The 71913-nt window shown below is 39.4% G+C and overlaps 2 protein-coding genes across 3 annotated transcripts; one reads left to right on the plus strand and one right to left on the minus strand.

The window, feature by feature from the left end:
* Window positions 1–1318: 1318 nt before the first annotated feature.
* Window positions 1319–10661, plus strand: TTC14 (tetratricopeptide repeat domain 14). The gene is made up of 12 exons (XM_063338059.1): window positions 1319–1513; window positions 1587–1708; window positions 1832–2031; window positions 2410–2494; window positions 2580–2709; window positions 3311–3463; window positions 4139–4210; window positions 5464–5583; window positions 5664–5786; window positions 6507–6624; window positions 8625–8734; window positions 9212–10661. The coding sequence occupies exons 1-12, from the start codon at window positions 1350–1352 to the stop codon at window positions 10173–10175; spliced, it is 2361 nt and encodes a 786-aa protein (XP_063194129.1). The 5' UTR covers window positions 1319–1349; the 3' UTR covers window positions 10176–10661.
* Window positions 10662–10780: 119 nt separating this feature from the next.
* On the minus strand, window positions 10781–33760 carry CCDC39 (coiled-coil domain 39 molecular ruler complex subunit). Of its 2 annotated transcripts, none has more exons than XM_063338057.1 (21): window positions 33531–33760; window positions 32925–33044; window positions 31582–31728; window positions 30366–30524; window positions 29340–29432; window positions 29126–29254; window positions 27200–27391; window positions 25409–25512; window positions 24939–25071; window positions 21506–21700; window positions 20625–20789; window positions 19183–19320; window positions 18504–18712; window positions 17115–17238; window positions 15747–15906; window positions 14505–14611; window positions 13051–13191; window positions 12726–12905; window positions 12378–12466; window positions 11572–11771; window positions 10781–11121 (listed from the first exon to the last, which is right to left on the minus strand). In XM_063338057.1, exons 1-20 carry the CDS (start codon window positions 33630–33632, stop codon window positions 11606–11608), a joined length of 2853 nt encoding a protein of 950 aa, XP_063194127.1. In that variant the 5' UTR covers window positions 33633–33760; the 3' UTR covers window positions 10781–11121; window positions 11572–11605. The 2 variants fall into 2 exon arrangements, with proteins under 2 accessions (XP_063194127.1, XP_063194128.1); XM_063338058.1 differs by having other exon boundaries at window positions 32925–33106; window positions 33531–33631.
* Between the last annotated feature and the right edge of the window lie 38153 nt (window positions 33761–71913).

Raw genomic sequence — 71913 nt, forward strand, 5'->3', positions numbered from 1 at the left:
TGTTAAATTAAAACAGGGGGACATGAAATGAAAATGAAATATAAACTTGCCCTTCTAGTGTCTTCCCCAAGTCTGCTGTCCCAGTGATATCCCTGATGGCTTTGAACTGAGCTTCTGAGACCAGCGTCTTTGATATGATCCTTGCCCTCTCAGTCATGCTGCTTCCTAGAGGAGTTTGTGTCACCGATCTGCTGACAGCCAGATTGCTATTTTTTCTTCAACATTGTACTGAGGGTAGAAGTGACATTATGCCGTTTGCAGTGGGTTTTCTTCTCCCCCCCATCCCGCCCTTTTAAAATTAATTATTAAATGTGATGCCAGGGACAAATTATTCTCGGGGATTGAAGAACTGGGATCTTTCTAATAGATTTGGATTAATTCCAGCTGGTTTTAAGCACCTTTCTCCATTAGCTAGAAGAGGTGATTAGCATGAAGAGCCTCCTGAGCTAAGTGTCTTTTTAGCGTCTAAAGTTAACGCTGGTAAACTGAACCACCAAATCCTGCATTAGGCCGATTTTAATGGCTCAACTGTCATCTCGGTACATTATCTTGTCCCGAGATAATTGCCCTTTTTTTCCCTCTGTTTCAGTACAGCTGTTCTGACAAACAAAGCCAGGACGTCTCCCACCCGCAGGCTGCTCCGCTCCCGCTGTGCGCGTCCCTGGGGGGGAGGCCTGTCCCGGGGCCATGGAGGGGCCTGTCCGAGGCGTCACGGAGGGGACATGGAAAGCCCTGTCCGAGGGGCCATGGAGGGGCCTGTCCCTTGGGGCAGGGTGGCCCCTGGCCCCGCTGCCGCCCCACCTGTCCGTGCCGCCCCTCAGCCCCCTTCACCCGTTCTCTTCTTCCCTGTATTAGCATCAACATTTAAGAACCGAGGGAGAACTAACAGAGAACCGCTGGAGTGACTCGTTTCCCCAGACCTGGAGGAGCTCTGACACGAGCACGCTTCAGCCAACGCCCGGACAGACGCCTCTGGCGGTGAGCGCGCGGGTGCCGCAGCCGCTGAGGCAGCGCGGCCCCGGCTCTTTCTGTCCCTGTCTCGGTCCCGCCGCGGGCAGCGCCCTCTCCCGACGCGGCCGCCGCGGGACCGGCCGCCGAGAAGCTCCGCAGCTCTCCGGCAGCCGCGGAATTTTTACCTTTTCGTTCTTATCTTTGATTATTCTCTAAGGGGCGGGGGGGGGCCCGGAGACGCGCCCCTCTGCCGCCCCCCAGAGCCAGCCCCACGGTCCTCCCGCTCCCCAGGGGGCGCTGCGTCCCCGGCCCCGCCCCGCCCTTGGTGCCGCCCCTTCCGCGCGGCGCAGGCCGCCGGCCGGGGGGCGGTTCCGGTTCCGGTTGGCCGTGGCGGCGGGATGGATCGGGAGCTGCTGCGCCAGGCGTTGAGCTACCACGGCCCTGAGCTGCTTGAGCTGCTCCGCGCCGAGCAGCACGACAATCCCGACTTCCGCGGGCTGCTGCCGCCGCCGGGGGCTGCCTTGGAGCCGCCCCGCGGGGCCCCGCGCCCGCCGGCCGACTGGTGAGAGTGGCGGGGAGCGAGCGGGCCGCGAGGGGGCCGCGGGGTGTTTCTCACCGGGTTCTCCTTCCCCTAGGAGAGAGGAGACGAGCCTTGACACCGAGATAAAGCGCTTTATTGCCAAAAAGGCTGATCTCCTCTTTGCCCACTCGTGGAAGCCCAACGGGCCTCCCTCCGACACCATCGAAGAGAATGAAGGTGAGGCGGCTCACGGGGAGGCACGAAAAGATCAGACTTAGGTGTTTTCTCCCCGTAAAGCATTTTGTGTGTTCGGGCTGTAGCTTGGTCACGTTGTAACTGTGACTTTCTCCTGTGTTGCAGAGTATTATGCTGTTATGCCTCCCCTGGAGCGGTTCATGGACGTTCCCAGGGAAGACAGGAGAGAATTTTTTTTCCGAGACATTGAACGCGGTGATATCGTCATTGGCAGGATTACTTCTATTCGCGAATTTGGCTTTTTCATGGTGTTGATTTGCCTGGGAAGTGGTATCGTACGGGAGATTTCAGATTTAGAAATCACTGTAAGATATAGCTTTGACCGATATTTTATTCTTGATGAGCAGTAACTTTTTAATGTATTAGTTGCGTGTTGGAAGGGTCTGTGTAAAGGTGAAATTGAACTTTGGAGTGGTGGGTGGTAGCTGAGCTTGTGGGCAGCTTATGGTGTTTTTCTGAGTCAGCAAATGCTTTTTTTATGATCCCTACTCAATATTTATTGCTTTTGGGCTGAAAAGTTCATTACTTCTGGATCTGTAAATTTTTATTTGAACCAAGGCATGCTTTTGACTGTCAGGCTCTGGTGGGCATTAAGATTAAGCTAATATTATGGCATAATCTTTGGCAAGGGGTGGGTGGGAAAACTTTTGATTTTGTTTATGATATTCCTACTTCTGTTGCAGGCTCTTTGTCCTTTGAGAGATGTGCCTCCTCAAAGCAACCATGGAGATCCTTTATCTTATTACCAAAATGGAGACCTTATTCGAGGTAAGTAGCTGCAAAAGTTGTCAGGAATCCCTTTCAGTCTTGAGACGTTTCTTTAATTTTATCTTAACTTTTATTGTTTCTATAGCTGCAGTCAAGGACGTTGATCGTTACCATGAGAAGCTCACGGTGTCACTTTACAGCTCAGCTCTTCCACCCAATCTTTCCAGTACAAAACTAGGCGTAATTACTTCTGATGACTTCCCGTTACATTATAAGTAAGATTATGCTATTTAGCTGTACTCGCTAGGTGTATTCAGTGTGTCTGAAGAGAATCTTTGACAGACTGTTCTTTGAACTTGTTGATGGTGTTTCTAATGTAATTGGATAATTATATACTCTTTGCTGTTCATCTCTTTAACTTGCTTGTTTCTGAATACGTCAGGTGTGCTTGGTTTTTTAGCATCTTTCCCAAAATATAAGGAAAGCAAAAAGCAGAGTGAGCTATCTGTCACTGTGGGACTGTGCTAACAAAAACCAAACAAAACCAACATCAACGAAAACCTTGGGAGACTGGAATATGAAACTCTTAAAATTTTAAAATTAGCCTTAGGATGACAGAAGGACGCAGCTACCTCTGCAATTCTTGTAATGGTTTTGTATGTCCTGGAGATATCTAGACGGGTGCCAAAATAGGTTTCAAAAGCTTGCTGAGGCTAAAGGATGCGAGGGTTGCTAAATAGTGGAAAAACACATGCTTGTAAAAGAGAACGGCTTGTGAGCAGTAAAAGTATCAATATAGGCGTTTTTGTTCTGAACGTAAGCACGATAAAATTGTCTGTGGGGTGGTGTCTGTGTATACTGGTGCTTTTTTTTTAGGCGAAGCATGGAAGTTGCTAATACAGCGGAGACATTTGAAGAGGTTTTGCATCGTTCCCCAGGATTCGCTAATCCATCGTTAGTTGAATACTTAGCAGAAAAACTAGGACTAAGTGAATCAAATCCACCGTCTTTGATGAGAAGTCTTCAAATGTAAGTGATTTTTACATTGTTACTGTCCTATAGCCTTGTGGAGATTATTCTAATCCACTGAAATAGAGTTGTGAGTGGAAGTCCTAGACCACTTAAACCTTTTTCATTTTGATTTGCATGACTGTAGCTTATGTGTCGTTAAACATTTAAAAGCAAACTCCCCTAGAGTAAGATATTTACATTTGAAATTCTGTTGCTCTGAATAAGCAAGACTCATTATAACGCAAAATGTTTGCTACCAAATAGTTTAGGAATTTATTGCTTCGGTCTTTTCAGCACCTTTGAGTTGAAGTGCAAAATGTTTAAGTTTTAATGTGTTCCGTCAGATATTTATTCACAATGTTTACTTTAGTAATAGATCTGATCTCTTTAGTAAAATGGGCTCAAACACACACAATGGTTGGTATTGTGAGCCCTATTATAATAGGTCTCAAAGCCGGTGTGAATATGGTGTGTTTCTGTTAAACGTACTGCAGCAGTACTAGTTCCATTCAGCACTTCTAGAATGGATTGGGATGAACTGGTTTCAGAAACATGAAAGAAGGTTCCTGAGGTAGGGAGAGCAGTTAAGGCATTGTATCATTTCAGCTTATTTCAACTGCATTACACGTTCTAGGTTTAACTTTGTAGACTTGGATGGCCAACGTGATATTTTTGTTTGTTGTTTCCTTAAAGGAAAAATTTTAATGAAGAAGATTTTGCTCCTGCGTTGAGGAAAAAGCAATCAGCATCTTGGGCCTTGACATGGTATGCAATATTTTATTCTTGTCAGGGCTTATTGTTAGGTCAGATTAGGCTACAGGTTATGTTTCTTAAAACAAAATACGCCTTGAACCAGTTTTTCCAGTGCACGCGTAGTGATGTAACCAGGAAGATCCTCTTGAAAGTAACCCTAACTGCCAAGTGGGTACGTGATAAAGTCTTGAGATTCAGTTCCAAAATACGTGTCAGGTTTAAAGGAGAACTTCTTGGAATATTTACAACACGCTGGCCTGTTGATGAGATGAGCACAAGATTTGTGACAATACCAAGTACGCAATTCTCCATTTTATAATTGGGTGTTGAATGAGCTAATACTGCTCATCATGCCATTTAAGCCTCAAACCATAGATTCAGCAAGTGCCCCAACTGTCTTTGAAAAGTTCAGTGGATTTCCCTGGCTGCATTTGGAACAGCAGCTCTGGAGGTGCTACTGCTTTCATGATGTGCGGTGTCTTTGGGCATCCTACAGGGTGGAGGAGGCAGAAGTAGGAGAGACTTTTCTCCTAAAAATGTAATTTTTTTTTTTGTGGAAAAACTTCTCTTGAATCTACCAGCTCAAAAAAAATCAAATTGAGTGAAGCCTTAGAATTACTGGTATCTGTGCTAACAAAGCAGTGGTTTTCTTAAAACAGTAGTATTTTGCAACTTGATTAATTGCAGAAAAAGTTGCTAATAATGTTAAATATAAATTTTAATTCTTAAAAAAAATCTGTCGTGAAAAGTTCTGAATTTCAACTTTTATGAGTTCTCTTCCCATAAGATAACCTCTTGGCAAATATAGAGCAACGGTTCAGTTAATATGAAATAAAAAACCTCAAAATATTCCAGCTTGAGATGAACAGGTTTCAGTGTGTACCATGTACCCATCTCATGTCGTTGGTCTAATGGTGATTTTTCGCTTTGCTTGTGATTGAGCCTGTCTCAGTTTAACAGTCGTAGGTCACACGTAAGTGCAGAAAGTGCTAAAGTGTTCATTCTGTAATTGGAAAACAGTGTAATGTAGCAGCACCGTTTACAGACATGCTCTTCAGTGCCTTAAGGGTTTGGATTAAAGACAATATATTGTTGTGGAATTATGTCAATATCGCATTAATTTGAAATGCCAGCGTTAAGTACATGATAACAAGGTCAAATTTTATTACCTGTCGCTTGTTTGGAATCATAATTTATGAGTAATTGACAGTATAGAATCTGCATAGGCTAACTGTACATCATATTTTCTAAATATTTTCCTGCAGTGTGAAGGCTGGGGTTGATTATTTCAAGGTTGGGCGCCATGTGGAAGCCATGAACGAGTATAACAAGGCTTTGGAAATTGATCCACAAAATGTTGAAGCTTTGGTAGCACGGGGAGCTTTGTAAGTCTGCTTCTTTTGTTGGTTTTTCTACTTTCTGAAAGACAAACATCACTAAAACCTGTGCAACTTTTCTGTTCCAGGTATGCGACAAAAGGAAGCCTGAACAAAGCCATAGGGGATTTTGAGATTGCTTTAGAAAACTGTCCTACCCATAGAAATGCAAGAAAATACCTCTGTCAGACACTGGTGGAAAGAGGCGGGCAGTAAGTGCTGGGGTTGTGGTTTTGTTTGATGTTAACAATTTCTCTCATAATATCTTTTAAATACTATTCTAATTAGGACACAGAGTGGCATCTTTCCTTCCTGGCTGTGTGTGGTTTGGGTTTTTTTGGTTTTGTTTTTGGTTTTGTTTTTTTTTTTTTTTAAAGAAGTCTTTGTTTGAAATAGACCTGCTTGTGCTGTTGGTTTACACTTTCTCCTCTGTCCCAGTTAAAATCCTGGCAAAATATTTGAGGTTTAGTCCTCAGTATCCTTTCACTGGTAGGTTACCAGGCCTGCATAAAGTCTTGTGAAATGTCTGGAAGTATTTCGATAGGTTTGTTGGTTGGTTTTTTGTTTTTTTTTTTTTTTGAAGAAAGTATTTGCAACAAAATGATGTTCTGTTACTCTTACTGAAGTTAGTTAACCACCGTTTGCTTTTGAATATTGAGGGAACAGATTTCTTTTAAGCCCTGTGTTAAGAAGAGAGAGATGGTATTTTTGAAACGGAAATTGAAATTTCAAAGAATAGTATTACTGCTGATGATCAGGAAGTAAGGTGTCAGAAATACCGTTTTACTTCTGTACTGGGGTGGGCTAAGGTGACAGAGTCTTGGACAGATGCAGTGGTAGCGTCAGAGTGCTCAGAAGAAAGGCAGTTCTAAAAACAAGAAAAAACTGTTAAAATCTGTGGCTTAATTGTATATGAATTATCACTTGAATAGGTTGGAAGAGGAGGACAAACTACTAAATGCTGAGAATTACTACAAAAAAGCCTTAAGTTTGGATGAGACTTTTCAGGAAGCAGAAGAGGCCTTAACGAAGCTCCGTAAGCACATGCAGGTGATTCTTTACTTTCTCTTCATATAGCGCCCCCAATGACAATAAATGAACACGAAAAATCATGTTAAACCTTTTGAAGAGGGAGAGTTTAAGTTGATGGTTTGTCTTATTCTCTGCTTCCCTTCTCTGCAATGAATATTTTAGAGTGAGCATTATGGCTGTACCTACCAGAAGAAAGGCACCTCTTGATGACTCCAGTATTTTGACCACTATAGTAAAGAAACACTAAATATGGGAGACAGGGGAAGAGCAAAGCCTGTTAACCCTGTCAGCTAAAGCAAGGATAAGAATATTCCGTCACACCAGCACGATTAGTAATGTTAAATTAAAACATTCTGTGAATACAAACACACAAAGTGTAAAACACTTAGGCAAGCCAAGTAAACGCTGCACACCATCCTACCGGCCAGATCCTTGTCATTTGGAGGAATTAGGAAACAATAGAGTAACACCAGCCAAAGCTGACTCGCAGGAAGGTCCCGTGAGAGGGGAGATTAAGAGGTGGTTTAAAGGAAAAGAGCAGGAGGTGGAGGGTGGGCAGGCAGTTTGGAGTACCCTAGCTTTCTTCTGCTTTTTTCCCCTCTCTTCTCTTGCATGCAGCATGCTTCGCAGGTGAGCCCTGGTGGGTCTCTGTGCTAACCTGAGTTGTCTTTTTTTCTTTTATTTACCTCCTTTGCTTGTTTTGTCTTCCAGAGAGGATCAAAGAGTAAAATAGAGCACTGGGGAACAGGCTTGTTTTGTTCTGTGCTTCTTCACGTAAGGGAGTACAGAGCCGGGGTAGATGGCCTTAATGGACACTTCTGCAGTTGGTGGAGCCATAATGCTGACAGGCTGTGTTGAAAGAAGGGGGAAAAGGAGATATGACAATCTTTTTCATAAAGCTGAACTACATCATAGACAGTTGTATGGTGTTTGAGCACTAGTCACTTTTGACTGCTGTAGAAAAAGGCACCAGTCTCAGTTAAAATAATAAAGAATACTCTCAGCAAGTGGCAGACAAATTTTACTCTCCTTTAGCATTTTCTTGGTATAACGGGTCACTGATGCAGCAGATGAAAACTGTGATGCTAGCTGTTGTTTGATGGTTTGTGTGGCCTTAACCAGAATTAAGGGTTTCCTTTATTGTATCCGTTAATACAGTTGCTAAGTTTTGAAAATGTTACTCAAGACTTTCTGCTCACTCTGAATATGAAGAGAGCTACCCTTTAGGGCTGGAGATGGCAGACGTCTGATCTCTAATAGACTTAAGTAGTTTAAGGATTGTTCATCTGATGAGATGCTTTTCTGCATTTACATGTGTTTTAATACATAAGTCTGATCCTGTCGCTGTTGTGCTAGAATGGCTAGAACAACGCTGACGTGTGTTTTCCTGTAATACTGATTATGTGTTTTTCTCCAATGCATTTTCTTCCGAATTGGACCGTTGTTGCTGTATCTGACATCTGGTGCTGCTCATCACCCACAAACCCTTGGAACATGATTCCTTACGTAAACTATGCATCAAACTGGTCTGTGAAATTGTTACAAAACGGTTTGTATTCAAACATGGCCAACTTGAATAACTTTAAAATGGGTTCTGCCATGTTTTACTACATGTAAACTACAATAATAATACTTTCCCTCAAACCTTTCAAACTTTTCTTTTTCTTTTTTTTTTTTCCCCCTCCATGGTTGCTAATATTGTGTTTTTCTTGCACATTCTGTCAATACCTTCTGGGCTCTGTGCTTCATGGTGTGCTGGATCACGGGTACCACTGCAATGGCTGGGCAATACATTTCTTAATGGAATAAAACCTGCAATATGGTCCTTAATATAAACCTGATTATTATAATGGCCAATGCCAAACTCCTCAACAATATTAATTCTTGATCTGGGAATCCTGGTAAAACATCCCTGGTGTTGTTATATATTTGAACGGGGTTGGGGACATGGGGAAAAACACCTGTCTTAACACTTACTTTTAATGTAATTTTTTTATGATGCTTGGGTTCAAAAAAAGAAATCTTTGGAAATGAGGGAGAAACAAGCTGCCAAAGAAGAGAGACAGAAAGAAAAGAAAGTAGAAACAAGTGCAGAAAAATTGCGTAAGCTTTTAAAAGAAGAAAAAAGGTAACTTTGTTATATTCAGTATACTGATTACATGGCAATAAGTGCGGATACGACTATGAACAATCCCATTTCCAAACTGACTGCCCAAGAGTAAGCTAGGGAGAGCTCGCACCGACGGAACCTGCTTTTCCACCAGAACGTTTTGTGGGTAGTGTCCTTCAGGGCATATATCCCTTAACGGAGCTATATGTGGAAGAAAAGTTGTTTAAAAAATACTTTGCAACGTGAAGTATTTGCAAAGCGTAATGCCAAATTACACTGGGAAAGATGCCATTTATAAAAAACTGTTCGGTGGATTTAATTGTAATTTTTTGATAAAGAAATGACATTTGAAATTGGCTTGCCAGGTCAGGCTCAGTTTCCGTTCATGCCTTACAGTCCAATCTCAGCCAAGCTCTGGGGACCACAGATTTGCTTTCTACGTATAATTTTTGCCTCATACTGAAAATTATCTCACAGGTTAATTACATTTTTTAGGTTGAAGAAGAAAAGGAAAGTATCAACTTCCTCTTCCTCCTCCTCCTCCTCCTCCTCATCATCATCAAGTGATTCTTCATCAGATGTATCAATTTCTTCTTCCTCCTCTTCCTCTGATCACAAGAAACGTAGGAAAAAGCGTCGGAATAGATCTGAGTCTGCCCGCAGGTCCAAAAAAAGCTCATCTAGAGCTTCTTCCCATTATAAAGATCAGGTTAGGAAAGAGGAGTGGTATTCGCCTCCGGCTGATACCTCTGCTTCCTTTCTTAACCAAAGTTTTGAAGTGGAGAAACTGCTGGAAAGGCAGGACAGCTTAGAGTGTCCAAAAACAGAGGTAAAAGAGAAAGACAGACACTGTTCTTTTTCGAGGACTTCAGGTGATGATGAAGACACTTTTGGAGGTAGGTCTGAAGATTCAAGAGATTCTCACAGTAGTTCCAGAACTCTGCCAAGCAGTAGCAAAACCGAAAAATATGGTAAAACTGATAGATTTTTCTGCAGTTGGAGGGGTTCTTCAGGTTCATATCATAAGTCAGATGATAAACCCAGGATGCATTATTTTAGGAAATTAGAAAGGGATGTAGAGGGGAGAAAAGAGCAGTTTAAAAAATACGGCTTGGGTCAAGACAGGTATTACATGTCTCCAGCAAGGCCTGAGTATTGTGGCAAGTCAGTGGGAAGGTACAGATCGTATTCGAGCACTTGCTTACGGGAAGGTGATAAAAGTTACGATAGTGATAGGCATGTGTCAAGTCAGCATAAAACCGAGAGTGAGTATAAGAGTAGGAAAAGAAGTTATGAGGAGACTGATAAAACAAAGGAACCGGATGAGGAAGTGTCTTTAAATGGTACAGCACAAACCGAAAGCGGCATTAAAAGAAACCTGCCTCAGAACTTAGTTAACATATTTAATCAGATAGCTGAGTTTGAGAGGGAAAAAGGAAGTAAGCAGAAGAAACAGTAAAGTACCTAAGAAAGCTCTGTTCTGATGAGTGCAGCTAAATGAACTATCCAAGTATCTCTTGAGGAAATGCATACGAAGAGTGACAGAAAGGCAGAATTTGTCCTGCTTGCAGAATGTCGAAGAGTTCTTAAGGTAAAGATTGTATGGTGGGGAGCGATGCGAGGCTATCTTACGTAAAATATCAGTTCTTTAAAATCTAAGTTTCCTGTGCTCTTAACTTGGGATGTTCCTGTATGATATTCTCTGTCTGATGGGTTGAAATCCTTTGATACCCCCGGACTGCAGTTAGTTGTGGAACTCGCATCAAATACGCACTTTAACAACAGATGGGTTCTGTTTGGTTTTTTCGTCCCCTGGGGTACTATTGACTGCTGTTATTTTTGTATCAAATTAAACTTCCAGCTATAGAAAGGGGATAACTGAATGAAAGTCCTGTGCCATCACTGTATATAGCCCACTTGCTCATTAAATTTTCTTAATTTTTCTTAATTTTGTGTCTTGATTTTTTTGTCTCTGGGATGTTTCATACTGGTGCAGTGGTTATATGTGCTGCTTAAGTGAATGGAGCCCTCCAGTGTTTGTGAGATGGCAAATGTATTATGTTCTTAAAATGTATCGAAAATGTTCTTTATGTAAAAAAAACAAAACAAAACCCAAAAAACAACAAACCTAACTGAAGTAGAAGAGGAGAAAGATTTAAAACAGTGTTTATTGTCCAGGCGTGGACCTTTTGGGTTCTGGGGTGGTGGTTGTTGTCAGGTATTTGCTTCAGAAGTCGCTGGAAGGCAGCGCGTGTGCTGCTGTGGGGAGAGTTCTGCTCTCTTTACAGTGAGTTCTCCAGAGGTGGTTGGCAAAACACGCTCAGGAGCTCTTATCTGGCAGGCTGCGCCACACCAATCGTACCGCAGCTGCAAGTTTTCCAGGTAATTCTGTAGATACGGGTCAGCTGCAAAAAAGGTACTGTAATTTTGAACCGAAAAAGTACAGTTTTACTAACTTTAATCATATACTGTCATACTGCAATTAAGATACGATCCGAGATGACTGTCTGATTAACAGTCAAGGCAGATCTTGAAACGAAGCATACGTGTTCTTGCCTGCCTTGTTGCAACGTCATCTAAAACTGTTCTGACAGCAGTGAGGTGCCAGTTTACTAAAATCGATGGCTTTAACGTGACTCTTCATTATAAGAAAAGGCTTCTGAAGGGTTTTGCGAATCTCATTCTCCAACAGCAAAATGAGAGTAATTCAAAGGTTAATTTATTCCATAAAACATATACTTAACACTCTCCTAGATAATTTATTGTATACTTTAGAAGAAAGTTAAAACATATGTTTTTTGATAGAAATTAATGCTAAGATTGCCAGTAGACCTTGATCAATTAAGAAGCCTTACCGAGCGTGAAGCCGTTATTGTGGCCTTCAAAAGGTTACTTAAGATTTTTTTTGCGTTTACAAGCATCGGAGGTGCTCGCTCTGCTGGACGGCTGTGAATGGACAGCAGCTGCTTCTGCAGGAGTGCCGAAGGGCAAGCTCAGATCTATGATTTTGAGTGATGGCGTCTGACTGGAGCCTGAACTTGGGCTTCCGGAGGACCTGAAAGACGAAAGTTTACTCATCAGTCTATAGAAATCCCTGTTTTTAAAAAAAACAGCTTCTAATGGGGACTTGGTAAAGAAGCCACCGAGCAGCAGCGGTCATTGCAGGTAAGAACCTGGATCTCTCTAGACATGACCAGTAACCGCTTAAGAAACGTGTGAGAACACTGTTAGATCACAGCTGATTCAGTATGTTACCGGCGCTAATAGCTGAATATGTGTTGAACAGGGGGAAAAGTAAAAGCATACGTGTCTGCCCGACTTAATTAGGAGAGGGAGCTCTCACTACCATGTGCAAAATGTGGCTGGAGTGCAAACTTGTGCTTTTATAATGGGAAACCACTTTAATTACAGCACAGTTAGCAAAAGTAAATGTAATTAGTTTTAAACCGTGATGGACGCTGAAGTAAATTTAATTGTGTGCTAGAAAAATCTAGTAACAAGGTGGGACAGGACAAGGAGAAAGTTTTTATAGTGTTGTTCAGGCAGTAGAGACAAGATTGAGAAGACCTTCAGGAGTGAGGAATCAGGTCATTTAGAGACTAATTTTGCTTTAAAAAGCAAACAAACCACACCAACCCCCAACCCCACTGCTAGCACTTACCTGGTAGAAGCTAGTGAGCTCCGTGTGGATGGCGAGCGAGAACTCTGACTGCCACCAGCAGAAGCAATTGTAGGAAGCTCTAAATTGGACTAGAAAAATTGGAAAGAAAAAGGAAGTTGATCTAATGGTTGTATATAATAGGACTGAGTATATCAGGAGAGTTTATAATCCTTTGTATTTGAAGAGCTGTTGAAAGCAGATGAACGCTTCTTTCCTGTTTTACCTTAAGTATAGTTTATTGTTGACTTTGGGAACTGCCCTTGAAAAACGCTCATCGGTTTTCATCAGCTCATCAGCTGACTGCAGCTGTCAGTCAAGATTTTGAGGGCAGTTAACTGGAAAGCTCACCTGGTGAAAGTACATTTGAAAGGGTGTAGTTAAATCAGGATTTGCTTCTAGAACATCAGCTAACAATTTGTCGATGGTTTTGCTGAAGCTTTTCAGTTCACGAAGATCAATGTCTCTTTCTTCCTGTGTTTCTGTTTTTGTTTTCTTCAGAGACTGAATTTCTCTGGAAAGTCTGGAACACTTTTAACACAAATATTTTTAAAGCTTTGCTATTACGAAAATGCAACACTTTTTCAGAAACCTGCTAAGTTTAAATTCTGTGGTTATAACCTTACCACTGTGTATCACCGTAAAGTTAGAAGCTGTCATTAGTGAATATACAGACCTGTTTTACAACCCTTTCGAGTTTTGGCTTCTGTTCCTCTATGTCTTTGTTCAGCTGCAAAATAAGAGCTTGTTTTTCCTTCTTCTGCTCTTGGAAGAGGGCCTCCTGCTTCAGTAATGTATCAAAATTTTTTTCCATGCTCTGCAAATTCATTTGAAGTGCAGTTTTAGTGTATCAAGCAGTTCCAATATCCTTTCACTTTCTGTATTACTCTGTGGGAGGGTCTGTTCTGGATACTCCTTGTTCCTAATGTAGCTCAAGCAACGACCAACTTTCTGCCTGTCAGACTGTTTAGTGGATAAACAGCTGGATAAAGAGACCACCAGGTAGTTTACGTATCTTTGAAAAACTCCTTTAAAGGGACTACTCATGAAGTTTTAAGTACGTATTTTCAGATATGCCTCTGAGCAGTGTCTACAAACAATGCACTGCCCACAGTACCAACTTACCAGTGCCAGCTGTCCGAAGAAAAATAACATCGTTTCCCGTGGGAAGACATGGCTACCTTTGACTGGAATGAATAAAGTTAGCTCTGTAAGGGAGGCTCTGTTTTTTAAAAACTTACCTAAATCAAAAGGCAGGAAAGGGTATGCCTTAACACCTCATTATATCCTAGGTCTTACTCCCTGAAGAAGGTAGGTGTGTCTCTCTAATTCCAGAGGTATTATTTCTTAAGTAAGCTGTATGTCCTACGGTGGTAGAATAGGCAATAGGAATGTTTGTTGACCCGTAGCCAGTGACTCGGGGCTTAGAATAATCATGTGGGATATAACAAAATGCCTTGGATTTCTTCTGCCTAAGAAAATTTTAACTAAAATGTCACAGAGTTTAGTGTTGTTCTTCCTTAAGGGCCAAGGGGGCTTTTTGATACAAGAGGAACCAGGAGTAAGTCCTTGACATGGAGCCCTGATCACAAGCTGTTCTTTACAGGACTGTTCAGTGCTCAGCCTGCTCCATTAGGAGTCAGCTGGCTTTCCTGCGCTATAGGAATGCTGTTTAAACCAAAGCATCCTGAATGCTAATAAAACAGAGTTTGTTCTCCTAGAAAAATCCTGGGATGTAGATGCCAGAGCACACCAGATGTGTGGATTTTAATCTCTGCAGTACTGGACAGGATGCTACAGTAGAGTGGTGTATACTACACAAAACCAGAGCTGCTTTCTTGGATGCCAGAAGAGAGCATCTGTCGGTGTGTGCCTGGGATTTGGAAATTGTAGCTGTGTGTAACTAAAAAGCCTGAAGTTTTATTGTAAGTCAGGAAAATTCAAATAAGCACTCTATTTCTGAAAGGAGAGGTAGAGCCTTCTAAAAACTCATAGCCATTCATACAAAGCATAGGATACAAAAGAATGGGCTAAAGTTTGTCCCAAAATTTCCTGTTCTTTCAATAGGATGGCTTACATGGATTTAGCTTTTGAACCTTTTTTTTTTCCTGAACTCTTCTTGTGTTTTACCTGGAGATTTTCCTGAAGTTCCTTGATCTGTCTTCGTTTGTATCTATATTTTTCATCAGCAGCCCTTTTCTCCTCCTCTAGTTTCAATTTTTCCTCATGTTCCTCACCTGTGATCCCAAAGAATGAGGCAGCATTAATGCTGGACAAGCAGCGTATGCAATGCAATTTTCACTTTAGAGTAAGTTGCACTTTATATATTAGTGTTGGGAGTATTGCAGAGACCTCAAGGTTTAAGGATTTTTTAAATGCTCCACTACTAATTCCACATCACTGTGAAAAAGTAACCGGCTTCATGAGAGAATGATTTAAGAGCTACTGTTTTCAGAGCCAGCAGAGGGCACAAAAGTTAAATAATCAAATGTTTTTCTAGAATTAAGTTTGTGTAATTTCTCCTGGTGATGCTTTTTATACACTAAACAAAGAAAATTCCGCTGAAGGAGAGCAAGCTTATGAAGTTTAAGTGGCAAGGGAAACAACAGATGAAGATATTTTTCAGAATTCTGAGGAATTTCCAATATCCAAAAACTCAGTTAGGTAGTCCATATTTTAAAAACTTCTGACCCTACACTAAAATAGTGCAGTTTAAGTTTTACTCTTCCTCATCATTTTCCCAGATGACAGGTTACTACTTTTTTGCCCCCCTTTCTCTTTGAAAATCGGAGATGATGATGGTGTAGCCAAGGGCTGGGTCTCCATCGCTGGAGTACCCGTACCTAAGCTGCCTGTGGAGCTGCGCTGGGTGCAGTATGTGCCCAAGCTGGCTCAGGCTACCACCAGATGGCCAGCAGTGGCACAGCTGCTTCTGCTTCTGTAACTGGAATTAGTGGCTGTGGGTGATGCAGCACTACAGAGGAAGTGGCACTTTTTGTACTGTGCAAAGTTTCACCCACTGACCTATGTACTTCAGAGGGCGCTCCTTGCTTTCTCCCAGGAATGACTTCCCCCCCACCCCCGTAACTGTCTTTCTGCTTTGCCTCTTCTGAATGCTCCTATTCACAAAATTTATATAGGCTTACAGATTTTCACATAAAGCAGATGTAAGGACATAAATATTAGTTAATTACGCCTTACTGCACTTTCTGCTGTGCTTATTCTGCTGAACTATTCAACGCAGCGTGTGAATTACACTCCCTTTTGCTACTGTCAGTTTAGTCTCTGTGATTCATTCTGTTGTGCCATGGAATTTCCCCACTATATACCCGAGTTATATATACAGCAAATAGCAATTTCTATTTTACATACTCGTCTCAGTGACTTCCTTGAAAGAGTTTCGATAATTGCTGTTGCAGTTATTAAGTACACACAAAGTGTTTTCCAGAGCTACAATTTCTTTTTCAGCTTTGCAGATCTTTGCATCTAAATCATCGCCTTCACGTTGAAGTGCTTCCTTTTCCTGTGCAGCCTGAAAAATAAAAGTGATGTTTTAGGTGACTGCACGCACGCTGAAAACATTAGGACAATTATATAGAAAAACAATACCTGCAATATTTACGGGTTAAAGTCCCCGGTAGATAAGGGGGCTTATCTGTGTTGTCAGGCTTGAACTGAGATCTGAGTTACGAGGTAACTCAGGCAACTGGAAGTCGTTATTTACGGTACTGGAAGTTCTTTGAGGCATTTCATCCATGTGCATTTCACTATAGGTGTCTGCCTCTCCATCTAAACTCACCCCGTCCTGAGGAGCAGCATCCACGCTGCCCAAAGCAGCTTCCACACTTTGCACTGCTGACGCGAACTGCTTCACGTCTCTTTCCTTTATCCACACAATCCGAGTAAGAGTTGAGATTATACATTACATAAAACTACTGAGTGAGTGTTAGAAACCACCAGTTTGTCTGGGAATTACTCACTTGCAAGTCTCCATTCATCTGATCAGTGAGATTTAAGAAGCAGAGCCAGCTGGTGAGGAGAAGTATTTTCTGCGGTCCCTCAGAAAAGCCGAGACCCCGTAGCTGTAGAGGGTACGTGTACGTATACACCCACAGTGACCACAAGGCTTTTACTGAGGGTCTCTTGCTGTGCTAGATCTCACAGCAGCAGAAACACCATCATTAAGACAATTAACACTTAAGAATGAGGAAGAAGATGGACTTCAGAGCCAAGATCGCAGCTAGAAGCGTTTTGCTTTAAGAGAAAAATCAGAGAATTTGTGGAGATCAAAAATAATAGATTTTTGTACCAGAATCAGGGTATTGCATTATGGATAAAGTTTGATTTTTATTTTCTTTTTCCCAATAAAAAGCTGACATTCTACAAGGTTTAAACACCATATGGTGAAATAAATACCTAAAAATAACTCTGAAGGGTAGAAGAATTTAAGATCATGTGAGACTGTGAGAATCTTGTTTCCAGTTTATAGCAGATTACCACATGACTTCTTGTGTCTTTATAAGTTAATGAGGTCTGAAGTGAAAATTTTCAAACTGCTCAAAAATAAGGCTCCCCTGATGTGATGTGAAATTGCTGTAGCGTTTAAATAACAACAGTGTCAGATTTAGACTGAAAGTAAGCAGTAGGCAAGGAGGTTGTCTTAGTTACTTGAATAGAGCCCAGGGAAATCTGTAACTTAAATACTTTGCGTTATAATGAATTATTATGTTAATAAAATACCTTAATTACATAGTAGGTAAGAGTTTTCTCCTCTTCTCCTTCAGGTGGCATCATGACAATATTAAGAATTTCGTATCTGCATCTCAGTTTATCAATTTTATTTAGGCGATCTTGAAATTCGGCACTGATACATTTGGGGGGAAAAAAAGGGTTGAGAAAGGGTTTGTTGGTAGTGTTTCATGGGCAGTTCTTGCAGTAGCACTTTAAATTACTGGTGTTCCTTCAGCAGCCTGTGGGTGTACTAGGAGGCAGGCAGGCCAGCAGTTCTGCTGCTACTGGGTTTTGTTGCTTTCTGCGTTCTCCAGCCACAGTCACCCATTCTTCTGGTTACCTCCACTTCTCTTGCAGTTCTAAACTGCGGCGAATTTCTTTTCATATTCCAGATCATTGCATCTTGGGAGGCCACAGTCCTCCCAAAAATTTTTAAAGGTTTGGCATTTAAATCCTCCAGCTGCACAAGCTGCCCCCTGCTGATATTATCTTAATATTGCCACTACTGGCTGAGCGCGAGCAACAGTAGGCAACAACCCCAAATCAAATTACATGGAAGTATCAATTAGCCGTGCAATTATCAAAGGAAAAAAGCCCCACAGCCTGCACTCTCGGTGAGCAGTTAAGCTTCAGTCACACTAATTCACTCTCATTTCCTGTTGCGGGGGGTGTGGTTAGCAGAGGAGTGAACTGAGCTTGCCAGATTTCAGCAGTTCAGCTGCTGCGGCATTCAGCTTTGGCTGGATACAGATCCTGGGATTTCGGAGCTGAAACTGTCCCAGATACTTTGCGCCAATTATTACAGAAAGGAAAAGTTATTTCAGGTATGGTTGCTTTATAAGAGGGTAGATGTGTAATTCAGAAGATTTAATTTTGTTATATAGGACACACAATGGAGAGCTCATTTATTAAAAATGCGAAAAACCCAAATCAAACCAAACAGACTTACTGTATGAGTCAAAGAAATCACAGTTTTATCAAGCAGTTGGGAGTAAACCCTCTTGAAAAGCAACCTTTCTGTTTTAAGTATTTTGTCACATCTCCAGACACACCAATTTCACATTTCCCTATTATTCCTTGAAAAATGCACATGACTTTTACGTTTAAAAAGATGTCTGCAGCTGAGGTTTCCTCCCAAGACGAGGGAGAGGATCATCACTAACAGAATAAACGGAAATCTCTTGTTCACCAAGTTGTCAAAGCTGTAAGGCTGGATTTTAGAAGCGGAATCTCTTGCTAACCTCAACTGCCTCAGTATTTAACTTTGAGCAACGCTTACTTCACCCTCAATTTTCTCTAATTGGTGAAACTGGGTAAAATGCTTCTCTTTTTTCACCGAGTCTCATGTAAAATATACTCAGTAAAAGTTCCCAGTTTAATTTACGTAAGAGTAGTTACCTTACGCGCTGCCGTTCCTGATCCACAAGTCTTATCTGGGAATCCAGCATTGCTTTATGAATCTTAATTTCCTCAGTTCTTTCTGCTATGGCTTTCTTTAACTCCAGTTTTTGTTTTTCCAGTGTTAGAACTTTCTCTGTCTTATTACACAGAGTATCTCGAAGACGGTTCAATTCTAGTTTCAAGAGATTATCTTCAACCATCATCTCCTAATAAATGCCAAAAAGGTCTCAAAATAAGAAAGCATTTTTAATTAAGGTATTTATAACAGTTAATAATTTTTTATAAAGTCTCCGTTATTTTATCTTTTATATATACGACAATGTAAGACTCATTTTGCTCTGCATTTAAAAGTGTTCTGTTTCTCATTTTGCAGTGAGAATTCTCTCAAATTCTCAGTTTACACATTAAATTGATAACCCAAAGAAACTTTATGTGGCATACACAGGAGACGTAACGCTCTGCCCAGTAAGACCATAGTGATGAAAGGGACTTCAAAGTTTGGGAAGGAAGCTGTATGTCAAGAAACTACAAAGGGGGTTCTTATGGATATAATGATGTAGCACTGTGGGAGGCAGACAACAGCCTTCAGATCAACTCAGGAGTTTATGTGTTTCAACAAACAAACAAACAAAACAAACGTGTCTTGTGCTAGTGAAGTTGCAAAATAGTACTGTACCTGCTTAATGGCTTTAGCCTTTTTTAACTCCTGATCTGATCTCTCATTGAAAAGATTTAGTTCATCTATCTTGATCATCATACCGCTTGTTTCTTCTCCTGTCTTATCCATTGCTCTCTTGATGAAATGGACATCGCTCTGTTTCCAAAGTAAGTTATGTTTAAGTTATTTCAGTGAACACAGTTTGCACCAAAAGCTACCAGTTAATTTCAAACGAGATATTTTTAAGTCCTGGAACCAGGAACCATCATCATCTTATGTCCATAGGCGGCTCTGCAAACAGCGCCTCGAGCATTGCAATCCTCATGCAGAGCGCTGTTGCAGTGTTAATGTCATTGTTTTATTTGGAGTGTAGTAATTGTTATTTATACAATATAGATCTTTTAGCCAAGAAGACAGTTCTAATATAATGACGTATTTCAGCTAGATAAAAAAAATCTCCTGGCATGTCTGACCATGACTTTGATATTCACAGTTCATCTTCATAAAACCATCTGTCTTTGACAAGGCTCCAGAGTATGAATAAATGCCTGGAGGTGTGTTGCAATGTTTGATTGCACTCACTGCTCAAATTTTGCATCTCCTTAAAACTGAAGTGTGGGCACCAGTTACCCGACATTAAACCTTGTCACTGCATGGATCTCCAGTTAAAGGGCTCTCCTATAAGCAGTTTCTTGCCCTTGCTAAATGGATCAATTTTTGTTTTAACTGTCATTTTGAGAAGCCAGCAGTAAGGTCTTATTAAAAACCTGGCTTTTGTCTTTGAAAAGAGGTTTCATAGCTTGCTAAAATATAGCAGATTAATAAACAAATACATTTCTTATGAACAGAAATTATAAATTGGCTACAGAATAACTGACTGGTTCAGATCTGCAAGAAAGGTTAGTGCGTTTTATGAAGAAGTACTGATGGTCACTGGATAACGGGAAACCAGAGAACAAGCTCATATATGCAAAATTCTCACATGGGAATAAACACAGAAAAATAGTATTTCTGAATTATGTATCAGGATGGGGTCAACTAACTCAAATACTGTCTCTTCATTTCAGAAATGTAATTTTCTACAATTTTAAATGCCAACTGTACTTAAAATTTTATGAAAAATGTAAAAGGAAGTAGTAACATTGCAGAATAACGTTCTATTTCTACACGGTCCTAACGATAAATTCCGACATTTGCAAGCCGTTAGTCACATCTTGAAATGAAAGCTCAGCTCGCCTTTCCAACATTTCGATGCTTGTGGTCCTGCTAAGGTGCCTCAGCTGTGCAGGAATGACCTATTTTTCTGTAAGGTACAGGGAACATACGAAGTATTCCACGCGGGTAACACAAAGTCCAGATCTCTCTTAATCTAATGCCAAGTTATTAATTAATAAGACCCCATCTACTCAATTCACTGAGGTTTCTAGATGTTACACAATCAACCTGATGTTTTAAGTTACCTGAAGTTTCTTGTGCTGTGTATGTAAAACATCATATGCATTTTTCTTTTCTTCTAAGGTTTTCTTAAGTTCAGTAATTTTTGCTTCCAGAACTTGTTTTTCATCTGCATTAACCTCTCCTTCTAATCGTGACAGCCGTCTCTGTACTTGCTGAATATAAAAATCCTGTTAAAATAATTTTTAAGATAATTAATAGTCTGAGATAAGCAATTATAGTCTTCCTATAAAGCTGAAACACTGGATCTAAATAAACTTGGATCTAAAGGTTGGCTTTAGGACAGTCACCCATTAAAGCTTTTGTTTTGTAATAATTGATGGCTTATAGACCTCATTAACCAAATATTCTTAGATGACTGATGTGCAGTGATGGTTCAGGAGTAATCTTCTAGAAGAGTGACAAAGCATACTCAGCAGAGTCTGCTGTAGGGAGGCTTACAGTGGAGCTGCCATCTTGCTGTTCCCAGCAGATGCTGATATAAAAGAGCAAATTTTCAAAGTGGTGCATAGGAAATATGCACAAAATCCAATTAGTAAATAACAGGATTTTGGCATGTACCTCTTGTATTGCTTTAAAAATTTACCCTGAGGTGTCTGGTTCAGAGGGATCAAAGTAAAGAACTGATTTAAGAAATTAGGGGGAAAAACAGCAAATCCAAAAAATAATGAAATACATAAGTGAATAATATAGGTAATACTATAGCAAGTTTCAGTTATTTCAATTTTATCCATACATCTAGAGACAGAAATAAATGCAGACCTCAAATTATACTGCACGGCATTCCCAAAATGGTAAGAAGTTGACAAAGATTACAGAACCCAAGCAATTTACTCTCATTAGACCCAAGAGAGAATTATACTACGACAGTACATTAACATTTTACCTGGTTATATATGAATTCTTGTTGTTTCAATGCATCTACATCAAGTCTGTGCAGTCGACTCTTAAGATTTTTAAGTGATCTTTGACTTCCCTCAATTTCCGCTAGAACACACTTCTCCTTATCCCTCTGCACCTTTAGCTCTTGAGTCTTCTTGAAAAGTAGTTCTTTTAGCTGGTGTATTTCTGTTTCTTTTTCCTGGTGACAAATTAATCATTAAGTAGTAAGAAATAATTAATCACATAAGAATTCTTTTCTGAGGAATTATTTGCCTTTATTAATTATATATAGGAAGATTTTACAATTTCAATACTGCATCCATTAATACGAACATGGAATTTCATAGCTCTTCAAGTCTTTGACTTCATGAGAAAGTAATCTTTAAATTTTTTTTAACTGGGATCCTACCTTACTATTACATGACCTTTTTTCTACTGTGGGAACACTACTCTTTTCAGCCTTTCAAAAAACTAAATTCCCAACATCCTTTCAAAAAACCCTCCTATTGCTTCTAGTATATGTGAATATTTGGATCAATATAATACAAAGCTTTTCAATGGTTTATTAGAACTTGTAACTGTGTGTATGCACATGTATGTAAATATGCATGTTTATAAGTTGGAATCATTTTGTTTGAAAAATTAATTACACATTTTAAAATCACTTGCTTATTCTCAGAGGTAAGTTGCCACTAGCGCCCACATCAGTGCAGCAAGTGAAGTTTCAGTAGGGTCTGCTGTAGTAAGACAATGCTGAAACACACTGAAAGAGTATTGAAAACAAACAAAATTGAGATTACTTTCTTTTTATAACCCTAACCAGGAAGGCAACCTTATTCTTTCTCTCCCTCCTTCCACCCCCCCACCCAAATAGCCAAAGACCTCCCAAAGCTCAGGCTGTTCAGCACGTTAGTCTCCTGTAAGGGACCTCTCTAAAATGAGTGATGTGGCATCACAATCCTGTTCTGAAAGACTCATTTACGTTCAGCACAAGGCTGGTACAGAGTTTGAAGACACATGTTTAAATTAATATAGCAAAACTCCTTACAATTCACTTTTCTACATTGATTAAAAATGTGCTTATTCTTGATTTTTATATCTATGCATTGTGAAATTTGCTTGTGAACCATCTTGCTGCTTTAATAACGGCGGAAGATAACTTAATTCCTCCTCTAAGAGTTCATAATCACATTCTACCAAACACATTTTTTTTTTGTAGTTGAACTTCCTCCAATTGCAATTCCAAATCCCAAACTCAGGAAGTAAAAAGCAGGTGTAAGTTTAATATGAAATCGTTATGGCCTGTAACATTTTACACTGATGTCAATGGGCTTTGGATCATGGCTGAATAACGGAATTTAATGTCAGAAGTAAACTGGTTTTTATGCATGTGCCTAATTCTGAGCTGTATTTCTGAAGCTAATGACAATGATGAATTCATCTACTAAAATTGGATCACAATTTGACCTTCATTCTGTAGTCTTTCTTGCATATCTAAATTCATTTTAATAGAGATTATTTCTCTCCCTTGAAGTGAGGTTGTTACTAGAGATAAGGTACTCAATAAGCTTCACTATGCAACAGTGTTTTGCCGCCGAATGAAGAGGGAGAAGTATCACAGAACTAAAGCGCAAAATGGTGACATTTCATCCACATTGTTCCTGTAAATATCTCTTCACAGCAAATTAATTGATGCGGCAAATAGCCATGTGTGTCTAATGGTGATGGAAAGCGTGCTTCTGACTAATACATCGCAGATATTGTTCAAGAACAGTTCATCCTAGTTATGATATTCCCCTGAAGCTGTGGAGCTGCCAAGCTCAATGTCATCTTAGGTTATCCGCCACAGATGCGAGCAGAGAAACCGTCCTAGTGGTTTAGCCACCCTGGTGACAATCTTAAGGGGAAGCAAATAAGGTTTTCATTTTAATGAAATGTTGTATCATTCCAACTTGTTCTCAAATTATCTGAAAAACCAGAACAGTTAAGTAAGGCCAGTAATTTAAGAAAACTCTTCATATAGGAGAGATATCCCCTCTCTAGTTTCTGTGTATATTTAAAACGTACAGTTAATGCTTGAGGACTGAAAAAATAACACTCGGTCTACTGCATGGGATTATTTCACATACATGCTACAGGAAAGACAAAATAGGAAGAGTATACAGTGGTATGCACAGATGCAGCTTTGGCGTCACTTGTGTAGGAACAGCTGCTGTCGCCTTCATGGAACCTGCTCATCTTACAGTAAAGAGAGCTTCAGCAGATCCAATACTCAAGTGTCCAGCAAAATGTAAAAAAAAATATTTGTAGCAAGTTCAGTCAGAAGCTAAGTAGTAAAATACTTTATGGGAATTACTAGCAAAATGACAAAACAGTAGAAACATTTTCTGAAATACAGGAAAGTTCACGATTGCATTACAACATTACATTTATTCAAAAGCCCTTTGCAGTGCATCAGATGATAATGAATTAGGATATTTTTACTCCTATACTTTATTTGCAACATAAGAAGTGGGGTTTGAATTAAAAAAAAGAAGTATTATTAGACATATTAAAAAACCAGTTACCATATTACAGCTCGTACACGCCACTTCCCAGATAAAAATCTTTATTCATCATGAAAATTAAATCTAAAGTGAGCCAGTAATTATTTAATAGTCCAAGTTAGGCGTATCAGAGTTTCATGTAGTAGAACTAAAATAATGAAGAGGAGACTAGGCCAGCCAAATCTGATTAGAAGATTTCAAAATGTTTTTTAATCCCAGTTTGCCAAAATCATAACTCTTTGCAGGTTTATAAGTTTTGGGGGTGGTTTACTAAACCCAAGAAGTTTTCAGTGGTAATGTTACTAAAAAGTCATCCTGACAACTCTCACTCCTTAACAACAGGAAAACGATGGAAGTTCAAGGACCCCTGTTCTTCAGCAGCCCGTAAAACAGAATGTTTGGAGACGTGAACTCCCAATAGAGCTAAGCAAAATACAAGATTTTGAAATTTTTCAGTAGTGTTACAAAGCAGAAGCAAAACATTACTATATCTTTATAACAAAATTAGCCACATTCCAGTAAAAAACTTCTACTTCAGTCAATCCAAGAAGTTTGTAAGTAGCTTTTAGCTGATGTCAGAGGTAAACGCCCTCTTCAGTACATGGATGCAGTCAGAATTCTGGGTTTAGATCTGTACAATGACAGTTCCTGTATCATATGTTAGTGTACGGGGAGTCCATCGTCTGAATTACTAGGATCACTTATTTTCCTCCAGAGTTTTGCTAACGCAGATACTGATGTATCTACATGCTTTTTACTTCATTGTTTGATTAAGTAGCTACATGTCATATTAATTCTTACATTCCATTTTAATCCATAAATGTTTGTTCTAGATAGAGCTTGCAAATTCAAATGAATCCTCGCTTGCAGAAACCACGAAAAACATTTTACCTTGACAACTTTTTCTTCTTCCTTTAGTATTTCTTCCATCCTCAGTGCTTTGTCTTCTGAACTGAGTGTCTCCTCCGTCACAAGCTTCAGTTTATTGGAAAGACTTGCATTCTTTTCATTGAGAAAGCTTAATCTAAACAAAATTATATGATTTAAAAAGTTAAATGTATGTTGCATATACAACACTGACAAAACCAAGCAGCATACCTTACTCAGCAGTTGCCTAATAAAGCAGGCTAAACTTCAGCCTACGATAACCAAGGCCCTAACTGATTTTTTCATGCCCTTTAAGAATGAGGATTACGAGGGTATTTCCTTAATAGCCCAGTGCCAGGAACTATCCAGGACATGAAGTAACCAGAAAGTTGGAGGCTTTAATCATCAACATCATTTAAAGTTCTTTGCTAGCTCAAGGATTTTATTACATTACTAATACTTAAAAATGATATTTTAAAAGGTCTGTATCTTACCTGGCTTGTTTTTTCTGAATTTCTTTCTTCAGATTGGTTACTTGTGTTCTCGAAGACTCTAGATCAGAAGCAGTTCTGTCCACGGTGGATTTCAAAGCATCCAGCTAATGAATTACAAAATAGAGCAATCAAGATCTTCTTCGGTATGTGTTATGATGTTTAAAATTGTAAGGTACCTACTTATGGGAAAGTATTCTGTTTCTTTTTAGCAGTGTTTTCCAGATGAAAAGTGCTACGAATTCTGAGGTGCTGTGAATTGGCACAGCTAATAACTCAATAGATTAATTTGCATAATGTGAATACTGGGGCAAAATACTTCAGACTACAGAATGAATTAGGAAGGTGCTGCGGGCTGCAGTTCTTGTCTAACAGCACCCCTAAAAGTCCAACAACAGTTTTACAGAGCACAGCTGACTTTGATGAGGTTCTTTGTGAACATGGATACCCTTATGTATCTACTGAATCTTTCTAATTCAAACTTTATTGGGTACCTAAAATTATTTTGATTAAGGGAACACTGTGACAAAAATACATGGACATTTAATTTGGTAAAAAAATGCATGACAGCATATACTCATTAAACAGGATAGGAATATTTTACAATTGGTTGCTCATTAGTTTTCACAGTATCACTTAACAGTTTGAGTGTAATTGTCTTCACTTCCCCAATCGAAGAAACCTGATCAAGTGTATATATAGCAGGTCTCCCTTGGTACCAGAATGAGAAACTGGGAGGTCACAAGTTGTCAGTTGAACTGTGAAGTATGGTTTTTTCCTTGTTTCTCACTTGCATGCTGCAGATGTTCTAACACCTAATAATGGGAGACTTTTCTCATTATCACATTATGTGAATTAATTGTGAAAAATGTCAAGCAAGAATCTCACGTCTTAGAGATTAAAACCTAGCAATTCCGTGAACCCTCAAGTTTGCATGAATTATAGGGTAATCTAACAGCCTACGCCTTGTTTGAGCTACCTACAGTTTAATTAGAATATCAGTTTATGAACCAACTGCTACAGAAAAGCTATGCAAATCTGAGGCAACAGCACACGCAGGTGGTTTTTTTTAAATCATCAAGTTTTCTGAGTAGCATTGAGTTACCATTTTCTTGTTAAGAGAAAACTTACTCAGGTAATACAAGTGTATCCCTTCTCAACAGAACCATGAGACTTCAATTATCTCTTAGAAATACTTCTACAAGCATTTAAGTAATTAAGCAGTACAGCTCGTTCCTAGCTTTAAGTGCAGATGAAGTATAAGTAACAGAGTTAAGTACAGACAACATCAAGCGGTGTTTGATCACTGGGCAGCCCTAGCCTACTGTCTCTTGATTAGAAAGCCATGTGAAAGCATCTGGGGGTTTTTCCAAGAATGTTAACCTGACTACAAGGGTCATCACTGCTCACTTCTGAGAGCGGAGGATAGGAATTGTTTGGAATCCAGAAGACATTTCTCTTATCTTTATACAATACTGATGTCTACATATGCTAAAGGCAAGAAACATCTCCTTCCGAAGCATCCAATAGTGTTACACCATTTAAGAGAAAATTCATTTTATACCAACACAACAGGGAATACAAGCTAATCTCTTCACCACTATCAATGAAAGGATTAAGCTGAGGGTTCAGATCCCAATAATCACGAGCAGATTGAGGAGAGCAGACGTTTTGTTGAATTATTAAGAGTCTAGTCCATAACCAGAGAGAAGTAAATGTTATTCCTGTTTTTCCACCATCTAGTCAAAAGTTGTAGTTTTAGTCTGTTTTCCTGAACGGTTTGGTCATCCTTACCTCATCCTGCAGCTGACCCCTGTAAATATCCTGAGCTTGGTACTCGTTCCGGAGGCTGGTAGCTTCCCGTTCAGCAGAAGAAATTTTCTTTTCATATTCCATATTATTAACAGTTTCATTTACCAAAAAGGAAGTCTTCTCTTTCAGCACAATTTCTTTCTTTCTGATCTCCTGTTTTATCTCTGCTATTAGCTATCAGGATAAAAACATTTTAGCTTTGCTTGCATTAATTAAGATGTGTTAGGTTAATAAAGGGTACAAACCAGAAGATATTTGCTGTTAAGACTACTCTTTGCATGAGACAGCCCAGTTATCAGATAATTCTTACATTACTTCAATTCCACTAATACATCACAACACCAAATACTAAAACTGGATTGCAAAATTCCAAAATATTCCAACAATTTCAAAAAACAAACACTTATAAACTTAAATGAAATGACACTATAAACTTATGACACTATAAATTTATATGAAACAAAAATCATTTTTGATTGATTGACTAGGAAAGAAAAAACAGAAGAGCTATGTGAACAAAACTTCAGATAGAACTGAAACAGAGGAAATATAAGAGGAAAATTACCTACAGTAATTGGTAAAGATGCTTGCTTTAGCTGACAGATTTATAGCCATTCAGTGAAAATTGTGTATTTTGAAAGTTAAAGATCAGCTACAGGGAAAATTATACTGTAGTTCTAATGTAAAAAAAAAAGAATCTGTTTACAAAACAGATTACCTCAGTAGGACTATTCTATGAACTATTAATACATGGAAGGTTGACCAGAGCTGGGTTTTTGTTGCTGTTTTTGTAATATCTATGTTCTTTGCAGGAATCTATGAAGTCCAAAATATTTCAGCTAAATTAGACCATTTTCTGTTTGGTAGTATTTCTTTTGGCTTGTCATTTTCTATTATTACTTTTTTTTTTCAGGGTTGTATCTTAAGCCTGTTTAAAGCATGTTTCTGCTCAGGCTACACGTAATACCTATATCGGCAACACAACAAAGCTGATATTCTTTCAGCAGAGCCAAGGATTTAGGTAGAGCCTTCTTGTACGTGCAATTACACTTTTTCCCCCCTTCATAAAAAAAAAAAAAAAAACAACTTTGGAATCCACATTTATAAAGTTTTTCTCTACACTGATCCTTCAGGCTTTTTCTGGTGCATCTGTTCTATTGCCCTGCAGAACTTTCTGAGGAGTTCACCCCCCTCCTGACAAAGTCAGGATAAAATATACTCTATTTATACCTCTCACTATTGTACCATCTGTGCATAAGATACTAACAAAACAAATGAAGACTGTATCTTTTAGAAATTAATACTAACTCATAATGCGTAACAGGATCTTTTTTGGATTAGAAGAGTGCTGTTGCTTCTCTCCATCTGCAGAATGTATCTAAGGACCAATATTTTTAACTTTAATGTGATTATTTATCAGAATTCTGACATAAATGTTAGTCATGCGTTTGTTCACAGAGGTAGCAATGCTAATCCCTTCAATAATAAATTTCTTTTTTATATTTCATCCCAGACACAGAATCCCCCCCTTGCAGTTGACTGTCCTTACACTCTAAGAAACAAGGCCCCATCTTGTTGCTTCTTAGATTCTTAGATGACAGACAAGAAAATACTGAAACTGGCATGCTTTGCATTTCCCAACGACCTGAGATTGAAAATTAAACCTTGCATAGTATTGAGCAGAGCACCACTACACTGAGAGACACTGCTTTCAAAATAAATTCTGAATCTCTTTCGGTAATACCTGATCTTTGAAATACCTTAATAAAATGGAGAGGTAAACACAAAGAGAACACTAAACATCTAGAAGACTCAATCATTCTACATGCAACTGGCAAAATTACTGTCAATATCATATATACAAAAGTAGGCTGATGTACTGAGATGGATCAGTTACAGCAGTTTTACCAAAGCGCAATGATCAATCTGTTGATCTCTTTTCTGCATCTGTTGTATTGCATTCTCCCACTGCCTGAGGACTTCTTGCCTTTCCTGATGAACTCTCCGAAAATCTTCAGCTGTCTTGTCAAGCTCTATCTGTTTAAAAGAAAGCACCCCCATGATTTCTGATTTTAAAAATTTCATATATAACTAGCTATCTCCAAGAACCTTAAGCACAAACCTGAGCTGTTATGGTTTCTGTAAGCTCATTATCGAGAGCTCTGCGCTTCTGATTTGCTTGCATGGTCAACTTCTCTACTTGCAGGGTTAATGCCTAAATTAAAGGATACGAAAATACAATGTATTTGAAAACAAATATATTATGTCTTATAAATTCTTAAAGGTCTGCTGTAAGTAGGGGTAAAATTACTGAAATCAATTTTATTGTGTTATAGGAAACAAAAAAACCAACCCCTAAGAATCTAGCCTCTCAGATTTTTGGTCATGCAAGAGGCCATAATCTTTTGCCAGCCCTTGGGACCAGCCTGGAGCTAGGCCAAAGTAAACCTCCACCATGGATAAATGTGCATGTGGTCTCCCCAGCATCAGCTATTTCACTTTACTCTTCCTACTATGCTGTGTGACTTGCTAACGTAAACGATACCGGTGAGACTGTGTAAGCTAAAGTTTTTGGGTTAAGTATTTAATGAGTAAAAATCAATTTTCTCCTCCCTGTATTTAAAGGCTCAGAAGAATATTACCCAGAGATGATTATCTCTAAATTAATATTATACTTGAGAACTAGCCCTTATAAAGTCTGAACTTGTGACTGGAGTGTTTATTATACCCTCGTTCATTATTCTAGGCAGTCTTGATGAAATAGCTGTACTTTGTTCTCTGTAGTATTAACAAATTCAGTTCCAATGGGAAAATCTACACTATTTGCCCAGTCTTAACATAGTGGCACTGATTTCTAGACTTTCTTATCCATTTGGGCACTTTCTCAGAAAAACTCAAATTTTACCCAGACGAACAAACAAATTAATCTCTTTAATTATGCCTTTCACCTTTTGTAAAACCTGTTCTCTCTGATTTTAAAATGAACCTCATATGGAATTGCACTGTTGTGCTAAGCGGAAACCAGTTTAAAAGCGCTGTTGTACAAAATCTTGTCTCCGTCTTACCTGACTTGATAACATAACGAAGTCTTCAAATGCTAAAACGGTTCTCTGTTTTGTTTCTGAAAATTGCTGTCATTTCTACTTACTGCTAGTTTCCCTTCATCTTGTTGTGCATACTTCTGGATTGTCATAGCGTCATTATCTTTCCGATTTGATTCCTTTATCCAGCTCTCCAGGACTTCCTCATCACAGTTCAACTGTTGTTTTAAGGTTTCCAGCTTCTTAGTGGTTTTACTTATAGTATTCTAATAAAATTAGAGATAAATTAAAGGGTTCATATTAAATGTTTAGTATGTTCTTTGAATAGTGACTGAAACAACCAGTTCAAACTACTGTAACAAGTTTACGTACGTCTTGTTGTCAACAGAATTGCTAGTTTTCTTTTTTGTTAATTGTGTATTATACTTAAGGAATGCTGATACACGGTCTTAAAAAAAGAAAAAAGACAGCTAAATTACCACAAACTTAAGATGCAAGTAATTTTAAACAGAGAAGTCAACCTCTGGGAGATATACCTATATGTGGCATATTTATTCCACATAATAAACCGATCTGAGGCATCATAGGGTGAAGTGTCTCCTTTGCACACTAAGGCCCAGTTCTTAGATCCTTATCCTGCATATTAGTTTACAAATGGTCCCACATGACTGTGAAGAAGTTTCCTGACACAAATATAAGAGAATCTGTATCCAGCTGAATAGCAAGGATAATCTTCATCATGCCACCCATTCTGAGGGACTGGAGATTACAAACAGACTTAATGAGAAGAAGGAGAGAAAAAAAAAAACAAAACAAATGTAATTTAAATTATTTGTAGAAAGAAGAAGGCAGTTGCATTAAACAGAAAAACATCTGTAATTAGATAGCATTAGCTTACTTTTTTTTGTTTAATGTAAAGCAAATTTTTGATCTCAAAATCATGCCCCAAGTTTATTTTGTCTGGAAGATTTGCCACCAACAATTTGATTTCTAAACCATAAAGAAAATACCTGTGAGAATTAACAAGATGGCGATGTGGATGTGTGGCTGTGTATCTGGTGTTAAGAACACTAAGAACTGTAATCTTTCAGTATCTACTTGATATTTGCTAAGTCTTGACCACTCTATGCAAGGAGATCCTCAGTGTCACTCTACTTGCCTACACAGGGAAAACTACATCCAGATCATTTATTGTAGTTTATAAGATTTAATTATAATTAGCTATTCTTGACTTATACTATTATTTCTGTAAATTCAAGTGAGGACAAGTCATAAAGTCTAATTGCAATATGTGTGCTCTCTTACAAAAATTTTAAACCTTACTTCTTGACTGTTTTTCTTTTCTCTTAAGGAAACAATCTCATCTTCCAGTCGTTTAATGTCACTTTTGAGACGTCCAAGTTCTCTCTCAGCAAGCGCTTTGAAGTGTTGTTCAGTTTCAATTTCATTCTCTCTGGCTTTGTAAAGAGACTAGAGAATAATACAGGTCAGCATTTTACAATAAACAAGAGGCATATATCAACAAAAAAACCTTTTTTGCATGCAACGAAATCCCAAATCAGAGATGGTATGATTTTGTCATGGAATTATAGGAATTTTCAGAGCAACTTTATTGTTTGGATTTTAGTATCTCAAATATATGTATTCTTATATATATACACACACACACACATTGTATTGTATCAGACATCCACAGAACAACCACTTATAGCCCTGAAAGCTCAATTCAAAGATATTTCACCCAAGATTCAGAATCTTAATCTTTCAAAATCAAAACCTTAGTCTCTTGATAACCAGTGGCTTTACGTCAGACTCAGGAGACACGGCAAAAGAAATCATTTGATTGTTTTGTGCAGAGACAGAACACCAGGCTGGCCTACAGCAGTATCTTTATATTGTCCAATCTGTCTGACAGAAGTGATTTATCAGGGGGTTTCTTCCTTGTACAATAACAAATCTATTACTTACTAGACGTTTCTCAAATAGAGACCAGTATGTACTGTCTCTTTTTTTATGTGCAGATTAAAACTTGACTCTAGCACAAAATTAATTAAAAAGTTTCTTAAGGGGGAAACTAAAAAAAAAAATTTAAGTTTAAAAAAAAATTTAAAAAAGGTTCTGCAGGGAAGGTAGGGAAGTTTCTTAAGACTTTTTCACATGGGGCACTTTACTTGAAAGATGTGCAGCTTTGACTCAGGACTCTTTAGAAATCTAAAGCACCCATTTTGGCCAATTAACTCAGAGTGTAAGTGAAGACTTGCACCTTAACCATGTAATTTCATTTTTCATGTCCATGAATTAACTCTTCACTAGGATTTCACAATTAACTCTTGACTTTTTAAAGATTATAAATGTGTTTTTCCCTTACACTGATGTTTTATTTTCCTTGACCAAGTTTTTCTTATCATCTACAAAAGTTTCCATTAATAACGAATTTTAAAATGCATCCTTCTTGGCTTTCTTCTAGCTACCCTCATTTGATCAGGGATGGTCTTTTCAACAACCCTCACATGGTATCACTGAGATACACAGTTTAACTTGTGTTTCCTGTGGAAGTGCTGGAATAAAGTCCTGACAAATCTCTAACAAAACGAGCAAAACATGTGAGGAGACCAGCCGCAGAAACGTCTGTCTGATCGGGGGATCGACTCGGGGCAGCGATTTACCTGAGTGAAGCTGAACTCCTGCCTTACGTTTTTCAGGTGAGATGTCATCGCTTCTATACGCTCTTCAAAGTCGGCCAACTCATTTTGCAGGTCGACTTTTTCTTTTTGCATCTTCTGCAGCTGTTGAAGAGTTAGAATTGTCAGGTAACTGCTTTTCGTTGAGTGCCGATTACCTGCGACTACTTAAAAATACCAAAAAAACCGTAAGAGGCGTGCACTACGTGCCTCCAAAGCCGCGAAACGAGAGGTTCCAGAAGAAACCCCCGCGCCTCGCCAAGCGCAGGAACAGCCCCCGAGCGCCCGCCATGTTGCCGGGCAGGGGGTGCCTGCCGACCCCGCCGCCGACGGGCCGGGGAGCCCCGCAGTCCCCAGGCGTTAAGGGGGGGACCTCGCTCCCCGCTTCCCTCAGCAGCTCCCATGGGTTCTCCCTCCCTTCCTCTCTGCCCGAGCCCCAGCGGGGCGGGCTCCGCGCCGCCCGGCGCCATGAGGCGGCGGGGAGGGGCTGGACAGAGCCCCTCAGGGATGAGGGGTCAGGCCGGCGGGGGCTGCCCTGCGGCGGAGCCCTTGGGGGCCGCCGGCCGATTCCCCTCCCTCCTCCGCGCTCACTTCGTCCTCCAGCGCCTTGTTCTCTGCGTTGGCCACGGGGACGGCGTAGCCATCATCCCAGCGGAGCTCGGCCAGCACGGAGGCGGCGGAGCGGCTGTCCATGGCGAAGACGAAGGCGGCCGGGGCGGGGCGGGCCGAGCCTGGCGTCGCCGAGCCCCTTGGCAACGGCGAGCCCGCGTTCACCGACCAAACGGGAAGCGGCTGAGGCGGCAGCCGCCTCCCGCCCGCCCGCCCCGCCCCGGCCGTTGGCGGCCTCAGCCCCGCGGGCTCGGGCCGGTGTGACCGGGAAGAGCTGGAGCTGGAAATGTCTAGTGGAAGCGAGCACATCAGCTCATTAGCGGGACTGTTAGTGAGGTTACCAGAGGACGACCTCGCCTGCGGTCCCTTGTGGCCCTGCTTGAAGTGGAAGGGTCAGCCCCCGGGCCTGCGGCTGACGGGGCCGCAGAGGCCTGGCTCGATGGCCGCCCTGCCACAGCACCAGCCTCTGGCTCAGCGGGGCCGGGGCAGCTCACCTGGGAGACTGCACGGTGCATGTTTCTGAACAGGCCTCTGGGTTATCTCCCAACAACAAACAGGTCGGTTTCATGAGCCAGAGATGGCATTTAAGTGGCCATAAACACTGACACCATATCCTTTATAAACTTGGCTGTTCCTTTTTGAACCCATCTATGCTTCCAGGGTGCAAACCATCCTGTGCCATTGAGTTCTATCGTTCATAGATGGAGAAAGGCACGCCGGTCTTGCTGCAGAAACCCTCTCTTGGTGACTGACTGTCCTATTGTCTCCCTGAAACTTCTGAGCAGCCAAATTTCTGAATCAGCACAAAGTCTGCTCTCAAAAAGGAGACAGGAGGATGTGAGGAAGAAATATCTGTGAAGACTCCAGCATGAAGAAGTATATAGCTTCACACTGTCAGGAAAAGGCATCCTGAAAAGGCTGGGTGTATATTGCCTTCAGAGGAATGACAGGTGAAAAGACATTAAAGGAAATAATTAAAGCGTGATTAAAAAGTGCCTGAGCAAAACAGTAAGAGGTACTCACAATGGCTGGGAGGTGGCAAAGAGTTTGCAGTGAGCTTTGTTACAAAACACGGGCCTTTGGCATAGTAGCAACATTGATTTTGCTAGATGCCTGCATATGTTATGGAATAATATTTTCAGAGAAGAAAAGATTGCTGAAGAACAGTAAAAGTCAGGTCTGAGGCGGATGCACCAAAATGGCAACTTGCATTATTGCTGATCTTGGACTGTTGGTTGCTTCACTGATCATCCCCCTGAGAAACGTCTTTAGTTATTCTTAAAAGTATTGAAAGACAAATGAAGAACAAAGAAGAAAAATGTGAGGAGGCAACCTAGTTTCTTAAAAACAGAGGAATGGTGTGGGCTTGAGTGCCTCAAGTTACCTGTGAAACAAACACAGAGGTCACAAGGAAGCTCTTTTTTGCCTTTGTTGTCTCCCACGGCATTGCGGGCTATGAATGGTTCTAAGATGTGCTGAGTAATATTTTTGAAGAAGCAAGCTTGGCAGTCCTGGTAAACATAAGGAAAATGTAACGACTTGAGACAGTAATTGGCAGCAAGCAGCCTCCCGTCACCTTCCTGCCCTCTGGGATATGTGAAGTTGTGACAGCCAAAGTCCTGTTTTGATCTCCTTGCCGTACGCTTTTATAGTCTGCAGCTCAGTGGTGATGTCCGTCTGATGTTGAGAGTGATGTGCAGAGCACGGTTAGTGTCTGCCAGAGGCATGTGGAATGATTTGACCTACATCACCAGTGTGAAAAAGCAAAGATGGTCATCTGCAGGAGGATATAAGATAGCTGAGATATATGGCCATTAAGAAGAAGGGAAGTTTTTATAGGCAGAAAAATCAGGCTTCTTAAGATATTCTTGATTCTAGTATATGTGGAGGAACCTTCTAGAAGATTGCCACGTGTAGACAGCTGGCGTTTCACAGTGAATCCCGAGGACCAGCAGCTCTCAGCACTGTATAAGGAATGGGGATGAGCACAAAGGCATCGGTGCAGAGGTGACGCGTTGGTATGATCACACGGCGGGAGCTCCAGCTGTTTGGAAGGTGTCAGGTGAAAGGGCTGCCTGCGAAGTACTGAGCTGTTTGACCCGCTGGAGGGTGGCGTGCCAAGAGCCAGGTATTGATGAGTGCAGTTGGGTGACCTGACTGAATGAAAAGGTTGAATTCCAAAGACACTACAAGCTACTAGAAATACAGCAGAGACTACAATGGCACATCACCATGTACGTATTAGGGGCCCCTTCCTTCCCTACCCAAACTGAGAACTTCCTTTTACTCACTGTATGTGAAAATAAATGCAGCTCACCTTGCAGGGATTTAAAATTAACATCTGCAACGCAATGTGGAGTTGCGGAGATGAGCACCTGATAATCCTGTGTTACCCAAGTAGAGCTTGTGTGTTAAATAACATAGGAGACCATACAGTGCATTACAAGAAGGAAGCAAATTACTGAATAGTAGTTTGTTATTAGGTGAACAGTCAGTCCTATTTACTGAGACAGACATCCAGTCAAAAAATGGGAATTTATAATCCTGTAGCATCATGCATACATGCAAGAAACCAAATTAAATCAACCTCGATGCAGTTATTTAAAGCATCTACTGAACTTTTGAATTTTTGTAATCGTAAGTGATCTGATGATATGTTTTTGTGAGTGCAGTATTTATACATAGTGTCCAAAAAGTAAAAAGTGTAATGAGTAAAGAGTGTTATTTCACAATTTTCATGGCAATTCCACATCCCTTGATTTCTCTTCCCTGATCCTGACTAAAGAAATCTCCATGATATGCTTTTGTTTGTGTGGCTTTTCCCTTCTGCCTGTGGTAATATATTCTCTAGGTGCATAGATGTTTGACAGCTGTGCTAATCCAGCAGATGGTGCTGCATGTCTGTGTATTTCAGGGGGGTGTTTTTGTTGTTTTCTTTTTTTAACCACAGTTAACGACTGCTCAGTTAAAAGGGGAAAATATAATTCCTATTCTTAAATATATATACACACAGAAGATTTTTTTCTAAATTACATGTGTTATTTTTAAGGCTGTTAGAGAAACAAAAGTAATTGTAACATGATAAACTATTTTCCCCTGTTAACATTCCTTTTGGATTGAATTTTCAATTATGTAGACCACTGTGCCCATTTGTTGAAATTACATAAAAGTAAAACCGCTGTTTCTGGCCTTTAAAAGACTTATAGAAAAAATTAAAAAATTCTTTTTGTGTTTGTTTGTTTATGTCCAAGCTCCTTAAACGGTTATCAGTGTGAAAATATAGATTTCAATTCTGATTTGCTTTCTAGCAAGTGATACTTTTGTTATCTAAAATAGAGGAAAATATTTTTTCCTAACAATACATCTGAGTCATCTACTGAAAAAAAGACTCATTTAAAGGGTTATTGGGTTATTTATAACTAAACCAATGTAGCTAGTTAGCGTTATTTAATCACTATTTAGAATAAATTTCACACGTGAACCTCTTCCTCTGGAAGTCGCAGGGTGTTTTGTAATGGGACACATTATATCTTTTCTTTCAGATGGGTGCACTAAGACTGCAAACACAATGGAAGACACAAAAACGGGAAGAGAGATTGAGGGGACTGCGCAAGTGAGTGTGTGATCAGAACATGCGGGAAGTTTGAAGGTTGGAGAATCTGGAATGATAATGGCTTACGTGTTGACTTAGAATCATAGAATGGTTTGGGTTGGAAGGGACCTCAAAGATCATCTAGTCCAACCCCCTGCCATGGGCAGGGACACCTTCCGCTAGAGCAGGTTTCTCAAAATCTGATATATTTATTGAAACCTGGATCTCCTGGCTCAGATAGGAGAAATACAGTTGCATAAAAATGAAAATTGCTCATAATCCAGGTCTGATGTGTTATCAGTTACATATAGTCCATTACTAACCAGTGAATGATATAAATTGACACCAGTGTCAAAACATTGATTTTATGAAAAAAAAAAAAAAAAGACAAATATAAGCCAAAATCAAATACCTCTGAAGTTTAAGGAAGTTTAAGTTTATCACCAATAGATTTTCTTTGGCCTGTTCTGTACTTTTTGCATAGTTGTGCTGGTGGGGGCTATGACTTTTGCTGGTAGAGTGCTGTGGGCATGGGCTTTCGTGTGGTGGATATGTGTGCAGAGGAGAAAAAACCCATCCTTTTTCTTTAATATTCACTTGAAAAATTACTATAAGCCATACACAGGGTAATTTATTTTACTTGTACAACCTGAGTTTTCAGTTTGAGACTGCTAGGGTAGCTGCGACAACACATCCCTTTGACTATAGACAAAAGCTTGTTTTATGTCAGTGGCGAAGGGTCTGCACAGCCCCTTTGAGCAGCAGCCAACAGAGGGCACTGCAGCCAGCAGCCTGGATGGTGCCCAGTGGGTTGGGATGTACGTTTTCAAAACACTGTTCAGAAAATGTTCATGTAAAACCATTACTAGGTTTTATTTAATAACCTCCTAACCCCCTCTCTCTCTCCTCCTCCTCCCCTGTGTTCCTCTAATGCCTTTTACAGCTCTTGCTGCACAGCGTGAAGCCTTAGAGCTGTATTCATCAATGACTCACACCCTTGCTTAGGGGCCAATTTTCATGGAAGCTATACAGGAAAATCTTGAAATGCACCTATCTCATGCAGGGCACAAGATGATTTCTCTATTCATTACTATTCCAAAAGGACTTGTTGCCCTTTGGAAATGTTCAGATATTACTTACATTTGTGTGTGCATGCATATGTGTGCAGAGCTAACTTGCCTTTAGATTTGAGTGTTCTAAAAATAAAAATGTATTGTTATTATCATTGACACTAGTCAGCTAAAAGGTAACTAAGGCCCTGCTTACATGGAGTGGAAGCAGGCAAATGCAAAAGAAAAAGCAGCACTGTGCTTAGATGAGCAAATCCTACAGACTCGAGCACAAAACTTGTTAAAAATCCCCCTCTTGTCTGATGCTATGATTAGCAGCCTTCTGAGGAATTTGGGAGTAAAGCCAAGGACTTACTCTGAGAAACCAAACTGCACTTTTCTCTCCAGAAGTTATTCATGTAGGTCAAGGTTATAGTACGTTTCTAAAACCCTAAAAGCAAACATGGTCCTTTCTCTTAAGACATCATGTGTTAACTTGAGCTTTTAAATGCGTGGGGAGAGGGAGAAAAAATCATAGAAATTATTAGCCAAAATTACTTTTCTGTTTAAAACCCATTTGATGGGAAGGGAGTCTTTACTACGAAATTGCCAGTCATAGAATAATTACGTTCTGAGTGGTTGCTAATTATAACCAAAATTACTTTAAACAGTTTTGGGGAAGAGACCTGGACCTACTCTTTAGCTTAAAGCAGTTTTATTTATGCATGTACAAAGTAGCTTACATCCCTACAGGATTAAACTAATTGCAATATTTTGCTCTAAGTTGTTGTAAAAATTGTGTCATGCAATGATGAATCAGAACTGGTAGGGAAAAAGAGGGTAAAATATACTTTTGCTTTTTGAGATTTTTCTAACTTGGGCATTTCAAGTTGTAATTCTAAAAATAGCTTTCTCCTTCTCTTTGTTCCCTAAACAGAATGGGAAAATCTGCAGATCAGGCCTATCCAGTGACATTAATTTCTACCTTCAGCTGCTCAGGTGAGTTCCTCAAGAATGTGTTAAAGATCAGATTTGTTTTTTCCCTGTTCATGGATATTGTTTTGCCTAAGTGAGTTTTGCTAACATAGATTTTTGCTTGGCAGATCATTTTTTTCGATGTTAAGATGGCCTAACGTGAGAGCATTGTTTTACAAACATGCACAGAATTACCAAGTTTCACATGTATGTTACACATGACAGGAAAATTCAAGACCCTATCAGACCCAAAAAATAGGCAGTGCGTCCCATAAAGGCAGTAGCATGATCCTTATTTTAAAGATGAGGAAACAGAGGCACAAAGAGGTTAAGCGACTTGCCTCACAGGGCCCAGAATACAAAGTAGGAGATGAGAATTTTCTAACTGCATTTTGTTTTCAGACGCAACTTTAACACCTATATGAAATTAATTGCTATTTTGTTTAAATAGGGTAGCCTGTATCCAATTCTTCCTTTCTAAAGTCCGTTTGTGGTGTAGAGAATATGTAGGGATTGTGAATGTAGCCGTTAAGTAGCATTCCAGAGTTGAACTAATTGACAGGCCAAGCGAGAGACCACAGTAAATGGGTGAATAATTTGATCCAAGATGGATTTGTACTCTACCAACACAGCCTGAAATCTTCTAATGCTTTTGGATTTGACTGTGAGCTGTTCATTGTTGTTTGAGCCTGTTCTTTTCTGTTACCATATTTTCTCTGGATATCGTTTCTGTGTATTTTTATCATTGTATAAAAGGCCACATCTTTACCATATTTCCAGGGAGTAGTCAGTAGAAGCATACAAAATTTACTGCTGTAGACCAAAATATGGCAGATAAAGGTAGTGCATTACAAAGTTCTTGCCCTCAATCACGCAGAAGGCTCTCTATGCTTCTGTGAGCAGTGGTACATATGTGGCTTCACTGTAATGGGAGAAGGGTTAACAGCAAACCAAGACATTTTCTGCAGCAAAAGGAGATGGAATCTTCTCTAAGCAATTACCTTTTATGTAATAAACAATGTCAGTGGTCAATAGAGGGAGTTTTCTTACCCTAATCCCCTTCCATTTAACTTAAAATAGAATTGCTGTTGGTTTGACTAGCAGGTTGGTGTATCGTGAAGCCTGGCGGTACATGGCTGCATGTGAAATTTAACTGCCAGCAGAAGTGTTATTACAATAGCCTTTGTCTATCCTTTCCTTGAATAAAATACAGTAAACAAATAAAATGCATGCTAGAGCTTCAGTGGTGTTAGGTGCTTTTGGCACATGTGTCTGTTGATATCCTGCAGTCTCTTTGGAATACAGAGCACATTGCATTTTATTCAAGATTTTACTGGCATTGTGAAATTGTGAGTAGCTTCTCCTGTACTTTGAGCTTCTATTGACTCTGAAAATCCAAATTTAAAATAATCCAAATCTAAAATAATTTCACTTTGGTAAAGCACACACGTAACCTGTTATCATTAGATATCTACTGGCAGTAGAGATAGCTCGTGCTTTGACTAGCCCTTAAAGGAGGGGAAGGTTCGAAAAGAGAGAAATGCCAAAAGCCGTGATAGTGGTTAAGGTAATGAAGAATTTAAAGATTACAACAGCATATCTGTGTTTCTACGTACAAGCTTTGACTTTCAATGAATGTGTTTTTCCTCACGGACGTAGTGAGGTTTTTGGTGGAGAATGACCACGCAGCTGAATATTCCATGGCTGAGTAGGCCCCAGCTCAGGTACAGGGTACAGAAAAGACCAGAGCTTCAAGGCAGTACGCTTACCGTTTCCTCCACGTTACATATAAACAGCGTCTCTCTCTCTCTGCTGTTCTTTCTAGTGAAGTGCAACTACTGGGATCTCTTTCCTGACCATCGATCTCTCCGTGTCCTCTTTTTTACTTCAGAAATAAACTTACTTGAAGAAGAGTTGCACTCAAACAGGGCACAAAATTCCAGATAAAGAAAGTTAGTCCTACTTAATGTTATCAAAGGTTATATGCTAAAGTAGTGGAAACTGCAAATGGATCCTTTTAATATATATTATTTTTTTTTTATATTACTTTATTTTTATTTTTTTATCACTTTCTTTATAAACAGCATAATGGTAAAGCAAGGGCAATGCCATGGAAGGCCTTACAGTTATAGGAAGCTGATCAAAGAGGAGAACCTTAGCCTGACCTTAGCCATGGCCATTCCCACTGTTTTGCTGAAGTCTTGAGTTATGCAGTTTCTTCTGTTCCCTGCTTGTGTCTATGAATCCTCAGTGCCTGCATCCTTCTGCTTCTGGCTTATAAAATCCTGTGTCTGTAATAAGATTCTTCATTTTGTTCCTCATTTTGGCAGCACTGAGGGAATCGGAACAGTTGTTGATTGTTTATTTCTTAGCAGTTCTGTTTTTTGTGGAAGGAAATTGGCCTTCTTCCTACCGGCATATGTGGAGCCAGAGAATGCCCCAGAGTTGTCAAGGCAACAGCTTTTGCTTGGGGAGCCACAGAGGAGAAAGTGACAGGAACATCCTCCAGAGAACCGAGGTCTTTTGTTGTATGCCATATAAACACGTGCGTGGTCCCTTTGCTGCAAACGGTATCTATTTACAGGTTAGTGAAAGTACAGTTACACGCGGTGCAACATAATGAGATGGAGTTTATGCTTCTGACAAAACCATGCTAATGTATATGCAGATACGTAACTGCAAGCCCAAACTGGGCTTCTCTTCCATGTATTTGTTCTGTTGTGCAAGTTCATTACATGGCCATGTTAAAATACTGGCATAAATCAAATATTTTTAGCCTTTTGTAAGGGATAGGGAGCTTTTCTTTACTACCTAGAACTTTTAGCAAGCAGAACCTTCTACTTAATATTTTTATCACTATTCAGTGCTCCAGAAGAAGGGCGTCTGTTGGTCTAAATTATCAGCTGGATTCTTATGGTGATAGTGCTTGCCTTCACTGGGAGATGTGCTTCTCATGCTGGATAAACCTTTAGAACAGTGAACAAGATCCTTAGCTAGTATGAAGCACACAGCTGATCTGAACCAACAGAGCTGTGATAAACGTTATCTGGTGCAGAGTGTGGACTGCATGAATTCAGCACGGAAAATGCCATTGCAAGAGTGCTAGAAATGCATATAACCTAGCAAAAGTACCTCCATTCTGTCACGAGGGCAGGATCCAACAGTTCTTTCTGCATTGTAGTATTTCTGGAATTTCTACTGCCTCAACAGCCAACAGTTAGAAAATCTTACCCCTGTATATTACAGTTGGAATACTCAATGCATATTTCTACGGGGGCATGAAAAATGATGCATTTCCCATTAGACATACAATGAGGCTATCAAGAGTTTAACAACATATTTTGTACGGGGAGATCAGATGGTGCTAAGACTTGTTGCTGTGCTTAGGATTTGGTACCATCTTCGTGCAATAGTTACTTGATGTCTCTAAAGTGCATATTTGCTGTCGTGTTACTGCTGCATGTGTAGTAAAATACTCTATAGGACACAGCATAATCTTGTTTGATATTATGATCCTGTAATTTTCTTTAAAAAGATTAATCTTGTAAATACTGCAAAGTTGTATTAGTAGTTGCAGTAAGCTGTTTAAGATTTATGTGCAGCAGCATTATTTATATTTATAGTCAGTGACCTTGATACCTTGCACTTACAGTTAAGTTGAGATATTTTTCTGTTACTTTGTTTCTTTGTTTTCTTGGCCTTGGTTAAGACAAAACAAAACAAAACAAAACAATGATGTTTGATTTTTGATTTACAAAGGAACTTCCAAACTTTTACAAACTCATACACAGTTTCACATAGATTTTGGAGCTATTTTAACACTTATTCGCATTTCATGTAGTTATTTATGTCACTGGGGAGTGAGTAGGGTACACCTAAAGATACAAAACATTACCTATAAATTGGGCTCTTTGAAGTGCATTTCATTGCAGTATCAGTCATTGCAGAATGAGGTTCTGAGCCTATAGATGAAAATAAATAGAATCCCTTTAAAAGGTAGACTATTTGAATTTAGGTTGCAGCATAGACAGTTGCAAGAAATGATCTCTCCTGACATGTCAGCTGAAATATCAGAAATCCCGTTTCTAACCCCTGCCATGCAGTATGGTAGGGGGACACAGACACGTATCAACCATACAGAGGGACAGCTCAGCCTTTCAGACGGGCTCTGCAGGCTGCCTATAATTCAATCCCCTTCTCCAGCCTCTCCACCCACTGGTTGAGTCTCTCATTGCTCCAACACCTAATGCACTCCTGACACAATGGAGGGAGGGCAGGAGCAGTGTGGTGAAAAATTAGATGCTGCAGACAAAAACTTGACAGACTGTCTTTCTCCTAGTGTCACAATATGAACTGGCCAAGTGAAAAATAATGGCCATTATCCCGTCTCACTGAGTGACTTAAATGACTTACAGCCACATGCAGGGAAAGTTCTTTGGACTCTTTCCATGTTGTTGTTTGGGTTTTTTTTAATTTAATTTGCATGATAAGATATACAAGGTGGATTTTTAACAGTTTAAGCAGCTTCCTTTTTCTCTGACCCCTGTGTGAAGTAAGGATAACTTCACTGAACTCATTGGAGTAACTTCATTATCAAATGGATGTTGTGAGAGCACTTTCACGGTCCTTAGGCGACTTTCTGGTCGTTGCTCATGATGAGCTCCTATTTACATCTTCCCGAAGAGTGCGGTTTCTCGGCGTGCTGTGCATCCAGCCAGCACTGTATCCGTGACTTTCTCAGGAAAGATGGCTCTTTATGAATGGTGTCAGTCTTGTAAAGGTCGTAATTTGAGTCAACATCCAGGACTCATGCACCCAGGCAGCTTCTATATTGGTAACAATCTGGAAAATGTAGGTACTCTGAGAAGTATGGTGTTATATTTTCATCACGAATGCTGTCTCAGGTTCACTTGAATGTGAACTTGAATGCTTGGTTTTGGCATTCCAGGCTAGTACCTGTGTCCTGGGATGCTGGCCAGGCCTCTCGTACCTCTGTCAGAAATCCAGTCTTTGACTTGAGATACTTTTCCCTCTGAAAGTTTCACTGAAATTGGTAAACTCTTGTGAAATTCTGAGAACAGTTTTCTTGAAGAATTCCCAGCAAGTTCTTTACAAGACCTGCAGTAAAAGCAACTGTTCTCTGCCTCCATGTCCAGTTCCTTGTGCTAATTCAGAAGCATAGCCATGTTCATTCTTCCAACAGCACCTTTCATCTTTTCTCCCTTCCTTCCCTTTTTTGGAATTTGTGGTTAGACAGAGCAAGGTGTTTTCTCAAACTCCATTAAAAAAAGTCTTATCTCATCCTGGTTGTTATTCTCCCAAAAAATGCATACTGTATTTTGTCTGCTGGTATGGAAGTGAAATAAAACCAATAGTCTGCTGCAATGAATATAAAACTATGAAAGTTAAGAACTTGAAATCTAGTGGAGTTCTGATTCCATATTTAATATGCATTAGAAACATGAATTTAGTTTATAGCAAAATAATAATTTTATGAATTATTACTTGCAGAAAATCAAATAATAATTGTGTGCTCTTTTTCCTTTTTTCACCTTTGTTGCAATGGGCTAAAATCATATTTTTTTTGCAGTGTAGCACTGTTGATGAAGCCTGAAGTACATGACAATATGACTGAAATTCATTATCAAGCAAATATTGTAGTGAACTTCACAGCAAATCATCACAAAGTAATCTTGCTCTTCTCTCTGGCCTCACTCTAAATGTGATTTGCACTCTTATGGAAAGAGGACCTTGTGCTGTTTTTGATGTTACATACAAATGGCTTTGCTTTGTAAAATTTCCATTATGCCTGTTTACGTTTCGAAGCAGTGTTATTGATTCAAGCTGCAGTGATTTGAAAGTAGAAGTCTTTAACACTAAGCCCCTTCAAAGTTTCTCATGAATTTGTGGCATTTTGCCAACATTGCTCACAAAACAGCCCAGAGCTGCTGGGAGGAGATGCTCCAGCTGCAGGAATAAGTGAAGCCAAAAACTAATGTCCAAATAGAAATTATCCAGTTCGTGATTTTGCTTTGATCACCAGATGTTTGTCGTGTGGCTTCAGCATTGGAGAATACGAGAGAGGAGAAAGTGGATGATGTGGTGCTCAGCTAAAATTTAACACACAAGCTTATAGCTCAGCAATCGAAATACACAAACAGTTAACGGCTTTATCCAGTTTGGTTGAGAGATTCCTTGTTTTATCATGATATGGATTAGAGCAGACTATGGCCCCATGCAAAGTTTTGGGTTGGTTTCTTAATTCTTTAAACTCTGAAAGACTATAGAAGCAGGGCAAGGTCCATGCCAGATTAATAGTAGAGGTAACTCTGTTGCGATTGGTAATTTGTCTCATCAAGGGCGTAACTGGTTTTTGTGTCCTGGTTTATAGTGACGTTAGTAAATTATAGAGTACTATTTTCAGCTCCTAAGGGTTGCAGAATTGGATTTGTATCTTTTTCCTGGTTTTAGTATTGCCATTCATTTGGTTTAACTTCCTCCAATACAGTGTACTTGAAGGAGCTTTTTCCAGCTTCTCTTAGTTATGAATTAGTTGAGCCATTCAAAATGCGTAGAATTGAAAGGACACTTTTGAGTTTTCAAGTCATAACCCTTTATCATCGCTGTCAACCATCTCGTATAATGCAAAGCTCCATCTAAAATCTCCTTATGATTTTTGCTCTTATTAACCTTGTGGGATGGTTGACGCAAAGTTTTGGTGCTCTGGGGATTAAAAAGTCTCTTGAAATATCCATCCTAAACTTGTTCAGGATCTATATCAGTTTATAGCTACTTATTCTGATAATAGAAATATTATATGATGCGTGCCATAGAACTTCTAAGTGAATTTCGGTCAGTGGCTTAATCTGTGTGTTTGACCATCCCAAAGCACGAGTCCGTCCCCTCCATCGCCTCCCACCTGGCCACACGTTTGTGTCCCCTGCTGTCCCAGGTAATTGTCAGTTCCTTTCCTGAGCTATGTCAGTACCTTAGTCTGGCCAAAGTGTGCTCAGTTTTGAGAGGAATTTTATGCTGGAATACTGAACTAAAACACTCTGCAAATGGTCCAGGAAGCACAGAGAGAGGGGAGGACAGAGGCAGTTACATTTCATTTAGGTTGCTGTGGAACTGTAGCCTCGATTCTAGTTTGATAAAGCTATGATAATACTTTATTTTTCTATATTTTGTCTGTATTATCTGCTTAGTTTTTAAGCTCTCTAGATCAAAGACTGCGTCTTTTAGTGAATCGCACGGTGACAACACAATGGATCCCCCCATTTAGATATCGAGGCAACACTGATACAAGGTCACGATGGAAGCAGCATCCTCTTTTTGTTATCTTCTAGCACACTTTTTGGGTTGTGCTGCAAACATATCCAGCTGTACTGAAAACAGATTATATTCTCTGCAGGTTATAGATTATTTCAGATTATTTCAGTTTATTATTTATGATATAATGGGAATTTTTAATTCGGTGGTCTTGGTTTTTTCGTAGTACTTCTTCTGAGAAGCATAGGTTTCATTAGCTGTATAAATACCCGCTTTTCTTTATAACATGACGTCTTTTTACTTGTGAACTTCCTTGACCTACTCTGCAGTCCTAACAGCAATTCGTTTTCAACCCATTTTTCACTATTAACCACAGACGTGTGTGATAGAGGTTTACATTACAACATAGTTTTTAATGTAAGAGAAAATAACACCACCTATTAGTTCGGAATCTGCACAAAATCCATGTATTTTGTAATAGGTGCTTTTATGTGAAACAAAATAGTCTTAACATTTTTAACAACTTCTGAATGTACTGTCTCCACCCTTCCCTGTAGTATTTTGCATACGTCTGGTATTTCTGGGTCTGTTTCTCACAGCAGTGTTGAGCAAATTTCATGCTTCCACATTTTTCAGCTGTAATACTATTTACTTCGACGAGAAATGAATATCCTCGAGTATTCTGCCAGGTCCCTCTCTAGACTTCCACACTGAGGTAGTTTTATTTGATCCCTTTATGCCAAAGATTAAATTTCCTTGTGTTGTATGGTGAGATACCAGTGCTTATTTTCAGGGAATAATCTTATGGAAAGTTCTGTGTTGGAAATCATTTGCACTCAAATCCAAAATGCCAGTAGCCTTTGTTTCAGTAACAGAACATCTGATTTGCTCTCGTGCTTTCAGAGAAAGCCCATTTCCCAATATTTATATATATTTTCCATCTTCCATTATGGGGCCAATCCCTTAGTTCTTACCAAGAAAAATTAGAAGTAGTTAAGAATACCAATATTTCAAAAATAAATGCATAAACTTACATTGAGTCAACTGATGGGAAGGAATTGACTGAGGAGTTCTGAATGTTCATTCGGCTTAGGGTGTGTAAGTTTGAACTGCGCCTAACACCTTTCTTCCACAACTTTAGGCAACTCAGTAATTCTCGACTTTCTGAAATGTTCATTTAACTCACCATATAAATGCTATAGGTGTTGCAGAGCCTGATCCATTGTCTGTGTTCAAATACCCACTGTCTCCAATGAGGAATTCAAGGAGGTTCCCCTGTGATAGGAGTGCTGCCTGAGAGAGGAAGCTGGATCAGTCCCACATGTTGTAGAGACTTAAAATCAGGAATTAATATGCAGTAGAGCTATGACAGTGGCTTTAATTCTACTCACATTAATTTTCACTGTTATTATTAATTAAACCCTGAAAATCAGGGATTTAATGGAAACTCTGACAGACCTTTAATTATAGCATTTCAACAGTCTTATAGTATAGGATGTCCTCTACTAGTGCACAGGACATTCTGTACTTGAGAGGGTACAGAAAGAAGTCATAGTTTCTGGTGGTTTTTATGTTCAGAACATTTTTTAATTCATGACAGGCTTTTACTCAGTGTTGTCTGCTGCATCTGGGTAAGTTATATAAAGTGAATACTTTGTTGTGTTCAAGAACAATTTGGAAACAGTTTTTAAATTTTTTTTTAGTGCAAATGCTCATTTTTCTTCAAAAGTATCTCATTGTTTTAGGAGAATGTATTGCAGTCTGTGGATTTCTCACAAGCTGTTTATGTAGCTTATTGCATTATGCTCACTGCTTTGGCTACAACTTACGTTATTTAGATTGCAAACTTCTGGCAGGACCTTTTTTTTCTATTCCTATGTGCACCCATAATATAAGCCATAAATTACAGTAATTCATTACAGGTGATTTGTATCACGGTGCCTAAAGCCTTTGCATCATGTGTGTTCCGTTAAGGCCTCGAGATGAGCTGCTTAGGCCTTGACTGCGTAGGGTTAAGAGTTATATCAAAACATATGCTGTGATTTATAGGTACTGAATTGTCAGGAGGGATAGGAAACTGCAGGGAATAATCAGACATTGTGGGTAGCAGTGTTCTGTAACGTTTAGTACGTTGCATTTCAATTTATTCAAGCATATCACCATTTAATATGTAGGTTTATGTGTGAAACATAGTATTATACCCTACCTACAGTATTGCACTGTTAATTTTTACAATTTTATCACAAAATTTGCAACATACTTTCCATTAAAGAACATTCCTGGATTCACGTGAATTTATGATAATTGAAATTATCGTTGAAGGGTGGAGGGAGATGGACACAAAGTTTTAACTCTGGAAACTATGAAGCAAATACAGTCTAAAAGCCTCAAAACCAGAGACAAATTTAACAGTATTTGTAGCTATTAACAATATTTGTAGCTATTAACAATATTTATAGCTAAAACAATGAATGATTTTGGAGAAACTGAGTAATGAGTTTTTAAATGTTTTTGATATTGGTAAAAACTGGTGTTTAATCAGTTAGCCACCTGTCCTCTTGATTAGCTAAGAGAACTGTAAGAAATGAGAGAAAATGCATATGTTCTAAAATTAATAGGGAAAGGAATTTGAAAATGTTCCATATTAGAAGGGATTTCAACTTTTATGTGGCTCATTCTAAGATTTCTAAATGTTTATAGTGTGCAATAATGTTTGGATGTGTATATACGAACCAATTCTAGAAAACTTTTAGGCAGCTAAGAAAAAGTATTTTGCTGGGAAACCAGTGAAAGCTACGTGCGCTGGCTTGCATTTGCATTGTATACTCTAGCCAAGTAAAAACTTTTAAAGATTCGTAACATACCTTGCACAAGGTTTGTTTGACTTATCTCATTTCTATAGAGCTACATAGGTAGGAATGTGAATTATTGGATCTCTGCATTAGCAACTACTACAGAGCATCAGGAAGCATTGTGAAGAGTTAAAAACTTCTGTAGTACTTTAGGGTTGATAAACGCATGAGTTTCTGTGACCAGAAGTTGCTCTCTGAGATCCCAGTCCCAAGCACTCTACTCTCTGTGCCACCTGGTGCTGTGTTCATAGGAAATTAAGACCCAGAACACAGATTTACATAAACTATTCAGCCGATTCTCTTTTTCTTTATTCAACTTTGTAAAGAACGCAGACTTCTAGCTTTGGTTCCAGCAGATTTTCAGAGCTCCACAGTTTCTTTGCAATCCAGGTCTAGTTTTACACCTACTGATAACTTTTCATTCTCCTATCTATCCAGAGCCTTTTTTTCATGGATGGACATTTGAAATACCTCATTGAGAAACCATCTGTTCTTCACTGGAATTTAAATTTGCTGAGGAGAGTCAGGGAAACTGGTCTCACATCATACCTAGGTCAGCCTAACAGCTACCTGCTGCTTAACAGAGCTGTCTGCTCCCCCTTCTCTTCTGTCCCCTCTCTGCTTCTCTTGCACCACTCTGGCATTTATTCATTTCCCCGCTAAACCAGTTATGGAACCTCAACTATCAGAAAACTAACCTTAGGAAAAAAAGTAGATGTTTTTCTCCTGTTTACTTCCATGAACTGCCTCACTGTGGGAGCTGGTGCAATGGAGGTGAGGAAGAGCAAGACGGTCTCCCGCTTAGTGGCAGAGAGCTGTTGGGTTTGCAGGGCCCAGATGTGAAACACCAGCCTGAGAGCTGCCCAGCGTTGCATGTCCATAAAATAATACCACAGCAGATAACAAATAAATATGCATTTTATGTGAATTTAGTGAAAAAACACCTCTGAAATGATTGCGTCAAGTCACTAGGAAAGCTGCTTTAGTATGAGAACTGCAGAGACTTCTTCTCAGCAGTGCCAGCATTGACTGGCTGGGGTTAGCAACGCGCTGCCGATGTCAGCGATGGGCAAAATTGTTGTTAGCATTAGAAAATTGCCTGCTGCGTGGACGGGCTTAATGCACTATTATATGGCATGGATGCAAATTTAATGGGCTTGAAAATGGAGAGATTGAGCCTGAAACCTGTAGGGCATGTCCTTGGCCCAAACTAACCCACACCACTTCTAATCAGGAGTCGGTCTGCCGAAGTGGAAGGCATTACACCAGTAGCTGATTAGAATCCAGACTCAGTTACTTAAAAGGGAGATTTGACTGTGCAGGTGACCACAATGGCTTTTTTTTCAAGGAGCAGAGTAGCTATCAGTTTAAATGCACATGAAATACAAACCCAAAGTGTTAAAATGACATTTAGAAATAGCGTAACGATACAGACAATATTAAGAGAAAGCAATTTGAGAAGGTGTCCTTCCTCACACAGTAATGGGATTGCCACTGCTGCTCAGCACATCACAAGAAAGTTTTATCGTAAAAGACCAAAATAATATCATTAACAGAAAATTAAACTTAAAGTCACCATGAACTATGGACTTAAAAGACCCTCAAGAAATGAAAACCAATTGTCTGTAGGAAAACCGGGAGGTCAAGTAGTCATTGACCAACCAAAAGCTGCACCGACTGCTGAAACGTACAGTACTTTCAAATCCAATTAACTGTTTCAAGCAGACAGTCCTCATTTTCTCTTTCATCAGGAAGGGAAATTTGCAATCATATATTCCAATGAAAGTTAAGTTGTTTTGATCTGATAATTGTCAGATGTATTTATCTTAATTTGTAAGTTTCTAATGCTAAAGCTCCAAGCTGTTCAGATATAACAGAAGTACTGGGAAATGAGGTACAAAATGCTGGAATTCAAATTAACCAATAAATATATTTTAATATATATCAGCAGGACTCTAGAGGATTCCATTAATGTTGAAAAATAGAAAGGATTTAGGTTAATTTGGTAAGAAGGCAGGTCAGAACGTTTACAACAGTGGCATAGAATTGTATAGAGATGCAAAATTTTTCAAGAGAGCAGAATTTTTTCAAAAACGCTGACTCTAGCTGTCACAGCCCTGCCTTGGTTAAATCCAGTGGAGAGATATGAGGACTTTCTAATTTGCTTTCCCTCTATTTTAATAATAGCTGTGCATAAGTAATTTATGAAAGGCCAACCAGGCAGTGGGCAACAGAAAATTAAACTCATTTTATCTGAAAGCAGGTGGATTTCTATATATCATTAGCATGCATAGAATTCTCACAATGTTATTTCTCATACTGATGGAATGTAACCAAATAATATATGAGTTTTTTGCTTATGCACGAGTGAAATTTTTAGATAAAAGTGCCAGCCCCAATGGCAATTTTCTGCAAAACGAAAACTAATTCTGCGAAGCTTCTTATTACTGGGAAGACTCATTTGGCTTGCATTAGAGACTGACATAAGTGACTTTAGGATTTTACTAACAGATTAGATGAGATGTGCTATATGCAGTAATATCATTAGAGAGTGTAGCAGCAGAAGCAGAAGAGTTTGTGGCACTTAAGGACACTGGCACAAGTAAATTGTTTTCATTTATGACAAGCTTTTAAATGATTTTTTTACTCGTGATGGGAACGTGTTTTAGTTGTAGGTTTCCCTCACCCTTCCCCAAGATTGAAAAAAAAGCTGCTGCCTAAATTATTCCTCATGTTATTTCAGCCACTGATACCGGATCTATTGTATGTGCCTGCCTTATCACCTGTATCGCCTCAGAGGAGCTAGATCTCTATGAAGAAAACAGCACTAAAACTAAATGAACGTATTGTCAATGATATTCTAAGCTAAACGAGGAGAGAGGAACAAACCACATATTTCTCTACGTGCTGTATTTTCACTAGTCGTTGACAGAAATATATTTGGGGTCTAGGCACATATTGTTCAAAGTATTTTAAAACAGCAACAAATATGCTACAATCATTTAAATGAACCAAATGGAGCTTTCCTTTTCTTACCTCATAAAACTCTGTTATAAGTGTTTTTTCTTTTAATTATCATATCCAAAGGTAGATCCTGCATAAGACCAAATCATATTACATCATGTTTTTCAGTGAGGGTAAGGGAACAGCCAGGTAGTTTGTCTCAGAGTGAAACTTGCCATTTTATTTTCTTTTTTAATTCAAGAAGCAGAAGTAACAGTCACCAGGAGTTAGCAGTAACTACTCCTGTAATGGGTTGTATTGGTTTGTACTGATTCTTTGTAGTTGGCAATATATTTTGTTCACATTTGAATTGCAAAAAAGAGGGAAGATGCGACTGTGCTGTTGGAACCAATAAGACTGACCCAAGTCATACGACAGCGATAGTGGTGCAGCCCTTTGTCACCCTGGCCCATGTGAGGGGACCGTGTCCAGCTGTTCTTCAGCTGCTTATTCAGTTTTTTATATCAGCACTCATGTATGTCACACTTACATGACTTTTTTCTATTGCATTACTTTTTTCTTGGTTTATTCTGATAGCAAAGTTTACATTGTCCCCCATATTCAGTGCTTTCACAAGCTATCTTGACTACTAAAGGCCGTAAGAAATAGGAAAATAAAATCCTCAGGTAAACTGCATGGGTATAAATGTAGAATGACTATGTTTACTTCAGTGAAGCTAATCCGAGTATATAATGCTCTACTTAAAAAGCAGAGTTTGGCCCAATGTAACCAATATTGAAAACAGACTTGATACTAAAGAGAACCGTAAGTTCTCTTCTCAGGTGAAAATGCTGGTCTCGGCCATACTGAAGCAAATGCAAAATCGTTCTGCTGAAGTCAATAGATTTCCTTCAGCCTTTGCTCAGCACAAACAGGGACAGAGTTGGGCTCTGTTGTGACATGGGCTCAGCTACTGTAGTAAATGATAATGATTAGAATTCAAATGGTAACATTCAAGCAGATAGATTGCAAGGCTGTTCACACCCTCTGGTTCACAAAGTCCTTCCCTGTTGCAGTCACTGACCACTGTTAGCAAATGTGTAAAAGAGAGAGAAGAAATAACGGAAGAAACGAAAAAACCCTGAAACTTCTGTACCAAGGTGGACAGACGTTTTGCCACCATGTGCTGAGATCTGGCTCCTGCAAGCATGGGAGAGCTGAAATAGAAGGACAGGGATATGTGCTCATTCCAGCCCTCCTCCGTTCTGTGTCACCTTGTACCTACCTCTCTGTCAAACGGTCTGACCAGCGCTGACTTTTACATGACACTAACACCTAGCAGAGAAACTTAGGACAAGACTATCTGCAGCATCTTAGACCACTAAATCTGTTTCTTGCAGTCACAGCTCTGTCACATAATTCTGATCATAAATGTCTGAAATTCCATCCTAAAGCAAGGTAGGTTCTCTGCCCCCCACATTCCCTATTGGAAAGCTGATCCAAGACCTCTTTCCATGAAAAATTTTCATGACAAACCAACTGTAAGAGCAAGTTTGTTCCTGTGCTGTCTACTGGAGCTTAATTAGCTGATCTCCTTCTTCTGTTATCGTTGTTTTAAATTCAGCATTAGTTATGGAAGACTTGCACAGTGGACCTGGAGCTCTGTCCTGCTGTTCCGTAGCCTGCCCAGATACTTCCCGAGTCTTCTGGCATTATCCAATTGTACATTCAAACAGGTAACTCTCAGAAAAGCCAGTTCAGCTCCTTCAGTGCTAGGATATGCTTTTCCTGTGCAATATTCCCATTTACCTTTGATGCTTAGTGGATATGTGTACCAAGTGCTCTAGCACTTGTGGCCTTAACCATAAGGCTTCTGTAGGGTAGTACAAAGTATTTAAGTTGATTATAACAGCAATTAGGGCATAGACAAAAGATGGGAGTGAGAACAGAGAAAGTAGCTAATATGGTGGAAGAACATTAGAATAATTTTTCATTGCCAGTGGACTAAAAGAAGGTATACTTTTTTCTCAATTTGCGTCTTATTTTTTGTCGTATTTTATTTCCTACTTAGAACATTGAAGTCAAAACAGGCACATGGATATGTCTTTATTTTTCCCCCATTTTCATTTAAGTATACAACATTTGAGGGCATTCAACCATCTGCTTTTTATTTGCAGCCAGCAATCAAAAAGTATTTTCACTGTATTATTAAAAACTGAAAAATAAATACTATATTTTTAATCTTAAGCGTTTTAAAAATGGAAGGAGATACTTTCCGGTAAGTGTCAGTAAGTCTAGCTCTAAGTTGCTTGTGTTGACATACTGCTGAAGGCTAAAAACAGCTTATACAGATTTTATTTGTTTATAGGGCAAATTATAAAATGTTCCACCAAAATAAGTAATGACAATTTTTGTCCACGTAAATGTGCATGTAAATGTAATGATGTTTGTTGTCATTTCAACATGACTACCATTATTGAAATAGAAGAGCCAGTACTAATTCTTGCTGTCATATTTCTTAAAAAATGAAAATAAGGCATTTAAAGAAGCGTCAAGGTTTTCAGTGTTGATCATTCATCTCCTGCATGCTCTTAGAATAACACCCTCAGCAAAACAGACAGACAAAAGCGAACTAGAGTTCTGCTTTCTAATCTCATTAAGAAACATACATTTGAAGACATTTTCCAACTTCAGAGTGTTCTGAAACTCAGTCAGACCTTAATGAATAAGATGTGACGTTTTGTCATTGTCTTAAAGGTTGTATAACCTGGGCACAGGGTAAAACCCCACCAAAATCTGTCTTTGTTCTCATCAACCAAAGGAGACCCTTCTCTTTTTTAATTTCATACTTGGAGGTTAGAAACTGCGCCGTGATGAGCTCTCGCTCGCTGCCTGCAGTTACCTGCATCTCCTTTCATGCTCTACAGAAATTCAGTGCTGCTCGCTTAAGAAAAAAACTGAGTGTGTGGCAACAGATACTATTTAAAACTTTTCCGAAGTTTAATTTGTGATTTTTTTCATGATTCCTACAGCTGTCACCAGCCACTCAGCTGGGGGGGGTAAGACCTCGTGCTGGCCACGACATAGAGATGCCGTCCGCTTTGTGGGAATGTCTTACTGTGGCCTTCAGGGTTTCCTCTGCTTTGGCAGATGGCTACAGCATGATCAAGAATGAAACCAGAAGGTATAATTCATAGATAATAATGACTAATTTCAGTAGGTTTTATTGCTGAATAGATTTAAGACTTGAGAAATCCCGAGTTCCAATCCTGCCTCTCCCACCAAAGTGGCACGTGACCGCAGGTGGGAAGTGTCGCTGAGGGGAGCGGTGTTGCCTGGGTTTTGAAGGAATGTCGAATTTTTTGTGCCTAACTAGCCACGCCTTTAAAAGGCCCAAGCGTTCACACGCCTTGAAAATAATTTCAGCTTCAAACTGCAGACATGCAAAGTCTTGAAACCAGATGTCTCACATGTGTCAGAAAGCAAAAGCTGGTTTTGAAACATTTTAATTTCTCCATGCCTCAGTTTCCCCCGGGTGCTGGCAGGATGAGATAGTACCTATGATGTGAGAGGGATACTGATTTATATCTGTGAGGTACTTTGAAGAGGTGACTGATACTAATTACGGTGTGCTTTTCGATTGTGAGGGCTCTCAAAGCGTTGGGTGATGGGACAGGCAGAAGTCACGACGACTGTGACCCAATTGCAATGACTGTATTCTGCAAGGCAGGGGCTGCCTCCTTCCCGTGACTTTCCAGAGCAGCGGAGAGAGGTCAGGAACACTTATGGAGCGGTAAGGTGGAAAATGAAAGGCTAAAGCTGTAGGTTCACCTGAATCCAGGAACTCTGTGCAGGATTCTGCCTAGTTTAATCCAACAGAGCTTCTGCTAATTAGAAAACACCTCTCTAAGAGAGAGGCAAACACAAAACGAGCAAGCTACGCAGCATTATAGACTATTTGGGGGAAATAACTCTGATAGAGGTCCTATGCATAGCTCTGATCATAAAACTCAGGAAAATATAGAAAACTTTTCTTCTTCCTTTTTAAATTGATTGAATCCCCAGATACTGCTTTAATTATTCATGCTCGTGATGCCGTATTTTGTTCAGCGGTTTCTGAGAAGCCAGCACCGCAGTATGCTCACCGATTGTTGCTGTCATCATAAACTTTCCCACCATCTTTCGTCTTATGTAAATTTAATTCCAAACACACCGCTTCATGCTTTATTATCTCACAACAGCAATTGCATTTGGCCCTTTGATTCATCTGTGGAGAATGCATTATGAAGCAAAGCATAAATATCATAAAATGGTTAGTTCATGGGGCTTCTAATTTCAGGAACATCACAAAATGCTAATTCGTAGTCTTCATACTAGCACAAAAAATACATTTCAGTCAATGTCGTGAGGGTAAATCCCTGCTCCCGTCCTTCACTTGGAAAATGCTGCAGCTTAAAGAAACTTAAAAGCTCTAATAAAACTTCGAGCAAACCAACTTGCTGGACTGTTCATCTACACTTCAGTGTATTCTGGGTAAAAAAAAATGTAAAGAGCCTTCAAAATAGTCTAGGATAGGAACTAAGGTAATGACAGAACAGGTTGCATTTTGTTCTCTTTTACCTGCCATACATTATGGGGTGCAGTTGTTTTCCCGTTGGTGTAGTTCATCAAACAGTAGCGCAGCTGCACCTTCAGGATAATTTGCTAATTGTAATGGTGCTGGAGCACAGAAAAATCAACATGGTTTAACCGCGTATGGCTCTAGAAAGAAAAGCCATTTGGGCAGAACCCACAGGCGGCTGTGCACGTTGTGGAGAGCATTCAGTGCGGGTGGGAAGTCTGGGCTGGAGAGAGGAGAGCAGATTGAGTAAAAGACTAGGAAAGAAACTGCTTCCAAAGCCACTCCTGCTAAGGATGGAGGAGGCACACGGTGCTTTTCTGCTTTATGGTACATACATGTGAAAACTTCACCCACAGGTGTTGCTCTATCGATTTGTCCCTATTTTCAAGTATAATTCATCTTGAAGATTCATGGACTAGGCAGACAGGTAGATTTATTTTGGCTTATATTTAACACCATAAGTAGCAGAAAAAGTTTAGACAAAATTTCACAACTGTTAGAGGCACGTGTGGGGTGTGCCTGTGTGCAAGAAGAGGGTTGAGGCAGTCTGAGAAGCTGGCTGGGCTGGCTCTCGGCCTTCACAGCACATCTGTAGGTCTTGGTGCCTTGTTAGAATATACAAAACGATCTTTGCCGAAGATAATTTCCTTTTCAGCAGTTATCAACCCAAGACACTCAATACTACTTTTCAATTTTCTGACATATATTTGCCTTTAAGTCCCTTTTTTCCATATTTTAACAAATACATTGCATTGTTTGATGTTCTTTGCATCTTTCCAGTAGCAACACGAGGTCATTTCTGAGATGATAAAAAGCCCAGAGCGTATTGAACAGCTCAGCGTGAGTCGAGTGAATGTGCCTGAGTCACTGAGACTCGGGGCTGCCGCCCCTCTGCAAGAGCAGCCCCAACGTGACGCACTCCTTATGTCCCCTTCAGTCCAGTCATTGGCCTGGTGAGCTGCGTAGGAGCCTGCGGGCAGCGTGCTGCTTCTCTGGCCATACATCGTGGAGATTGCATTTTGGGTCTGTTTGCCATTTGTCTCTGTAGACGGTAGGTCATTTGGGGCCTAAAGACAGTGCAGACGCAGCAAAAGAGTGGTTAGCTTCTGCTTTTTTTTCCAATTAATTATAAAACTTCCCTGAAATCAGGATTAAATCATCTTGTGACACAATAAAATTTGTCTCAGCTTCCATGTCTGGTAAGTAGCACAACAAGCTCAGCCCGCTGCTGTTTATATGGATGTGGTCCTTTCAGCAAAAAGAATGCAGGTTCACCACTTAGTTCGTATTTCTGTCAGTCTAAACCTGAAGTAAGCTCCTCTTAACCATAACTTTCAACAATAAAACCAGCATTTTTTTGTAACTCATGCTCAGAATTACTTGAAAAGTCATGAAGTTAGATGATCAGCTGGTGCAAATTCAACCTACTTTTGCTAGGAGGCACAGAGATACGTTGATGTCTGGTAGGGTCTAGTTGTTGTCTCTCAAGAGCGTGTATGCAGCAGGACTACTGCACTCATCAGTAGGCATTCTCATAACGCACATCTACTGCCATCCTGCAGCCAGTGGTAATTATACACGTATGCAGGGAAATACTAGCTGCTCCAATTCTTCTTTTATTTTCCTATGTTGGGAGGGTAGCAATTGGAATAGGGAAGAAATGGGATCCCCCACCCAGTACAGGCAGTGCTGGTTTTTAAATTTTGGATCATGCTTCTTTAGGATCAAGCCATTTCTTTCTTTAATGTGGCAACCTTGATTTTTGTATTGGCTATCAAAACTGTTGAGTTTGTGATTTTATTCTCTGCAAATCATTATTGACTCTTAGATGAAAAATTTAGATATATTACTTTTATGAAGACTGGAAGGAAAATTGAGTCTGTATCTCCAACACCAGCAGAGAGTTTGTAAATTGTATTAGGATGGAGTTTCTGAAATCCGGTCAGTGCTGTAGATTATTTTATATGTGAATGGAAAGGAGTAGAGTGTATTTATTACAAGGTGCATTTAAATTTTCAAACCTGTCGGTAAACTTGAACTTCTTAATATTAATAACATCGCATTGGTAGGAAAACAAACTTGCTCACCTTGTGTTTTTTATTTTCTTTAATTTTGGATATTACAAACAACATAGGCATGGAGAGCCGTAATAGCCCATGATTTCTAATATTGGGTAAAGCACAAATATAAAATATACTTGAAGCTCAGCTCTAAGTAGATTATAAACATTTAATATAGAATGTTATCATAATATTCAGAGCACCAAATTGCAGACTTCTGTCACCCACTTTCAGGCATGCTTCTGAAGATCATAGTTAATTCTGCTGATTTATGGTAATGCTGTAGCACTATCATATGCAGCATCAGAAACCACTAACAAGCTTAGTATAAGCTTGGACTGAAATGGTTTGAGGTTTAAATTTCTGTAACGATTATAAACTAGAGGGAGTGAAATCCCACTTCAGCAAAAAAATAAAAGTGTCTTGTTACAATTCAATATTGCATCCTCTCTCTCTCCCCCTCTCATTCCAACCCCCCTTACTTTCTCTTCTCTGTTTAGCTTCTCTGAGGAGCCATATTTGAGAAAAGTAATTTTAAATTGTGACTGGCATTTTTAAATTTAAAAATAATCCTTTTTGTATGGTAATGCGCTTTATAATTAGGAGACACAATGTTAGCATTTATTGGAAGTAGAAAAAAAAGCTAGGCTGAAAAGTATTAAAATCAACTAGATTTTTTTTGCCCGTTTCATTTGAAATGATAGCTATTTATAAAACAAATCTGATGACTTTGCCAACCCTTTCCATAAACATTTTAATAACATATGTCATCTTTGACTGTCTCAGGGATACTACGGACTGCAATTACCATAAAATCTGTTTCAAAACTCACTCTGAACTTAGGGTTAGTACAAAGGTAATGAAGGTGTGCAAAGAGAAAACGTTACGAACCAGAAGTTTAAGGGCTGTAAATGTGCAGTGGTGTTGCTGCAGAATGAAATGAAAGGCACTACAGTAAGTTACAGTTGTTGAGAATCTGCCCTTGCGTGGTTCTCCTCTCTCCCCTGCCTTTGTGAGAGCTGTGCTCAGTAGCGTTTTCGGCAAATGGCCGACACTACGCTACAAATAAAGAATTTTAGGCACCTTGTCATTGGGTTAGGCAAAATTGTAGATTCCCTACTCCCAGCAGCCAAAATTGCTTTTACTTCCTCTAGCTTTAAGAAAATGTAAAAATTGCCCAAGATTTTGAAAGGATTTCAAATGTTCACCTTCTGGACACCAAATTTGATACCAGCAATCAAATCACGATATGTGAGTATAAAATCTTAAAGAAAGCTGTTTTTAAATGTTCCCTAAGTTTGGGCAAGTAAAAAAATTATAAACCACTCTTGCCTTCCCCTCCCTCCCCCATCCCCCAATGCTGATATTCATCAAAATTAAGGTCAAGCGAAACAAATCTGAAAAACAGATACATTTTTCCTTTTTTTTGCAAAACTTGTACAGAACTGATTGTTCTACCTCGGTGGAAGCTGTTTGATTCTGTAGAGTTCTGTTACTTGTTCCCCATCTTTTAGAAAACAAATCATGATGAAGTATCGATAAGAAGTTTATTATATTGGGCCAAATTCAGGCATACCTGTTGACTGCAGTGGGGCTATGAAGTTTTTTAAGGCAAGAAAAAAATCACTATCAATTTCTTGTAATTTATTGGAGCTGAGACACATTTTGTTTACAGTAAACCTAATTGTACCTCCATATTGCCTTTTTCATCCCAAATGCTTAAAAATAGGAATCGTGACTTAAACAAAACTCCTAATCATTTTCACTGGCACCGTCTCCCAAGGATGTTCTGTAGAATTTGTCACCTGAATCCCACCGCATCAGGAGGTGGTACAGTAGTTGGTTGTATGGCGATGAGTTTTACCTTCAGCATGGGGGAATTGTCACCAAACACATCCTGTGATCAGTGTCCACACAGATCGTGGGGTCACGTACTTCAGCACATCTCCCATTTAAAGAAGCACATGGAATCCACTGCCTTTCTGTTGAAAAGCTGAGAAAGGGGATCAGCTCTTCTGGGATCTGAACCCGTGTCTCCAAGGCGTTCAGCTGGTTTGCGTCTGCTGCCAAGGCTACCGATGTGGCCCATGGTCAAAGCTTTTCATCCTAAAAATGGATCTAACTGGTTCTGTTTCTTTGCCTCCATCAGCCTAGCAGCGATGTGGAAAGGAAGCCACCGGGTTCTGTGAGGTTTGGGAGGGCTCATCATCCGGTGTTGAAATACCGACTCCACATGCTACAGCTTTCTTTTCAGGATGTCACTCGCCCGCCTCCACACTCACCACCAAACAAACATAGAAATCTACTACTGTTCTCCCCATGCACTCCATTTTCTTCCAATCTGAGAGCCATTTGTGTGTATAATTGAAAATTAGCAGTGCAGCTGTTTGAAGAGAGTAATTTATCACAGCACATTGTTCGCTCCTGACACTTTAGACCTGGCTCTAACAAGGCAGTGGTTGCTGGGGGTTGAGCTGCAGAAAGTGATTCGGCTGTAATGCTGCGTTTCCCCTGCTTTGTTGCTAATTGTAGCCTCTTTTTCTCCATTGAATTGGGAGTTGAGTAAAAGAGCTTGTTTGCTCTGTGCGACGAGGCTGCCAGGGCCGCTTGGGCTATTATCACAAGATACTCTTGATCTTTTGAAAAGCAGGAAATAGAATTTTTCTCCAACAGGGAAAGTAATTTGCGATGCGTCCATTAGTTCTTCATTAAAGCAAGATTAAATTGCACGGCAAATCACATCTGTGTTTGGATGATTAAAGGGTGGCATTTTAGAGGCCAAAACTAATTACTAGCCAAAATGAATGGGAGTGAAAAAACAGTCATGTTTTTACATTAGATAGTGTGGCTTGTAATTAGATTCAAGCTAATTCCACTATTTCTTCTCATTTAATGAGATGAGCCTGTCCTCATCTTTTTCTAGGCCATGCTAACAGCCCCAAATGTATAATTTTGATAATACTGAGAGTTTACTTTATTGAAATTTCTTAGCTACCTGCCACAAGTGACTGTTCTGTCTAGTGGTGCTTCATTATACATCGACACAAGCTACCATGCATGGCCCAAGCGAGCATCTCGAGCGATCTCTGTACGTTTATATGTATGTATGTTTACATAACTGCGAATTTCTGTGTCTGTATATTCACACACATATATAAATATAATGCCCATGATATGTGTATACAGTTTTGTTAAATGAATATGGGAAATTTTGAAAGAATATTGAAGGAAGGGAAGGTTAGTCTTTGCGTATCTGGAAAATACAAATCTCCATGGAAAATTCCTTTAATTGTGGAGATTCGTGGAGGTAGGTGTTCCTCAGGCAGGAGAAGAAGGAGGTAAATAGGCGGATCAAGTGTGAATGATTGAAATAACAGTTATTTCCTAGATTCAAAAAAGGAGGTTCTGCCAGTTGTTATTAAAGCAATAATTCTCAATAGACACTTGAAACTGATAGCTGATTCCAAATGACCTAGTAATTCATTAACTTTAGGATATGCTACATTCCTAAGATGAAAAATTCTTGTTTCTTACAAAGAGATGCTGCCAGTGAAATGTGGTGCTGTTTCTCTTCTCAGATTCCTGTATTGAGAAGGAAGGAGTTGAAAAGGGCCACAAACTGGATGACTATGAGGCCCAGAGAGAACGGGTGTTGTCCCGTGGTTCTAGCCCCTGGGGATCTGCTGGAGAACAATAGTGTGGAGGGATGTTACATCTTCGTAAAACGTCATTGGAGTTACTCCCTGAGATAGACATGGATATGGCCAAGTGTCTGCTCCCAGACCTCCAAGAAGGAAGCGTAAAGCGGTAGCTGGAGTGGGGCAGAAGGGAGGGAGAAGGGCAGAGACTGCTCCGTAGAATGCCTCTGATCTTCCAGTTTCCAGAGCGGTCACTGGAATTTGGGAGTAAGCCTGTAGCTAATTCTTGAAGATTGGAATACTTCTCACTTCTGTGCTCCCAGCTCTGTACCCAGTAGAGCATTTAGGAAAAAGCTTTGAGGAGATCAGGCTCTGAGGGGCATGTATTGAACAAACACACAAAAAAGCGTGACACAGATCTTGCCGTCAGGAAGGCAGACACCTTGAAGAATTTGTAATTTATAATTTAAAGGCTTATTCTGCAAAAGTTTACCATTACTGGCTGTTCATTTCTTTTCATGAGCATCATCCTATTGGCATTTTAATTCATTTGTATTAAGTGTATATGTAAGTGTATAATCAGGCAATTGCACGGCCTTTAGTACCTTCTGGTGCATGTACATTTGATGAATAAATGAAGTGTGTATTTCCTTTCTCTTCTAATTCCCTAAGTGGTTTTTATAGAGGTGACCAACGCCATTCTAAGGCGAGTTTGCTTTTGTCTATATTTGCCCTATCCTTCCTATTCCCTAACCATTTGCCCTTGGCCACTGTCAGGAGAGAGAAGTGCAGAAGGGGCCTTTGGTTCAGTCCAGGATGGCAATTCTTCTGTTCTCAGCACTTTCTGCTGCACTGGTCACTGCAGGTTGCTCCAAGTATAGCATCATGGAGGACTTGAGAAAATGCTATAAACCAATTTATAATGCATATGTAGAGCTGTACTTTTATAAAACAAATTCTCATTTGAGCAATATCAAACAGTTCCCACTCCCTGCAAAATTCTCTTCATCCTCAGTAATTTATTAGGGCATTTTTTGCTAACTTTTCTTTTAATGCCTTACTGTCTTCTGTGAAACTTAGGACAGTCAGCATTGTGGCCCGTTTGTGCCTTGCATTTTTTTCGCTAGTTCATTGGTTTATATTCACTATAGAGATTTCCATTGAAGGGGATATTTGTAAATAAGAGACATGAAACCGCCTCCAGGCAGAATGCCATAGGGGAGATTAAGCTCACTTGTGATCTTTAGAGATTCAAGATTTCTTCTAAAGAAAACAGTGTATTCCATAATTGCCAGATTCATGTAAATTTACTCTTGATGCTAGGCAAACCAAATTGAGAAAATACTGCAGAAGTTCTAGCGAAGGAAAAGTTAAGCTTCTTGACCGCAAAATTGAAAATACAGTTACAAAGCAGAGAAATCCCCCTTGATCATAGAGTCCTTTCTTGCTTCTCACTCAGGAGCTTTCAGACACCTCAGCCACAAGGGCTGACTTCATCGTACTTTGCCCCACAGAAGTACTTTTAAGTACTTTAAGTAATTTTTTCTTCCTTCTTTTTTTTTTTTTAATCTGATAAGAATTTTATTTTAGTGACTGAAGTCTCTGCTGTGTATTATTTGTGTTATCTCTGGAGATCAGTTTCTGACTAGTGGACACGAAACTTGCAGCTTGGTTTTAATGATTATTTAATGTCAATGTAATAATCAGGAATTGCACATGGGACAATTTTAAACAATATTTCAAAGTTGTAGTACAATTTTATTACACATATAACATAATGTTTGCTCTACATTACATCTTACCAAACTCATAGTCATCTTTCTTCTCCAATCCACATATTATATTAATAAAACAGCTGAAAAGCTTGGTATTTTGAATGTTTTGCCTAAAGTACTTTTCCCTACCCTTTATCAGTTTCAGGGACTCATGCCATTGCACCTGCGTTTGAATTCTCTTAATTATAGGGAACCTTGCTTGCTAAAACAATAAGAGAAATGTGTCCATTTATCATTGCTTGTAGCTAGAAAAACTATGACTGACACTCCTGCAGATATTCTGGCAAGCTAAAAGGCTTCTTACAGCTAATGGGAGTGGCTAAGAATTCATCTGAAGACAGAAGGGTCCTATTTTCTTCTAATGACAGTTTATATTTTCTAAATTGTGGATTGCAGATTTCAGAAGTTTTTTGAGCCCTCTGCTGACCTTGCAAGCTTCCTGCAATAATGGAACCAAAGTCTGGAATAACAAGCCTTAAATTCTGCTTCAAAACCACTTACATATTGCGTATTTTTGGCTTCCTAACGTAATTCCTTTAGAACAGTATATGCAACCCTGGGTCCTGCAGTTTTCTAAACAATATACTTAAAAATGAAAGATTTGCAGGTTCTGGAGAAGTTAGTTCTGGCTGTGGCAGTGGTTCCCAGAGTGTTTTCTACCAAAGATCACCCTCAATAGCAGTTGGTGTACATTTTGTTTGATATTCCAGACTCCTCAGGACTGGTCTATCAAAACGGAAGCTTTCCAGATGAGTAACAAGCATTCCCACTTTTTTTTTTCATCTTTCTGGATGAGTAGTAAGTAATAAATGTGGGGCTCAATCATCCAACTCTATGCACGGAAATAAGTTGTCCAAATAACTTCACTACAGTGAGCTTGAAAGCCCCAGATAGGATAAAATCATAGAATCATAGGGTTGGAAGGGCCCTCTGGAGATCATCTAGTCCAACCCCCCTGCCAGAGCAGGGTCACCCAGAGCAGGTGGCACAGGAACGCGTCCAGGCAGGTTTGGGATGTCTCCAGAGTTGGTGACTCCCCCACCTCTCTGGGCAGCCTGTGCCAGGGCTCTGCCACCCTCAGAGTAAAGAAGTTCCTCCTCATGTTTAGGTGGAACTTCCCATGCTCAAGTTTGGGCCCGTTACCTCTTGTCCTGTCCCCGGGCACCACTGAAAAGAGCCTGGCCCCATCCTCCTGACACCCACCCTTTAAGTATTTATAGGTCATAATAATACAGGTCATAATTTTTTTATCCATAAACAGAGGATCTATAAAAAGTTACGATTAGTTCTGAGACCTAAAGAAATAGTAAAAGACCAGATTATCTTCCTTCTCCATATATATAAAGGTCAATCATTCAAATTCTCTAGTTGTTTCTGGTTGTTTTCCAGAGAATGAAGCATAACTTTTAAGATGTAAATACCGTTACATGTTACTGTATATATACGCATACTTTTATTTTTTCTTCATTATAATTAAAGAAGTCATTACATTTGAGGACCTTGTAGGCTAAGTGAGATAAAATAGGACTTGACAAAGAAACAGATGACGTCTAGCAGACAAGAACGGGAAGGGAAATAAATGCCAGACTACTAGATCACTAGATTTTTGAAAGGATTAACAATTCACACGAAGAGTTGCCACACTTCCCATGGGAGTTAGGTAACCAACAGAGGAGTTGGTAACAGGGACCTCTTAATCTTCTTGAACTGCATCATAAGTATTTGTATGATTGGGTCTGTAGGATGACTAGAAAGTTTGGTCGTAGCAGGAGAAGTACTGGGAGAAAAGGGAGTTGTGAAGAGGAATTTCTAAGAAGAGAGGACGGTTTTCGGGCCTGCAGCAGCAGGAAAGGCTTTCTGGGCACAGATACCATGAGAAGTAGGAAGAAGGTAGAGTAGCTTATGAGGACAACGGCTTTAGCAAGATTTAGCTGGAAGCAAAGAGGGGGGAGCCAGCATCATCTGACTACCAGCTTTCACTGGTATGGTATCATAAGTGAAATCTCAGGAATAAAATTTTATTTGAGACAGAATAATTGATCTAAGTCATGATCTTGGCATTTGGGGAGACACTACAATTTAAAAAGTTGATTGGATCTTCCAGTAACCAATTCTATACTGTGACAAGTAATATTCAGGTCACACTCCTCCTTTGAAGTTTTAATGGCCACTACAATTTTCTGTTAGTCACTCACTTATGTTTGAAGTAAGCGTGCAAAGCCTTGGCTGTCTCCATTTGTCTATAACTACTTTAGAAGCTTCTGAAGGCACCGAGCTCATAAAACTGCAGGCTTCAAAGAGCTTATTCAAAGATTCCATTCTGCTGCTGCCATTTATCAAAGGGGCACTTTTAAAATATATATCTCTTTATAATAAAATGTTTTTTAAAATATAAACCTAACAGTGGGGATGATTGAAACAAAATCTCCGTTGGCTTCAATGGCAGCAGAACTGAGTTCCATAGTTTTAAAGATAACATTTATATTTCTACAAATAATGTTATATTCAAGTAAGTTGCTAATATATGGAATCAGAATTCTTTTTTTTCCCTCTTATTTTTTTTTCTCTGTCCTAATTTTTTGGAACTTTAATGTGAGTTTAACCTTGAAGTTTAAATCAAATTTTAAATTTAACCCCATAAAACTGAAAATTATTGTCTCTCCTAAAGAAAATAGAAACTCGCTGTTTTTAAGTAGAATTCTATAGGGCAGATATAAACCTGAAGAGGCAGTGGAATGTTGAAGTTAAATTGTAATTTATTAAAAAATAGGACAAGAATTCCGTCATTTATCAGTCCCATGACAGATCTTTCAAAGATCTACTACATGATGTTGGACACGGCACATAGCATCAAGTTATTTTATATCCCCTTTAAACAAGAATACTACTGCTTACCTCCATCACATTCGTGGTGGCCTGCTGTCTTGTCCAACACACTCCCAGAAAACCAGTTGACTTTACTGTTTGTTAGACCAGCCCTTTAACCCATCATCTGTAAATAATCATGGCCTGGGGGGGAAGTGGTAGTGGATGGCTATGAAATGGGTAGGATACCAACCAGCAATGATTTGAGAGATGCATCTTTATGGTCGTAAGGTGTTCCTACTCCTTCCTTATCCCGACAGCTTGGTCACCTGTTTTGTTTGCTCCAACAGTGGCCACCATAACATCACAATCTGTTGCCATGGAAATAGCTGTGATTTTGCAAATTCACCGTTATGTCTTCACAATGAAATCAGACAGCAAAAAAAAGAAACAGGCAATAGGGAAAAAGCCCTTGTTTAAAGAGAAAAGCAACTTGATTCTAAATTCAGACCTAAAACCTTTGACTTCAGTGGGTTAACTCCTCATACCAGCACCTTTTGAAGTTACTACTTTTCCATTGTTAATCCCTGGCTGCTTTGGGAAGGGATGACCACATCAAGTCTGCTTGAACACTGCCTAGCAGAGTGCCCTGATTCCAGTCTCTGGACTTATTATAGTAGAACTAAATAATAATAAAATTATCATAATGATATTGTAAACATAGTGTGGCAAATAGCCATCCAAACACAGGACTTCAGTGAATTTTCTGTGTTTCCACTGCTGTAATTTATGTACCATCTCAGGCATGTAAGAGCCTGCATTTTGGGCATATTCTGTTGATTCACACTTGGGCTACATTTTGAAATTGGCTTGCATAACCATCCCAGAAGAATTATTTCACTTCTGCTATTCTGGAGTAATTCCCAAATGTAGGTAGTTTCTTTCCAATTACAAGTGACTTTATTCTGAAATAACTTCCCTGGTTTGGATAGCAATAATTTTTCCTGAAATAAAATTATTATTATTTTAGAATAAAATTCCCTACAACAGAAAATGTATTGGAATACCTAAATGATACGTATCTGGTAGATCCCTTGTTTAGACAAAACTTTAGAATCTAGACTTTTTAAATAAGTGTCAAGCATTTTTTTTCTGAAGTAACACTGTCTTTTAATTTAATAGAGGAAGAAATTTGAGAATTGCACTACATCAACCAATCATTATTTTTTAGCTGCTAGTTGGCTTTCCCGACTGTTACTTTGAACTCCTGGCTAGTCCTGGAATACATAGCACTGCTTGGAAAAGCATGACTCTCTGAGTGGCCTGCTCTAGAAGTAATGCAGTTGCCAATGAATAGAAATTAGCATTGATGCTATTTGATAATTTCATGGTCTCCGTAGTTCAGTTCTGAAACGGGAGGGTAAGTTATGGGCTTGCTGGGTGTGTTGTACAAAATTCTGTTTTCATCTTGGCAGAACCATTTAGGGAGCCTTATAATCTTGCCTTTGAAATAATTTTGATAAACTACTGGAACTCTAGGCTTTTTGACCCTAGATTTTATTTTTATTACTTCTTTTTTAAACCCCAAGATAGCTGGAAGTGGAAGTTGTCCCCTAGTTTACTGAGTCCAGCCCCCCCCAGGTGTAGGTGGCTATCTGGGGTACAAGTGATGACTAGTTACTTTAATAGAAAATCTCAGGTGGAATTTATCTATTTATTGTAGAATTAGATCTACAGAGGGCTTTGTTTTTAAAGTGGTACTTAATGACCAAAACTTTCTCTGATCTCCTCAGATACTCCATGCAGTTGCTGTCTGTCATTGGAGATGTGTATCCCCCAGCTGTACACGCTTTAAAGTTCTCCAGATGCCTGAAGTTGAGCCTGTGCGTTCTGCTGCCTCACAGGTAGGACAAGGGAGCTCGTGGGCTGGCTCTTTCTGCACAGGCTGCTGAGTTCAGACATTTATGGAGCCAGAGAAAGGATGGATGATTGTGATTCTTTAGTCCAGTGGTTACATTTCAACCCATTGCAGCCAACAATGTCTTTTTCAACAATCGGTCATGGGATAAAGTACTGAAATAATCCCAGGGATGGGAGTTGGAACTTTTTTTTTTTGCTGTACAGTGGTTTTTAAAGGGAATATATTTTAAGACACCTTCGATCAACACTTGGCAAAAATACTTCTTTACAATAAACTGTTGGATAAGATCATTGATCATTATGGTTCAGACCTAGCTAATGATTCTATATAATGTGGGGTTAATCAGACCAAATGTTTATGGTAGAAAGAACATAAAGGCCAAAGCAATTATTGCAGTAAATTGACTGAATATTTTGAGAGTTACTGAAAAAGTCATCTTTCCAAATTATAGTGTTAGCAAACAGTTACAGACTTGAACTGCATTCACTAGAAATACATACCTTGGCACAACTACAGAAAACAGTTAGAAACAGGTGAAGAAGAAGGACAAATTGGTTTTCATAAATGTAGGACAACTGTAAAATATTTCAAAACTGCTCCATGAAAAGGGACGCAATAATGTGTCTAGCTTAGCTGGCACAATTGTATTAAACCTCAGCTTAAATTTTCCTGTGGCTATTTCAAACCCAAAGACAGGGATACGCACTGAAAAGCTTGTCTTTTTCCCATTTATAGCATTTGGTCTAATAAATTGTACTGCCTTTCTCTGCTTTGTATGACTTGCTTATACAATGCAAACATGCACCACTCAGGCAAAACTGTTAGGGTGTAAGAGCAAATACACACATAAGGACAAACAGCTTGAAGACAAAGCTGTTGTCACATGGGAGCAGTTCTCTCTGAGGCTCTAAATACATTTTCAAAGCAGGATTTTGTACCTGATTAGTTCCTGGATGTAAATTTCAAAATAAATATTGGTATTCAGTGAAAGATAATTACTAGAGGCATTATGAACCTGACCACTTACTGTCAAAAGCAAAAGCTGTGCTTGTTTAATAATGTAAACAGAATGGGAACTCTTATGGATGAACCATTTTGAATCACATTACAAGGAGATGAAAATAGCACTTGAAACAATGCAACAGGGATCCCATGTGAATTTGGACTGAGGAGCAGGCTGCAGAATCAAACCATCACCCATGTCTATTGGGTAGACCTTGCCCACTGACCGGGATTCAAATGCTTTTCTTAAATCTCTTAAGCACTTTAAGTTCTTCACGTGCAAAAGGTAACACATTGATATAAATTCCATTGGGCTAAACTGTTAACACCGAAAGAAAGTTAAGTAAGTGGTTAAAATCATAGTTACTGAATAAATTCAGACATCTACTAAGGTAATAATAAACTCACTGTTGAAAAAACAAGATGAGGATCCAAAGACAGTGGCAGATACCAAGAGTGCATTTTGAAATGCAGTATTGTAATGGCAAAAAAAGCCATTAGTTCGGGTAGAGCCAACTTAGTAAAGGAGGTTCAGAAATGTTATGTCTGTTCATAGTAGATACCTCTTTCCAAATTTTCTCTTTAGCCGTAACCCATCCCAGAAATTATAAGCCATCACAATGCCATGATGTGAATCTTTAGGGTTCTAGAAGAAGAATAAGTAATTATCTCTGGACTGCTTATCTGAAGTAAAATGAATTAGTTCCCTACTTTGAGAGACAGACTGTACTACACAAGACAGTGACCAAATGTTAGAAAAGGATTAACGATACTAACTACAGAGTTGTATTCACTGGCAAATTCATCAGAGCACCAAAAGGGACAGTGGCACACAACAAGGCCACCCTTTAGAAAAGATCCTTACGTGCTGAAGTTCCTGGGCAACGACCAGTTGTATGTTCCGCTCAGGCTGATGCTCGAGGACAGTATCCGCTAGGATATGCTACAAGGGGGGCCATCCCAAGCAAAAAACCTTGGAAGTTAAAAAATGGAAAATTTACAGAAACAAATTATTGGTTATTTTTAAGTCAAAGCACAAAACCCCCTCAAGAAGCTTATATAGGATGAATCAGTCTACTAGATGATCACCCAGTGGTGCAATCTTCTGATCAATTCTCATTTTAAATATTGAGTTAGAATAGAATATGCTGAATGACAAAGTCTTACCATAATTTGGCCAAGATGGGATTCCATGCAAGTTCATAGATAATCGTGTACAAGTTACAATTGCCTCATTTTTGTAATTCTCTGTTACATCAGTGGAAGTATAATACACCCTGGCTTTTATGGTCACAAGTACTAGAAGAAAAACCAGCATAAATATCAGATAAATTGATTTTTAAAAAAAAAAAAAAAAAGTATCAACAACATAATACCTTTTTCTTAAACTGAGAGTGTCACTTATTAGAATTACCAGATCTGAGACTTAGAGGCCAAAGGAAAAGAAAAATATTGCCAATACCTAATAAAAACAAGAGGTCCCAAAATGATTGTCACCGCAGACCAAATGAAACATGATAACAAATGACCCCTATTTCAAACTGGAAAAAAAAAGATGAATTTCAGACAGTGGTTGCTAACCAGGGAAGATAACAGATAGTCCATTCTCATAAAAGTCATGTATTATCATTCACCCCTGGGTCAATTTTACAGGAAGAATCGAAGCTCTTTAGACAAAACTCAGGATAGTCTATGAGGATACAGGCAGTATGAGCGAGGGGTTACAACAGCTACTGCAAGTGGTGATTATGTAGTTTACACATCTTTTTTTTTAATCGTTCTTCAGATATAGCTGAGGTTAGGAGATAACAACCGCCTATTGCCAAGGCTTTTGTTATACCTTTAACACAAAGGCTATTTCTA

The sequence above is a fragment of the Chroicocephalus ridibundus genome, chromosome 6 (assembly GCF_963924245.1).
Source record: "Chroicocephalus ridibundus chromosome 6, bChrRid1.1, whole genome shotgun sequence".
NCBI classification, from domain to species: Eukaryota; Metazoa; Chordata; class Aves; order Charadriiformes; family Laridae; genus Chroicocephalus; species Chroicocephalus ridibundus.

Bases quoted from the DNA above. Each gene is read 5' to 3' on its own strand.
- CCDC39 (XM_063338057.1), bottom strand. From the start codon at position 33,632: ATGGACAGCCGCTCCGCCGCCTCCGTGCTGGCCGAGCTCCGCTGGGAT. The intron at 30,525-31,581 runs GTAAGGTTTAAA...TAATTTTATTAG, and splicing joins AAAAGAAAAACAGTCAAGAA to AATACTATAAGTAAAACCAC. The intron at 29,255-29,339 runs GTTTGTGCTTAA...TCTTTTAAACAG, and splicing joins CAGAAACCATAACAGCTCAG to ATAGAGCTTGACAAGACAGC.
- TTC14 (XM_063338059.1), top strand. From the start codon at position 1,350: ATGGATCGGGAGCTGCTGCGCCAGGCGTTGAGCTACCACGGCCCTGAG. The intron at 1,709-1,831 runs GTGAGGCGGCTC...CCTGTGTTGCAG, and splicing joins CACCATCGAAGAGAATGAAG to AGTATTATGCTGTTATGCCT. The intron at 2,032-2,409 runs GTAAGATATAGC...CTTCTGTTGCAG, and splicing joins TTTCAGATTTAGAAATCACT to GCTCTTTGTCCTTTGAGAGA.